The 60,948-nt window shown below is 50.8% G+C and overlaps 2 pseudogenes; both read left to right on the top strand.

The window, feature by feature from the left end:
* Positions 1 to 7,144: 7,144 nt before the first annotated feature.
* On the top strand, positions 7,145 to 7,325 carry LOC144764337 (U2 spliceosomal RNA; annotated as a pseudogene).
* A 944-nt stretch (positions 7,326 to 8,269) lies between these two features.
* Positions 8,270 to 8,349, top strand: LOC144764521 (U2 spliceosomal RNA; annotated as a pseudogene).
* The last annotated feature ends 52,599 nt before the right edge of the window (positions 8,350 to 60,948 follow it).

Genomic DNA, 60,948 nt, shown 5'->3' with positions numbered 1-60,948 from the left:
AACGAATTCATACCGACCTATGTGGGTAGAGGACATAGGACAACAGTAGACTTCATATTTCTCTCCCAAACCCTAATGTCGACATTTAAAGATTTTGAAGTCATTGTTACCCCCCTTAGCGATCACGCAGCTTTAAGACTAACCATGCCCATGCCTGCCAACCTTTCACGTAAATCAGAGATGGCGACCACTCTCAGGCAGAACAAGATAGAGGTCGGTAAACGTAATGGACTAACAATCAGATGGGCTAAAATTAACCCATCTGACATAATGAAAAAATTAGTAACGCAGTCCTACTCAAACATAATGAAATGCCTGGATCTCACAACTAGCCACAAAGAAGTCTTGAGAAATTTTAATCTAATATTAGAAGCTATAAAAAATCTGCTTACTACAAAACCTAAAATAAACCGCCCCTCAAAACCAAAGTGGTTTAATCATAACTGCACAGCGGCCCTATCAAAGCTGAAAACCGCTCTCAAAAATAATCCACGTGATGCGGCTCAGATCCACTTGCTCAGGCGCCAATATACAAGGGAAAGAAAGCTGCGAACTGCACAATTAAAGCAAAAGCTATGGGATGATCTTCACCATGGTGCAGTCTCACAAAACAGTGAGCTTTTCTGGCGCACGGTTAGAACCCCATACCTCACAGATAGAGAGACCCCAAAAATAGAAGTCGCTATCGACGAAAACACCTGGGTCTCCCACTTTGAGGAAATTTTTAAGAATACCCATCCAACAGAATCCCCCCTCCCCAAGGTAAATTACCCAATCCTGGTCCCTTTTGATATCTCAGACCTTTTAGACGCTCTGCAGAGTAGTAAAACAGGCAAGGCACCAGGACCCGATGGGGTCCCGGTGGACCTTTTTAAAAGTAATCAAGATCTCTGGGCCCCCATTTTAACTAGAGTATGTACAGCAGCAGCAAGTGAGGGAATCCTAACATCCTGGACAAAATCAATAATGGTCCCCATTTTTAAAAAGGGGGACCGACAAGATGCAAAATGCTACCGGCCCATTTCACTGCTGGATTCTCTCGGGAAAGTGGTGGGGAGAGTGATTCTCGAGCGCCTCCAGCAGTGGACTGAGGACCGGGGCATAATTTCGGATATCCAATTCGGTTTCCGGGAAGGTTTTGGTACCCTAGAGCAGGTCCTTAACCTTACCCTAATAATGGGGAAATATACACAGGCCATCCCTACTAAGATATATATGGTCTTTGTCGACCTCTCCGCAGCTTTCGACTGCGTCTCGCACAGAAAGCTGTGGAGGGTCTTGGCTGAATTGGGAGTAGATCCACCCCTTTTAGATTTTCTCAAAGAGCTTTACACTGGGGCCACAGCCAGAGTACGCTTCGGCGTCAATGGTGAGCTGACGTCCCCGTTTAGCGTAGGGCGTGGGGTCAGGCAGGGATGCGTCCTGGCCCCCTTCCTCTTCTCACTCTATACCAACGGCTTGGAGGAGGAGATGTTGAGGGGGGCCCAGGACCTCCCACGCATAAATCGCCGCCTGATCCCAGCCCTGCTCTACGCGGATGACGCTGTCATCTTAGCGCGAACACCCAAAGAACTTCAGAACGCAGTGAACAGATACACGTCCTTTATGGGCAACTTAGATCTAAAAGTGAACGTAAAAAAAACGTTCGTAATGACTGTTGGCAGACACAAAAAAAGAACTTATCCAATAATCCTCAACAACCAAAAACTTGAACCTACCTCACACTATCCCTACTTGGGGGTTATGATAGATGACCAACTCGGCTGGAAGCAAGCAGTGAGCACAAGGGCACTTTTATTTAGGAGATCAATTGCAGCATTAATAACTTTCTCCCAGAAATTAGGCAAGAGGCCTCCAGTAGAGCTCCTTAAGATTTACCACGCCAAATGTCAGGCAATAGCAACATATGGTGCAGGAGTCTGGGGGTATACTGATGTGAGCCCTATTCAGAGGGCGGAAAACACCTTTTTAAGATTCTTGTTAGCCACCCCCAAAGGCACCTCAATTTACGCAATGCACCTAGAATTAGCCATACCATATCTAGAGGATTTAATTAAAATCGAACCTCTGATGCTGTGGCGCCGCATTTGGAAATCAACCAAAAACGCTCTGACTCAAGCCATCATTACTGATTCAATGAATATGGACAATTCTGTAAAAATAAAGTGGCTCCTATATGTTAGGAACTTTTTTACTGATTTAGGCCTTGAGAACTACTATTCAGACCCGACATCTATAACGGACATCCCAAAAAAAGTTCTTAAACGACAAGCATTATGCCATTTGGAGTCGTTAAGACTCGCTTCCAACTCGACAAAAACGGCAGTGATCCATTCAAATATGATCCAAGTAGCCTTTGTCATTCATCCGTACTTAGAACTTCAAATGCCAACATACGAGAGAATGCTCATTACAAGATTCAGGCTAAATATATTCTTTAGGATGGTCACTTTTCCGTCACAAAACTGCTGGGAGGCCATACTCCCGCCTTGTCCGTGTGACGGTATATCACAGCAGTCAAATTTGCACGTGATCTTGCTTTGTAAATACCACCAAGCCCACAGAAAGATCTGGCTTTTACCGATTTTAAAATCTTGGGGATTGCGACAATGCAGACCTGCTCTTTTAAGACTGCAAATGTTGGAAACACCAAATGTCTGTTATTTTATTAGTAGTTTCTTAAAGTGTATCATGAAACACAGAATGAATCTTTAAAAATCTTGTCAGTGTGAGAATAAGCGGTATTTTGCACATTTTTGATCAACTTTTCTGCTTTTAATAATGAAATGAATTTTTTTAGAAATATATATAACAAGTGTATTTTTACTGTGTTTGCTATTTTGTGTACTTTTATGTTTTTTCCACTGTGAACAAGCCGAATAAAGATTTTATATATATACAAGATCAACCATTATATGAGGAAGTGATAGAACAAGAGGAGGTTCAACCAGAAGACCAAATAGAAGCCCTCCCTCTTTCCCAAACAACCTCAGCAGTCCCAGAGACACAAGAAGAAGAGCTTCCCAGTACCCAAATAGAAATATCTTCTGGAGAGATGGAAACCCCTACCCTGATCCAAGAAGATACACAAACCCCCTCCGTCCTAGAAGAAGAATCAGACACAGAAAAAGAGTCAAACATAGAAGCAACACCACAAATTCTCAAACCCTTCCCCAAGAAATGGGAAAAAGTGAATAGCAACAAAGTAACCAAAGCCAAAAACAAAGGAGAAGAAGAAGAAAAACCCCGGAACAGAACAACAAGAAACCAAAAGAAAACAGAAAAAAAACTATCAACCACATCAAAGAAAAAAGCTACAAACGTAAACAAGAACCGCTACGCACCTCTATCTGACCTCCCAGACCCAGAGATGGAAAACCCTCCAAACAAGAATGAAACCTCCAAATCCACCGTCCAGCAACAGACAAAAGAAACCCTTTTTGTGTCTTCCCCCTGGTTAGGGAGCATAGAGGAGATACATGCACAAAATCAAGAAACACAGTCCGGGACAAAACTGGAAGCAAGCAACAAATAAGAAAGTACACACAACCCCTACCTTTTATGATGGATACCCCAAGAGAACTCACAATAGCAACTCTAAATATCAGATGAATGAAACAGACTGTCAAAAGAGCCGCCATCCTAGAGCATTGCAGAACTATCAAAGCAGACATAATTTGTCTTCAAGAATGCAACCTACCCAAAATGCAGAACTACCAAAGTTATGCCAAAGAATGGCACGAAGGACCCTCCGCATGGTCAGGTGGAGGAAACAAGAACGCAGGCATGGCCATACTATGCAAAAACAAGGACATCCTTTTCACCAGTGAAACAAACATAAGCCCAGGAAGATCCCTAATGGTGAACTTTAAAACAAGAGAACAACACCTCAGAATATGCAACATATATGCACCTACAGATAAGAATGGAAGAATTGAAATTTTTGAAAACACCTCCTTCTTCCTGACAGGGACTACACCCACATTTGTTGTAGGAGACTTCAACTGCATAATGCACCCGAAAGACAGGAAAGGCACCAGCACAGACTACAAACTAGACAAATCTTCCACAACATGGCTGAAAATAGCGCAAGACCTCTCTTTTAAAGACCTCTATGGAGAGAACAACCCTAAAGGCTCAGGAATGACATGGAAGTCAGACAAAGGAGACACATCCTCCAGAATAGACTGTGTTTTTGCCTCCAATTCAATCTCCTACGTCAGTGCACACACAGAGACCAGCGCTCTCACAGACCACAAAACCCTTCTCATAAACTGCAGGCTTCACTTTGACCACAGCAAAGGCCCTGGAACATGGAAGCTCAACACATCCATCCTAGAAGAGGAAGAGGTGGTCACAAATTACAAAAAAGAATACGAAGTATGGCGCAATGCACAACAAAATGTCATATCCAAAGCTAAATGGTGGGAATGGGTGAAGAAAAAGAGCAAAACCTTCTTCATCAACGCAAGCAAACAAAAAGCCCAGGAAAAAAAGAGAATTATACCAATCTATCCAAGACAAATTACACCACCTGGAAAAATTTAAAGATGCAGGAGTAGATGTAGCAGAAGAACTCCAAGAATCCCAACACAAGCTCAAAAAATGGTTTACAGAAAGAGGCAAACAAACTATCTTCAACTCAAGGGTCAAGATCTTCGAGGAAGACGAAAAATGCACAAGATTCTTTTTCAAAAAGAGCAACAACACACACAAGGAAATGAATGAAATTTGGAATAATGAAGCAATACTACAAAAAGGCAGAACAAACATACAGAACACTGTACAAGACTACTACAACACCCTATATAAAGAGAAAGCCATAACATCACAAGAAAGCTCAAACTACCTAGCCTCCATTTAAAAAACTCTATCACAAGAAGAACAAACCTACCTACAAACCCCCCTAGATGGAGAAGAATTCCTGGGAGCACTATCCCAATGCGCCCCGCTTTCCTCCCCTGGAGAAGACGGCCTCCCATGGGAATTTTACAAAACCTTTTGGCCAACACTATGCGCAGACTTCATGAGTATGATAGAGGAATGCATGGAGACAAAAGCTTTCCCCCCATCCTTTTCTAAAGGAGTTATCTCCCTAATATACAAGAAAGGTAGGAAAGAAGACCTAAAAAACTGGAGGCCCATCTCATTACTGAATGTGGACAGTAAATTAATGACAAAAGTGTTAACAAACAGACTGAAAAGAGTTCTAAATTCGCTTATAAATGAAGATCAATCCTGCGCAGTCCCCCAAAGGAAGGTATGGGACAGCCTTATGACAACAAGGGAAACAATCAGGCTCGCTGTAGAACATAACCAACCCTTGGGCATCCTGTCCTTAGACCTACAAAAAGCCTTTGATAACATCTCACACAAATTCCTCTTTAGAGTCCTTGAGAAAATGGGCATCCCCTCTTCCTTCACAGGTATTATCCAGTCACTATACAAAGATGCAGTTAGCCAAATTCTGATCAATGGGTCACTAACAGAGAAGATCCAAATCAGATCTGGGGTAAGACAGGGATGCCCGCTATCACCAGCCCTCTTCATTTGTGCCATTGAACCTCTCCTAAATAAAATCAGACAGGACCCAAACATCAAAGGACATTTTGTCCCAGGAGGGGAAGGGAAGAGAGTTAAATGCACCAGCTACATGGACGATGTAACTATTTTCTGTAATGACGCTCAAGAAGTAAACAGAGTCATCACATATACCTCCTCCTTCACCAAAGCCTCTGCCCTAGAAATAAACAAAGACAAATCGGTCTGCATGGTCATAGGCCAATGGGACAACCTGGCAAAAACCCCGGTCACAGTCACAAGGGACCCCATTAAAATACTAGGGGTCCATTTCAGTACAGATATAGCTGGGGAACAAAACTGGCCACCAATAAAGGAGAAAATATTAAAGAAATTTTACTTTTGGAAGTTAAGAAACCTTTCCATGGAAGGTAAAGTTTTGATTATTAAAGCTATTGTATTGCCTATTCTACTGTACCTTGCGGTGGTGTTTCCACCAATAAATGTAATGCTAAATAGCCTGCAATAAATGATTTTCAACTTTGTTTGGAACTCCAAAATGGAGAAACTCAAGAGAGAGCACATGTATAAACCTAAGGAGAAAGGGGGAAAAGATGTTCCCAACTTAAAAATGTTTTTATTCCTCCAAGTACCTGCACTTATGCATGAATGCCCTAGAAAGAAAAACCAGATTTGTAGCGGACTACATCACATACTCAACCGCCTTAATGTTGAAAAAGTATGATCTGGTACACTACAAGAACACGACCCCCCACTGTTTTTCAACACCAGAGATCTTTGAACATTTTAAACCAATCATTGAACATTGCAGAACGAAAGACATTGACCTCAAAGCCTGTGTTGACACGTATTCTTGGAAACACGAACTCAGAGACGCTGAACCAATCGTCATAGTCAACAACTTAACAGAAAGTCAATCAAAAACAGTATGGGAACAGACAAGCAACAAATGCCTATCCAACCACCAAAAAGACATTGCATGGATGGCAGTAACAAAATGCCTGCCAGTAAATGCATTTCAACACAAGAGAAACTTAGCCAAAGACTCAAAATGCCCCAGATCAACATGCGCCGGAGAAGAGACCATCCTCCACTTCCTATGGAACTGTTCCTTTGCGCAGGAAATCTGGAAGAAAACGGGGAAACTCATCAAAAGAATAAGCAAACAATCATCACTTTCCTACGAACTTATCCTATATGGTATTGGCATGTCATGCCCAAAGGAGAAAAAGGAAACACTGTGGAGACTGATAAACTGTATCAAAGAAAGCCTGTGGTCCTCCAGAAACCTAAAACTATTCAAACACAAAGAAATCTCCCCCGAAGAATGCATCAAAATGGCACTTGACAAAGTGCAAAAATATGTATTTGTAGATGTAAGAAGGAATGGACAAGAATGGGCACTTGACAACTGGAAACAAAAAGACTGGTCAAAACTAATAAACAAACCATAGCCAGTAAATGAATCTGTGCAATAAGCAAATAAAATAATCTCGATGTACATTTTGCACATGACGGAGTTGCGTCTCTAACATGAATGCAAAATCCAAAATGATGCCACCATATTGGATTGGCTAACATGTAAATATGTAAAGTTTTAAATAAAGCCTGTTGAAACTTTAAAAAAAAAATCTGTTCTTATCAGTTTAATATCTGATACGTCCTCTATCTGGGGACCATATATTAAATTGATTTTTGGAACAGGGAGATGGAATAGGAGCTTGCTCTGTCCACTCCACGCATCAACCTGGTATTGCAGTACCTCCAGGAATGGTGCACTTCCCCACCCGGGGAAAACAATGCTGTTGAAAAATAGACGAGAAAACGAAAGTAGCGCTTCACTACCAAACCTTGTAAAGTGGCGCTATTGTGTTTGCATGTGCATAAAAGCAAACTGGTCGCAGTGTCTTGCCTTATTTATGTACTTATTTGACTTATTTGTCACTTTGCGGCACCCGGGCTGTGCGTTATTTATTTATTTATTTTTCGCGTTTAAAAAAGATAAATAAAAATTATTTCTTATTTTTTTCCCCCTTCTCCATCCAGACGCTGCACTTTGACAAGAGACAAACGTCGGAAAAAGATTGTTTTTCCAGCAGCAGACTTCCATTGGTTTTGGATCCATTTCACTGGGGAAAGAATGGAAGAAGGTTCCCAGCAAGTCAGTAGGATGGAGGGAGGGAGGGAGGGAGGGAGGCAGGCTGGCAGAGAAGTGGACACTGCCCTTGGCTTCTCTGAGCAAGAAGAAAAATACAGAGTCCTTTTCCTTCTCTGCCCGCCACGAACGGCCAAGCCTTATCTATAGGCCTTAGGCTGCAGGGGAGTAGTGTCCCCGGCAAGCGAGGGCGAGGGCCCAGGGGCCGGCCATTTCCGGTCATGGAGCTGTCCAGGGCATCCTGGGCTAATTCCCAGCATCCCCTGGCTGCCAGGCTTTCTGGCCAGCCGGCTGGAAGCAGTGCGCAGGAAGGGGCGGGGCATCCAAATACTAGAAAAAGGGACAACGTGGGTATGCTAAGTGACGTCTAATGAGGCGACAGCCGAGGAGGACTCTGGGAGCCGGGAGAAGGCCTGAGGCCGGGGCCTCCTTTCCACCGGCACATGCCGAGCTCTTGCTGGGAGTCAGAAAAAGAGGCTAAAGGGCGGCAGGCGACGGTGCAAGGGAAGACCCCGGTCCGGGTCAGCCAGGTGGATTTCTTCGGGAGGCGTTCATTCTGGCACCATTCTGGTTATCGCTTCTCGGCCTTTTGGCTAAGATCAAGTGTAGTATCTGTTTACAGGAGGGACATAATGAGCTACAAGATACCCTCACAAACCTCATAGAACTTCAAGAGGCAGGGATACAAGTCACAAAGACATCCAAAAGACTAAAGCAGATATTAGAAATTGGTTCTTAAAAAAAGGAAAGGAAACAATGTTCAACTCGCGCGTCCTCAAATATGAAGAGGATGAGAAATGTAACTCCTTTTTCAAAAAAGCCAAAACAAACCACACACCCATAGAAGAACTCCTAGACGCCAAAGGCAAAGAAAACAAAGAACAAAAAGACATTGAACAAGTGGTACAAAATTTCTTTTCTAAACTATTCTCGGAAAAAAACTGTGATGCATCTGCATGCGACGACCTACTAGAAATCTATGACAAAGGTTTAGCCTCTGAAGAAAAAGACTTCCTACAGTCCCCCTTTACAGGAGAAGAGTTCCTAAATATCATCAACAAAGCACCACACAACTCTGCCCCAGGACAAGATGGACTACCATGGGAGTTCTACACCACTTTCTGGAAAGTCATAGCAAGAGACGTTATTGAAATGTTTAAGCAATGTGTGGGAAACAAATCCTTTCTACACACTTTTACACAGGGATCAGTCAAACTGATCCACAAAAAAGGGGACATGAACAACATTAAAAATTGGAGACCGATAACACTACTAAATGTGGACAGCAAAATTTATAGCAAATGCATAACGAACAGAATAAAAAGGGTGCTAAAAACTGTGATAGAACCAGACCAAACCTGTGCAGTACCAGGCAGGAAGATTTGGGACAGCCTTATAACCATCAGAGATGCTATCAATAGAGCCCTAGAAGAAGGCAACCCACTAGGAGTCCTATCCCTAGACTTACAAAATGCCTTTGATAGTGTCTCACATGCTTACTTGTTTAAAGTCCTACAGAAAATGGGCTTCCCCACCTCATTTATAGAAATGATAGCAATGCTATATAAAAATGCAACAAGCAAAATTATTGTGAATGGGATGCTCACAGAAGAAGTACACATAAAATCAGGAGTACGCCAAGGTTGCCCCCTTTCCCCAGCCCTCTTTGTATGCGCCTTGGAACCACTGCTCTGCAGGATAAGGAAGGACAAAATCATCAAGGGGATATTTGTACCAGGAGCAGAAGGAAAACACGCAAAATGTATCGCATACATGGACGATGTAACTGTCCTGTGCCCTGACCCCCCATCGGTCAGAAGAGTGCTCTTACATACAAAATTCTTTGCGCAAGCATCAGGGCTGGTTCTGAACACTGAAAAAAGCACATGCCTCACAATAGGAAACTGGAACAACCTAGCAAAACTGGAAGTAAAAATAACAAAACAACCCACAAAGATCCTGGGGATCACCTTCTCACAAGATCCAGAAGGAAAAGACAATTGGCCCCCCATCCAATGCAAGATCAACCAGAAATTGGGGTTATGGAAAACAAGAACCCTATCCATGACTGGGAAAATTATGGTCATAAAAGCTGTCATTTTGCCACTAATACTTTCTTTGCAGTAATATACCCACCAGACAAAGCCACGCTGAGACAACTACAAAAATGCCTTTTTACCTTCTTCTGGAACTCAAAAATGGAGAAGGTTAAGAGAACGATGGTCTTCAAACACCCAAGAAACGGGGGGAAAAATATGCCAAATTTGTACCTATATATTTTCACGAACTACTTCTGCCTCTGCCTCAAAGCAATACGAGAAGGCAGAACTATGTACGGTATGGAGTTGGAGACATTTTTTACAAATTCAAAATCCTACAGAGAGACAATGCTATACCTGTTGCTTTTTCCCCCCACAAACTCTATGCCTGCCTGGAACCCTTCATAAAGATGTTGAAACTCCTAGAAGTGAACAGAGACTGCTTCGAAGTAAGAACTTTGTTGAAAAAAGAACTACAACAGTTGGAGAAAATGGAGATGATCAACAACCTACCTGAAAAACTCTCCAAACTGGTTTGGGAAAAAGCAAACCACATAGACATTACGAACTCACAAAAAGACCTTACATGGTTGACTGTGTCTAACGCCCTACCAGTGAAGACCTTCCCACACAGAAGAGGACTCGCTAAATCAACAAAATGCCCGAGAACAGACTACCCAGGAGAAGAAACAACAATGCATTTTCTATGGAACGGTCATTTTGCCAAGAATTTTTGGAATAAATTAAATCTGTTTATCAAAGAAATTACCACGCTAAGAAACATAAACTATGAAATAGTACTGTATGGTATAGAGAGCTCACTGTCAAAAAATAAAGACAGAGCCCTTTGGAAAATACTAAGTTGTGCAAAAGAAAGCTTATGGATTGCTAGAAACCTGCTATTATTTAAACATAAAGAGCTGGAGGTAAAAGATGTAATTCACATGTGTCTTGACAAAATTATGCTCTTCTACTATGTTGATTTAAAAAGACAAGGAAAAGAAATAGCAGAGAAAAAATGGAAACAGAAAAAATGGGCAGAATGGGTCACTTAAAAACAGCTTCACTTCAGCATAAAAGTGAGAGCCTTATGAGCAAAATCTTGATGGAAAAACGGTAGGCAGGTGCCTGCGTGGACCTCCTACACTGGTTATAATGTACACCACTCTATGGGATTGGTTAATATGTATATGTGCCTTACAAACTTCTAAATAAAGTATATTTTTACCAAAACAAAATCTGTTTACAGGAGGGACACCAGCGTGCTGGTGCCTGTTTGTTCACTAGGAACTCAAAGTAGAACCCCCAAGGGACTGCGGCCAGCTCCTAGAGCACAGGTAACGTTGCACGCTTTTTACTCTCTCTCTCCTGGCGTTTGGGTGGACTAATGCTGGAGGCTTAAAACACCTCCTAACATCCTTCACAGGCCTGAACAGTACCCAGATCTCTGGTAAGAGGATTTATGCTTAGGTGGACCCACCTATAACCCTGCCTTAGTTCTAGGGAGCGATTGGTCAGAGTTTCTTGCACTGCAGACCTCTAAGGTTTGCTGGGAGACACCCCAGGCACCCAGGCGGACGGTCCAAAGGTGAACCAGGTAATCCGGCGGTAATCCATAATTTACCAGGTGATCCCCCCAACCAACCAAATGGAAGACATGGACACTGAACCCCCAGTGGCCACCACAGAAGGCATCCCCCAGCTGGACGCCCAGAAACCAAACCCTCTACCCCCTGGGGACAGCGGCAAGGCGGTGAATAAGGAGGCACCCGTTGAAGCTCATGCGGTGGGAGATAAAGGACAAAACTGGACCCCGAATGGAGCGAGCCTCATTCGTGAACAAAATCCTCAAACCAGCAGGGGTTCAAGGGGACGAGGTACTGAGTTGCCAGGCATCCGCATCGGGCATGATCTTCCTACTCAGCTTTTTTATTTTTTACTCAAGCACTCTTTAAGAAGTACTGGGACTTCTTTCAGGGAAGAAGGAGGAGACACCCTACAGCAACTTCAGCGTAACGGCAGGAATGGAGCCAGCAACCACAGAGAAGAGGATAACGGTTGAGATGACCAACCCCCACCTCCCAGACAAGGACATCGCGTCGCTCCTACAAAGGTACGGCACCATCCGGACAGGACCCACCAAGGTCAGGGACTCCAACGGAATTTGGAACACGACCTGGCAGGCAGAGATTGACCTCCACAAGGACCCATCAGGGAGAGATGGCATGAAACACCCATCGGCCAGCTTCTACCTAGGATCAGACATGGGGAGGATCAAGTACCCAGGACAACCCTTCACCTGCGGGAAGTGCGAAGGCACGGGCCACGCGGGCAAGGATTGCCCTGTGAAATTCTGCTGGATCTGCAAGCAGTCCGGACAGGACACAAGCTCATGCAAAGGGACCAGGAAGTGCAACCTCTGTGGAGAGGTGGGCCACACGTACTACCGATGCGCCAAGTCAGACTTGCCGAAGACATACGCAGCGGCCGCTGCAGCGAGCCCAGCCTGGAGCCAACCATGGAGACAGACCAGGCCGAAGCTCTCTGCGACAGCCAACGCCAGCCTGAACACCCTCCTGAAAGACGCCGGAGACCAATCGGGGAAAACAACAGCGGCACTCGGGAAGGTAGACCAGAAGGGCCAGGATCCAAAAACAACAACCCCCACAGGACCAGGCCAGAGCAACATAGGGGGCCCCAAAGCAGGACCGGACACAGGACCACCACCACCATCTTCTGTGACGGCACCAGCCAAGGAACCCCAGAGCCCCAAAGGGAACCCCGAGGACAGAGTATCAGTGACGGCCCCGCCAAAGGAAACCCCAAGGAAACCCACACAGGCTGAGGGAACACCAGCCAAGGAACCCCAGACCCCCAAAGGGAACCCCCAGGACGGAGTGCCAGAGAAGGCCCCACCAATGGAAACCCTGAGGGAGCCCAATCCGGCTGAGGGAACACCAGCCAAGGAACAACTGGAACCCCCCACTGACGGAGCACCGCAAGAAACCGCACCGACAGAGGAGGCCACCGGAGGGAAGGCACCAATGTCAGACACAGAGGTGGGGAAGGAGAAAAAGGACTCTGCCAAGGCAAAGGTCGCCAAGAAAACAGATAAAAAGGGAAAAAAGAAAGGAGGAAGGACGGATGACGACAGCGAGGAGGAGTGGGTTCAAGAGTCGTGGACGCAAGTCCAATCCCAATCGCTGCGCCAGAAAGCCTTCAAACTCGCAGAGGCCAAAGAGCAAACACGCTCCAGCGCCAGGATCCAGAAGGCGGCAGCACAAAAACCGCCGCCAACAGGACCCAAGCCAGAGACGCTGGAGCACGGGGAGGAGCCAGAGGAAAAACCCCAACGGACAGGCCCCCAGAAAAGGAAGCTACAAGGGAAGGAAGACTTCCTGAAAAGCAAGAAGGTAAACAACGCGGGCACCGATGAAGATGAAGAAACAGGAAACGGAACCCCCATCATCATCAAGAGCGAGGACGAGATGGAGGAGGATGAGAGAGACGAGCAGGAAAGGGAGGAATCAACCCTCCAGGACCTCCACCGCCAACTCAACAGCTTGGCGGCCATACCCGTACCAGAGCATTGGGACCTGGTAATAGAAGATGAGGTGCTCATTGAATACGGAGGAGACGCCTCAGTGGAGTGGGGGCCAACGGAGGAACAGGATAACCTACAAGCACAGTAGGGACACGCAGGGCCTTCAACCCCAGTAGGTACCGAAACCAGACACTGACCGATAGCACAGAGACAATGGCTATATCATTGCTCACCCTAAACGTCAGAAGCATGAAGGATCAGGTCAGGCGGGTCGGCACGTTGCGCTTCCTGGTCACCCAGAACCGAGATATCTGCTTTTTGCAGGAATGCGGAATTCCGTACACCCAGTCGTACAGCCAGCTTGAACGGCAGTGGACGCATGGGCCATCCTTTTGGTCTGGAGGGAACGATTGCAAATCATCTGGAGTGGCCATTCTGATCAGGGGAAGGCATTTCACCGTGAACAAAGTCACCGAGCAGGTCAACGGCAGAGTGCTGGTCGTGGACGGCTCGTGGGCCGGTGAGCCCGTTCGGCTCATCAACGTCTATGCCCCCCCAGAGAAGAATGAGCTATTCGAGATGTTCAGGGTGCTCCGGATGCAACTCGTGACCTCTAGAACCATTCTGATGGGTGGTGATTTCAACTGCATAGTAGAGTTGGATGGATGCAGTGGGCCAGGCTCTGCAGGAATGGATGTGACGTCCAGGCTGTTGGTGGAGATGATAAAGGAGGCGTCAGGAATTATTCCTGGAGCAAGCCGGACGGATCCGTGCGTTCACGGATCGACCTCCTACTCACCTCCCCAACAGTAAAGCCTGGGCGAAGCTCCATGGTCGCTGTCCACTTCTCTGACCACAGAGCAGTCAGTTTCGAGGGGGAACTTACAGGGAAGTTCCCCGCTGGCCCAGGTTCGTGGAAGCTGAACTGCTCTTTGCTGGACAACGAGGAGTTAGTGGCGAACCTCAGAGACGCGTACATAGAGTGGAAGGACATGAAGGGCCTCTTTCAATCCGCCAGACGGTGGTGGGAATGGGTGAAGGTCAGGTTCCGGAGCTTCTTCCAGGATGCAAGCAGAGCTGCTGCACGGGAAAAGAAGAGGACGTTCAAGAGGCTGCAGAGCCAACTGCAGCAACTGTACGAACTCAAGCTCAGGGGATGGGACGTGGATGACGACCTGGAGGACACCCGAAAAGGGCTCGCAGAGCACTTTAGGGAAGAATCTGAGAAAATCATCTTGAGGACCAGAACCGAGTACCTCGAGAAGGGCGAGAAATGCAACTCGTTCTTCTTTAAGAAAATTCACTCAGCTCACACACCGCTGGTGGAACTTCGGGACTCGGAGGGCAACCTCCAAAGTGAGAAAGAGGACGTCATGAGAGTCGTTAAGGACTTTTACGGGGAACTCTACTCACCGAAGGCGTCGGAGAGAGCCCAGGCGGACAGTTTCCTGGAGGGCATCTCAAAGACACTGGGTCCGGAAGAGAGAGAAGGCCTAGACGCGCCTTTTACCCTGGAAGAGCTGCACTTGGCCGCCACAACCTCCAAGAGAGGCAAGACACCCGGGAATGACGGTCTCCCAGTGGAACTATATGTCGAACTGTGGGACCTGATCGGGCCGGACTTGCTGACCCTCTACGAGGAAATGGTGGGCAAGGGCAGTATGCCGCAATCCCTGCGAAAGGGCATGATAACACTCTTGTACAAGCAGAAGGGAGAGAGAGAAGACCTCAAGAACTGGAGGCCCATCTCTCTCCTCAATGTGGACTACAAGATTCTCGCGAAGGTAATGGCCAACCGCCTAAAGAAAGTGGTAGCAAAGATAGTCCACCCAGACCAGTCCTGCGGTATACCGGGACGGCAAATCGCGGACAGCCTGGCCCTGGTCCGGGACACGATCGAGTACGTCAAGGGTCGCAAGATCCCGACGGCCTTGGTCAGCCTGGACCAGGAGAAGGCGTTCGACCGCGTTTCCCATGAGTTCATGGACCGGGCACTCAGAGCGCTGGGCCTGGGGGACTTCTTCTGCGACGTGGTGAAAACAATGTATAGCGACATCTCTAGCACGGCAACAGTGAATGGCTGGAGTACCGACCCTTTCCCGGTCCTGTCAGGGGTGAGGCAGGGATGCCCCCTCTCCCCCCTCCTGTTCATCTGCGTAATAGAACTCCTCGCGGAACGCATCCGGCAGAACAGTAACATCAGAGGAGTAAAGGCACCGGGAAGCGGAGGAAAAGGAGAAGTGAAGTGCTCTCTGTACATGGACGACGTCTCAGTATTCTGCGCAGACGGACCGTCCATAAGAGTACTGGAAAGGACTTGTATCGAGTTTGGGAAGGCATCAGGAGCGAAGATCACCAGCGTCAAGTCAGAAACCCTGTTCTTCGGACACTGGACCCCCCCCCCCCGAGACCCACTACCATTCCCCATCAAGAGGGACTTCCTGAAGATCCTGGGAGTCTGGTTCGGCAGAGAAGGTGCAGCAGAGAAGACCTGGGAGGAAAGACTGGTGAAGACGAGGCAGAAGCTGGGACTCTGGAGCCTCCGGAAGCTGACGATCAAAGGGAAGTCTTTGGTCCTGCGGAACGAGACCCTGCCAGTACTCCAGTACGTCGCTCAAGTATGGCCAGTGCAGATCACAACGGCCAAGGCCATCACGAGAATGATCTTCTACTTCATCTGGAGCTCGAAGATGGACAGAGTGAAGAGGACAGTGATGTTCAAAACCCACGACAAGGGAGGCAAAGGAGTGCCAGACATCGCCACCATCCTGAGAGGGATCTTCGTGTGCCACTGCGTGAGGAACACCCTGAGGACCGAAGATGAGAGCCACTTTCTGATGGCACGCTTCTTCCTGCTGCCAACGTGGAGGCGCCTCGGATGGGCAGAGTGGGTGAGCGCCGTCCCGTACAACTGGGAGACCCCGTGGTTCTACAAAGAAGTGGAGAAGTTTGTGAAGGAATTTGGCCTGGAGGCAGCTAGCCCCGCCACATGGACCTCCAAGCTTGTCCAGAAACAGATACGCGCAAGGGATGTCAGCGAGCCAATCGGCGCCCTCCTCTCAGCCACAGCAGACCACGTGTGGGGAAACGTCGCATCCAAGCACCTGACGAACCAGCACAAAGACACCGCCTGGATGGCCATCCAAGGAGGACTGCCCGTGAGAGCCTTCATGCACGCAAGAGGACTCAACCGATACAAGTCCTGCCCAAGAGGATGCACCGTAGACGAGACAACACACCATCTCTTCTGGGAGTGCACGTACGCACAGGATCTGCTGAAGGCCCTGGGCACAGAGCTTAGGGCCTGGATACCTACGACCTGCATCACCGCTGTCTCTGTGATGTATGGACTGTTCCCAGGGACACACGCACTAAGCGACCTCCAGGGCTGCTGGAGGCTCCTGTGCTGTTTCAAAGATGTTCTTCTGTTCTCCAGAAACCGACTGGTAGTAGGGAAAAAGGAGACATCAACCCTGGGATGCCGTAAGAGGATCCACAGCCTCCTGCGCGACTACGCAGCACTGGACGGATCAGATGGAGATAGCGAAGACGAAACCTGAGGACCCAAGGGGGTAGCCTGTCACGCAGGGGCCCCAGAAAGACTCAGGGAACAAAAGCAACCCCAACGGAGGCCTCCTTGTCACTCAAGGGGCCCCCAGAGGGACCACTAACCTGTGTTTTCCTATTTTTCCCCTCAATCCAGGAACCAGTTTGGCGACCGGGTAGAGGAGAGAACGGATGAAGACAGGTGGAGTAAATGTAAATAATTTACTGTATGTATTTTATTTAACGTGACCTTTTCCCTTCACAGGTAAAAGGTCAATGGGATAGCTTGCGCACTTGTTGCTAAGTTTGTTACCAACGACTTACGAATAAATAGGGTGTTGTGGAAGGTGACGATTGATGTATCTGAACCAGAAACGATGCCCTGACACGTAGGAAAAAAAAAAAAAAAAAGAAAAATACACTTGGATCTGGCTAGGGGGCGCCTGAAAACCGGACACCAGTCTCTGCTGGGCCTTCGTTCCACGGCTTGACCGTGGCAAGGCTGCGTGGAGGCAGGCAAAAGGATTAAGGCAGGGTCGTGACCTTAGAGTTACACCTGGGGAAAGCTGGGCCTTCGCTCCACGGCTTGTCCGTGGCAAGGCTGCGCTGACCCCAGTTTTGTGCTGATGAGGGAACACCTTTTGGGGACAGAATTTTGAGCTCACACATAGCTGCAGCTCGAGGAGGCACTTGGAAAGAGGAGCCCCGGGCGCACTGGGATAGTGCACGGCTCGGGGCACCTCTCGGACCCAGACTCGGAAAAAACCCACTCGGAACACCTGCCCAAGCGGGCAGGAGACAGTTGAGCCCAACCACACGGGGAGGGTGAAAGACCGATCCACAAGCATTTTTTAGACCAAATACCTTTGGAGAGACCCCGGGCGCACCTCCTTGGTGCTCGGCCCGGGGAGACTCCAAAGAGGGAATAAAACAAAATTCATACGTTCTCAGGCACAACTTTTTTTGGAGAGACCCCGGGCTCACTGCACCATTAGGATTCAAGCAAGCCGGGCCGAAGACGGCTGCAATGCCAGAAACCGGTCCCCGAAAGCTTGTTTCCTTTCCAGTAAAGAATTGGCTTGGTAGTTTGGTCTGCCCTGTTCCCATGATGCACTGGGCCAGGGACAGACTAATTTGCATGTAGCCGTGTTCTGAACTGGGATGGTGCAGTGAGCTAAAAAACGGTGATGGATCAAGCCCTGATCTTTTTACTGGGTATGAGTGTTCTGTTTAACTCAGATGCTCTGTCCATCACCACCCCCTTTTTCTGAATCGTTTTGGCCACTATAGGAGTGGCAGGGTATGCTCAGATGTGAGTCCCTTGCTCACTGCACCATTAGGATTCAAGCAAGCCGGGCCGAAGACGGCTGCAATGCCAGAAACCGGTCCCCGAAAGCTTCTTTCCTTTCCAGTAAATAATTGGCTTGGTAGTTTGGTCTGCCCTGTTCCCATGATGCACTGGGCCAGGGACAGACTAATTTGCATGTAGCCGTGTTCTGAACTGGGATGGTGCAGTGAGCTAAAAAACGGTGATGGATCAAGCCCTGATCTTTTGACTGGGTATGAGTGTTCTGTTTAACTCAGATGCTCTGTCCATCACCACCCCCTTTTTCTGAATCGTTTTGGCCACTATAGGAGTGGCAGGGTATGCTCAGATGTGAGTCCCTTGCTCACTGCACCATTAGGATTCAAGCAAGCCGGGCCGAAGACGGCTGCAATGCCAGAAACCGGTCCCCGAAAGCTTGTTTCCTTTCCAGTAAAGAATTGGCTTGGTAGTTTGGTCTGCCCTGTTCCCATGATGCACTGGGCCAGGGACAGACTAATTTGCATGTAGCCGTGTTCTGAACTGGGATGGTGCAGTGAGCTAAAAAACGGTGATGGATCAAGCCCTGATCTTTTGACTTGGTATGAGTGTTCTGTTTAACTCAGATGATCTGTCCATCACCACCCCCTTTTTCTGAATCGTTTTGGCCTCTATAGGAGTGGCAGGGTATGCTCAGATGTGAGTCCCTTGCTCACTGCATCATTAGGATTTAAGCAAGCCGGGCCGAAGACGGCTGCAATGCCAGAAACCGGTCCCCGAAAGCTTGTTTCCTTTCCAGTAAAGAATTGGCTTGGTAGTTTGGTCTGCCCTGTTCCCATGATGCACTGGGCCAGGGACAGACTAATTTGCATGTAGCCGTGTTCTGAACTGGGATGGTGCAGTGAGCTAAAAAACGGGGATGGATCAAGCCCTGATCTTTTGACTGGGTATGAGTGTTCTGTTTAACTCAGATGCTCTGTCCATCACCACCCCCTTTTTCTGAATCGTTTTGGCCACTATAGGAGTGGCAGGGTATGCTCATATGTGAGTCCCTTGCTCACTGCGCCATTAGGATTCAAGCAAGCCGGGCCGAAGACGGCTGCAATGCCAGAAACCGGTCCCCGAAAGCTTGTTTCCTTTCCAGTAAAGAATTGGCTTGGTAGTTTGGTCTGCCCTGTTCCCATGATGCACTGGGCCAGGGACAGACTAATTTGCATGTAGCCGTGTTCTGAACTGGGATGGTGCAGTGAGCTAAAAAACGGTGATGGATCAAGCCCTGATCTTTTGACTGGGTATGAGTGTTCTGTTTAACTCAGATGCTCTGTCCATCACCACCCCCTTTTTCTGAATCGTTTTGGCCACTATAGGAGTGGCAGGGTATGCTCAGATGTGAGTCCCTTGCTCACTGCACCATTAGGATTCAAGCAAGCCGGGCCGAAGACGGCTGCAATGCCAGAAACCGGTCCCCGAAAGCTTGTTTCCTTTCCAGTAAAGAATTGGCTTGGTAGTTTGGTCTGCCCTGTTCCCATGATGCACTGGGCCAGGGACAGACTAATTTGCATGTAGCCGTGTTCTGAACTGGGATGGTGCAGTGAGCTAAAAAACGGTGATGGATCAAGCCCTGATCTTTTGACTGGGTATGAGTGTTCTGTTTAACTCAGATGCTCTGTCCATCACCACCCCCTTTTTCTGAATCGTTTTGGCCACTATAGGAGTGGCAGGGTATGCTCAGATGTGAGTCCCTTGCTCACTGCACCATTAGGATTCAAGCAAGCCGGGCCGAAGACGGCTGCAATGCCAGAAACCGGTCCCCGAAAGCTTGTTTCCTTTCCAGTAAAGAATTGGCTTGGTAGTTTGGTCTGCCCTGTTCCCATGATGTACTGGGCCAGGGACAGACTAATTTGCATGTAGCCGTGTTCTGAACTGGGATGGTGCAGTGAGCTAAAAAACGGTGATGGATCAAGCCCTGATCTTTTGACTGGGTATGAGTGTTCTGTTTAACTCAGATGCTCTGTCCATCACCACCCCCTTTTTCTGAATCATTTTGGCCACTATAGGAGTGGCAGGGTATGCTCAGATGTGAGTCCCTTGCTCACTGCACCATTAGGATTCAAGCAAGCCGGGCCGAAGACGGCTGCAATGCCAGAAACCGGTCCCCGAAAGCTTGTTTCCTTTCCAGTAAAGAATTGGCTTGGTAGTTTGGTCTGCCCTGTTCCCATGATGCACTGGGCCAGGGACAGACTAATTTGCATGTAGCCGTGTTCTGAACTGGGATGGTGCAGTGAGCTAAAAAACGGTGATGGATCAAGCCCTGATCTTTTGACTGGGTATGAGTGTTCTGTTTAACTCAGATGCTCTGTCCATCACCACCCCCTTTTTCTGAATCATACATGGATGATGTCACAGTCCTGTGCCCAGACCCCTCCTCAGCCAAGAGAGTACTGCTTCACTCAAAAATTTTCGCACAAGCATCAGGGCTGGCCCTCAACTTAGAAAAAAGTACATGTCTCACCATAGGCAACTGGAACCAACTGGCTAAACTGGACGTCAATGTGAGAAGTTGGCCTGATATATGATGCTCACTAGTTCTAGTGATCACCTTGTATCATGCCAAGCAACCCTTATGGTGCAGGTTGTAAAGTCAACCTTATAGACAAGCTATCCTAGGGGTAGCATGGACTAAGCAGTCTTAGGCTAAACTCTGTAAAGGCATGTGAAGCAAGCTGTTTTACCATACACAATCCCTTGAATATCAAATGAAAGGACACCACACAGATATATATTGAAAATATATATAGATTTATTACTACAAATATCCCTGATACTCTTTATGAGCACAGAAGCAAATGCGTTAAAACAAAACGCAGTTTAAATACACAAAAGTTGCACAATATGGATGAGCCCTAGGGGCCACCTAAACCATATACTAAAATAGTGGTATAAGAACCACTATGGGGAAAGTGAAGAGGCCTAGGGCCTGGGGAATCGCTGGAGCTGTTCGGGACTAGCAGTGAAGAAGTCGGGAAAGGCCCGCGGGACTCGGGAGCAGTGCGGAAAGTGCACGCTTTACCAATGCAATGTCAATGGTGCGTAAAAAGTACAAAGTTAGTTAGAAAGGAACCTTCCGAGTGACCTAGAAAGCTTAAACTTTAGACACAGGCCCTAGAGGTGTGTACCAGTGTGGGAACACTGGCGGAGCTGAGTTACCTCACCCACAGGAAGCGGGGGCATAGGGTCGAAGTAGTGTCGGGTTTCGTCACGCAGGTCGATGGTGCTTGGAGCTGAAGATGCTGCAGGCGGCTCGATGTGAAGAGTTCCGGTGGATCCAAGGGTGGATCTGAAGAGGTGAAGACCTGAAAGCAGAGGGGACAATGTTCAAAGTCACTAGCCAGTGACTACCGTGGAACCAGAGTGGAACCAGGCGATGTCGGGTGCAAACAGGCGTCGAGGTGTAGCTTCTCTCTGCAGCCACGTGGACACGAGGGGTCGAAGACGTCCAGGAGTCGGTCACGAGCTGTCCCACGCAGGCTTCTCGCTGTTGGCGGTGTCGGCGACTTGATAGAAGCAAACAGGCCTTGGCTAATGCAAGCCACGCAGGAATCGAAAAAGGCTTGTTACTCGGACCAGCAAGGTGAGAGCAGGTACTCCTTTTTACAGGAGCAAGGGCAAGTCTGGAGCAACCAGACCCGCAGTGAAAATTGTAGGTTTCGTCGCCAAGATGGCCACTAGCCGCGTGGCAAGTGGACGGTTAGGCGCGTCGAGTGGCACGATGCAAAAGGGCCCCACTCAGATCGTGGAGATGCTGGGGGGCTGATCTTCGGTGCAAGGGCTGCTCGAGGTTAAGGCTTCTCAAACACCAAAGCACAGCGTCGAGGGTGCCTCTGATGCTGCGCAGTCAGCGTCTCGGGGGTCTTCCAAGATGTCCGGTCCCACGTCTGTCGGTGCCTCCACGGGTCCCTTCTTTGCAGGGACTGTGGATCGGGCTGTGAGAAGTCTGGGAGTCTGGGTCTTGTCAGGCTCTGGGCTCGGGCTCCGGCGGGAGGCGGCGGCAAAGCAGATGTCGAGTTGCTGGATGGTGCCTGTGTGAACAGGGTGGTCACTCCTTGGCCACAAGGGAGATTCTCTTCCGTCTTCTGAGCAGCAGAATGTCGAAGTCCAGTCTTCTTCTGTATTTCAAGTTGATTCAGGATGATCTGAAGTCTCAGGACACAGCTCCCACTCTTATTCGAATCTGGGCGGCCGGATCACCTACTAGGTCCCTCCTCTGGGTGGAACCAGGAAGGGGGGTGGTTACACCCCCTTTCCTTTGTCCAGTTTCGCGCCAGGACTGGGGCTGGAAAGCCCCAGCACCGGTTTGAACTGGCCTATGCACAGGGACACCTTGTGTGCCCCAGGCATGTCTGATTCTTTTCAGCCCTGTCCTACCCAATACACAAAATCCTGTCTGGGGTGGTCCTAGCACCTCCCCAGGCAGGAAACCCTTTGTCCAAGCTGCCCTCGCTGGAAGGACTCCCAGCAGCAGGAGGTCAGACTTGTGTCTGTGGTGGCAGCATCCATTTTGAGATGCTAAGGCTCTGTTTAACTTTAACCGGGGTTCAGGCTAGGTACATGTCGTGTCCCTCTAGAAGGGTGGAATGCTACCCCCGTCGCCAGAACTGGCGAGGGGGTAGTATTCCAATTCGTATGACACCTTACTCGACATGTTTTGATAAAGCCAAACCTAAGATAGCATTTAACCGCGAGGTTCATAATGCACTTAAGAGTATATGGTATGGCAATATCATGGAACAGCTAAAGGACATGGTTCCGAAAGCTGCAGACAGGCTCAGCTCATGCCAGAGCACCATCTCACATATTTCCAAGCACTCTGCCTCCAGGATTGATGAGGCCTTCCATAGGAGTGACTGTTAGGAACATATGTGTCCATTTTAGGTTAGGTATAGGCATACTACACCTAAGTAAGGGGTGGTTACACCGACTTACCCCAGCTGAGTGATCAGCCAGTTGTGTCAAATATGGAGGCCAGGCCAGGGGTGGCACAATACATGCTGCAGCCCCTGGTAGGCCTGGGAAGCACCTATGCCCTGGGTACCTGGGTACACTGTTACAGGGACCAATAAGGTGAACCAGTTCCAATTTCGTTATGCACCTAAAGTACATGGGTTACAATTTAGAGAGAGAACAGCAGGCTGTGGGTCTGATTAGCAGGCCCACAGCCACATTAAGTCATAAACCAGTGAAGCAAAAAGCAAAAATTTGGGGTGACCATAGGATAGCAGACACTACTCTCCTACACAAAACAACTAAAAATCTAACCAAATTACTCGGCATCCTTTTTTCAGAGGACACAGAAGGACAAACGAATTGGCCCCCAATACAAAGTAAAATCAACCAAAGATTTGGTTTGTGGAAGAAGAGATCCCTATCCATGACAGGGAAGGTCATGGTAATCAAAGCAGTCATACTACCACTGATACTGTACCTTGCTATGATTTTTCCCCCAGACATATCCACACTGAGACACTTGCAAATATGTTTGTTTACCTTCCTATGGAACTCCAAAATGGAAAAAGTTAAAAGAACAATCGTTTTTAAACACAAACCAAACGGTGGTAAAAATGTGCCTAACTTGTACCTGTACATTTTTACAACGTACTTCTGCCTATGCCTGAATGCGGTGAAGGAAAAAAGAAATTGGGCCGCCCACTTCATCAGGTATGGAGCAGGAGACATCCTGCACAAATATAAACTTTTACCAAGAGACAACACAGTACCTGTGGCCTTTTTCCCGCACAAACTCTATGCATGTCTACAGCCATTTCTGCAGATGCTGAGAACACTTGAAATAGACACTGACTGCATGGGAAACAGAACACTCCTAAAGAAAGAAATTGAAAATCTGGAGAAAATGGAAATGGTCAACAACTTATCAGGAAACCTTTCCAAAAAAGTCTGGGAAAAAGTAAACCACCAGGACATCACCAACTCCCAGAAGGACATCTCTTGGCTGGCGGTCAACAACGCCCTTCCAGTAAAAACTTTCCAACACAAAAGAGGGCTGGCCAAGACCGCGAAATGCCCAAGATCAGACTGCCCAGGAGAAGAAACTGTCATGCATTTTTTGTGGTTGTGTGTATTTGCAAATGCTTTTTGGGGTAAAATGAAGAAACTTATTAAGGGGATCACAAACCTTGACACTGTCACATATGAACAAATTCTTTATGGCCTGGGAACCCCCCTGTAAAAAAATAAAGACAGGAAACTGTGGAGGATACTATGAGCTGGGAAAGAAAGCCTTTGGATAACAAGGAACCTAGTAATGTTTAAACACGAAAACCTGATTGTTAAGGATGCCATTCATATATGCCTAGACAAACTGATGACTTACTACTACTCAGATATTAAACTTATGGGTAAAGAGAAAGCTGAAAAAAACTGGAAACAAAAGCAATGGGCAGAATGGGTAACTTGAATATATTAAGGAAACACTTTAGCATAAAAGTGTTCTCCAAATTGAAAAATATCTTGATGGAAAACTGTTAGGTAAATGCCTGCGTGCATTACCTAGACAGGTTAAAATGTTTACCACCCTATGGGATTGGTTGAAATGTAAATTGCACACTCCAAATTTTTAAATAAAGTATATTTTTACAAAAAAAAAAAATCTGTTCTTATCAGATTCACAGCGCGGTTTCTGCGCAGTTGAAAGTTGATTTTGGACTATACTACGACTTTGACTTTTGGAGGCGAAGAAATTTGCTTTATGCAAATGTATGCAAATTCTCAAGACGGCCCGACGCGCTTTTAATTAAGGCGGAGGAGGGACACCAGCGTGCCGGTGCCTGTTTGTTCACTAGGTACTCAAAGTAGAACCCCCAAGGGCCTGCGGCCAGCTCCTAGAGCACAGGTAACGTTGCGCGCTTTTACTCTCTCTCTCCTGGAGTTTTGGTGGACTAATGCTGGAGGCTTAACACACCTCCTAAATCCTTCACAGGCCTGAACAGCACCCAGATCTCTGGTAAGGGGGTTTATGCTTAGGTGGACACACCTATAACCCTGCCTTAGTTCTAGGGAGTGACTGGTCAGAGTTTCTTGCACTGCAGACCTCTAAGGTTTGCTGGGAGACACCCCAGGCACCCAGGCGGACGGTCCAAGGGTGAACCAGGTAATCCGGCGGTAACCCATAATTTACCAGGTGATCCCCCCAACCAACCAAATGGAAGACATGGACACTGAACCCTCAGTGGCCACCACAGAAGGCATCCCCCAGCTGGACGCCCAGAAACCAAACCCCCTACCCCCTGGGGACAGCGGCAAGGCGGCGAGTAAGAAGGCACCCGTTGAAGTGGGCACCAGCGCAGGGAAGGCTGGCACCCCCAAGACCCCAGTACCCCAGGCCTCAGGGCCCAAGGCACCAGGAGGGCAAACAGGTGCCCCTGGAAACCCAAGGCAGCCAAGCCAGGGAGTGGAGGGAAGGGTGAGGCAGGGACCAGGCAGGGGACATCCCCAGAACCCTTCAATGGGTACAGCATCACCCACAGGCACACCCAGCTCATGCGGTGGGAGATAAAGGACAGAACCGGACCCCTAATGGAGCGAGCCTCATTCGTGAACAAAATCCTCAAGCCAGCAGGGGTACAAGGGGACGAGGTACTGAGTTGCCAGGCATCCGCATCGGGCATGATCTTCCTACTCAGCTTTTTCACTCAAGCACTCTTTAAGAAGTATTGGGACTTCTTTCAGGGGAAGAAGGAGGAGACACCCTACAGCAACTTCAGCGTAACGGCAGGAATGGAGCCAGCAACCACGGAGAAGAGGATAACAGTTGAGATGACCAGCCCCCACATCCCAGACAAGGACATCGCGTCGCTCCTCCAAAGGTACGGCACCATCCTGACAGGACCCACCAAGGTCAGGGACCCCAACGGAATTTGGAACACGACCTGGCAGGCACAGATTGACCTCCACAAGGACCCATCAGGGAGAGATGGCATGAAACACCCACCGGCCAGCTTCTACCTAGGATCAGACATGGGGAGGATCAAGTACCCAGGACAACCTTTCACCTGCAGGAAATGCGAAGGCACGGGACACGCCGGCAAGGATTGCCCTGTGAAATTCTGCTGGATCTGCAAGCAGTCCGGACACGACGCAAGCTCATGCAAAGGGACCAGGTAGTGCAACCTCTGTGGAGAGGTGGGCCACACGTACTACCGATGCCCCAAGTCAGACTTGCCGAAGACATACGCAGCGGCCGCTGCAGCGAGCCCAGCCTGGAGCCAACCATGGAGACAGACAAGGCCGAAGCTCTCGGCAACAGCCAACGCCAGCCTGAACACCCTCCTGAAAGACGCCAGAGACCAATCGGGGAAAACAACAGCAACACCCGGGAAGGTAGACCAGAAGGGCCAGGATCCAAAAACAGCAACCCCCGCAGGACCAGGCCAGAGCAACGAAGAGGGCCCCAAAGTAGGACCGGACATAGGACCACCACCACCACCTACTGTGACGGCACCAGCCAAGGAACCCCAGACCCCCAAAGGAAACCCGGAGGACGGAGTGTCAGTGAGGGCCCCGCCAAAGGAAACCCAGAGGGAATCCACGCCGGCTGAGGGAACACCAGCCAAGGAACAACCGGAGCCCCCCAATGATGGAGCACCGCAAGAAACAGCACCGCCAGAGGAGGCCACCGGACAGAAGGCACCAACGCCAGACACAGAGACCAAGGAGGCGGAGAAGGAGAAAAAGGACTCTGCCAAGGCAAAGGTTGCCAAGAAAACAGATAAAAAGGGAAAAAAGAAAGGAGGAAGGACGGACGACGACAGCGAGGAGGAGTGGGTTCAAGATTCGTGGACGCAAGTCCAATCCCAGTCGCTGCGCCAGAAAGCCTTCAAACTCGCAGAAGCCAAAGAGCAAACACGCTCCAGCGCCAGGATCCATAAGGCGGCAGCACAAAAACCGCCGCCAACGGGACCCAAGCCAGAGATGCTGGAGGATGGGGAGGAGCAAGACGAAACCCCCCAACGGACAGGCCCCCAGAAAAGGAAGCTACAAGGGAAGGAGGACTTCCTGAAGAGCAAGAAGGTGAACAACACGGGCACCGATGATGAAACAGGAAACGGAACCCCCATCCTCATCGAGAGCAGCGGGGAGGACGAGATGGAGGAGGAAGAGAGAAACAAGCAGGGAATGGAGGAATCAACCCTCCAGGACCTCCACCGCCAACTCAACAGCTTGGCGGCCATAGTCGTACCAGAGCATTTGGACCTGGTAGTAGAAAATGAGGAGCTCGTCGAATACGGAGGAGACGCCTCAGTGGAGTGGGGGCCAACGGAGGAACAGGATAACCTACAAGCACAGTAGGGACACCCAGGGCCTTCAACCCCAGTAGGTACCGAAACCAGACACTGACCGATAGCACAGAGACAATGGCTATATCATTGCTCACCCTAAACGTCAGAAGCATGAAGGATCAGGTCAGGCGGGTCGGCACGTTGCGCTTCCTGGCCACCCAGAACCGAGATAACTGCTTTCTGCAGGAATGCGGAATTCCGTACACCCAGTCGTAGAGCCAGCTCGAACGGCAGTGGATGCACGGGCCATCCTTTTGGTCTGGAGGGAACAATTGCAAATCATCTGGAGTAGCCATTCTGATCAGGGGAAGGCATTTCACCGTGGACAAAGTCAACGAGCAGGTCAACGGCAGAGTGCTGGTCGTGGACGGCTCGTTGGCCGGTGAGCCCGTTCGGCTCATCAACGTCTATGCCCCCCCAGAGAAGAATGAGCTATTCGAGATGTTCAGGGTGCTCCGGATGCAACTCGTGACCTCCAGAACCATACTGATGGGTGGTGATTACAACTGCATAGTAGAGTTGGATGGACGCAGTGGGCCAGGCTCTGCAGGAATGGATGTGACGTCCAGGCTGTTGGTGGAGATGATAAAGGAGGCGTCCCTCCAAGATGTCATCGGGAGCATGGGGCCGAACGCCAGGAATTATTCCTGGAGCAAGCCGGACGGATCCTACTCACCTCCCCAACAGTAAAGCCTGGGCGAAGCTCCATGGTCGCCGTCCACTTCTCTGACCACAGAGCAGTCAGTTTCGAGGGGGAACTTACAGGGAAGTTCCCCGCTGGCCCAGGTTCGTGGAAGCTGAACTGCTCTTTGCTGGACAACGAGGAGTTAGTGGCGAACCTCAGAGACGCGTACATAGAGTGGAAGGACATGAAGGGCCTCTTTCAATCCGCCAGCGAGTGGTGGGAATGGGTGAAAGTCAGGTTCCGGAGCTTCTTCCAGGATGCAAGCAGAGCTGCTGCACGGGAAAAGAAGAGGACGTTCAGGGAGCTGCAAAGCAAACTGCAGCAACTGTACGAACTCGCGCTCAGGGGATGGGACGTGGATGACGACCTGGAGGACACCCGAAAAGGGCTCGCAGAGCACTTTAGGGAAGAATCTGAGAAAATCATCTTCAGGACCAGAACCGAGTACCTCGAGAAGGGCGAGAAATGCAACTCGTTCTTCTTTAAGAAAATTCACTCAGCTCACACACCGCTGGTGGAACTTCGGGACTCGGAGGGCAACCTCCAAAGTGAGAAAGAGGACGTCATGAGAGTCGTTACGGACTTTTACGGCGAACTCTACTCACCGAAGGCGTCTGAGAGAGCCCAGGCTGACAGTTTCCTGGAGGGCATCTCAAAGACACTGGGTCCGGAAGAGAGAGAAGGCCTAGACGCGCCTTTCACCCTGGAAGATGAGGAAAATGAAATTTTGCCTGACCAAGATGTCCCCTACGTGTACCCTATGTTACATGTATGTGCATGTCACCCATGCATATTTCTCTTAGTGGCTTGAATCACAAGGCCTCTGCAATCATGTCCTGCATTAAGATGCCTGTCATCAAGTTTCCCAAACGTTAAGCTAACATGAAGGCCCATGTATTTGCATTGTGCACTTTTAAATAAATATCGTAATGAACCCTTTTTGTGGTTCAGTCTGAGCCACTTTCTGAATTAGGGTTTTCATGACTCCCGACACACTGAAAGCTGCAGTTACGTCTACGAGGAAATGGTGGGCAAGGGCAGTATGCCGCAATCCCTGCGAGAGGGCATGATTACACTCTTGTACAAGCAGAAGGGAGAGAGAGAAGACCTCAAGAACTGGAGGCCCATCTCTCTCCTCAATGTGGACTACAAGATTCTCGCGAAGGTAATGGCCAACCGCCTAAAGAAAGTGGTAGCAAAGATAGTCCACCCAGACCAGTCCTGCGGTATACCGGGACGGCAAATCGCGGACAGCCTGGCCTGGTCCGGGACACGATCGAGTACGTCAAGGGTCGCAAGATCCCGACAGCCTTGGTCAGCCTGGACCAGGAGAAGGCGTTCGACCGCGTTTCCCATGAGTTCATGGACCGGGCACTCAGAGCACTGGGCCTGGGGGACTTCTTCTGCGACGTGGTGAAAACAATGTATAGCGACATCTCCAGCACGGCAACAGTGAATGGCTGGAGTACCGACCCTTTCCCGGTCCTGTCAGGGGTGAGGCAGGGATGCCCCCTCTCCCCCCTCCTGTTCATCTGCGTAATAGTACTCCTCGCGGAACTCATTCGGCAGAACAGTAACATCAGAGGAGTAAAGGCACCGGGAAGCGGAGGAAAAGGAGAAGTGAAGTGCTCTCTGTACATGGACGACGTCTCAGTATTCTGCGCAGACGTACCGTCCATAAGAGAACTGGAAAGGACTTGTATCGAGTTTGGGAAGGCATCAGGAGCGAAGATCAACAGCGCCAAGTCAGAAACCCTGCTCTTCGGACACTGGACCCCCCCCCCCCCCCCCCCCCCCCCCGAGACCCACTACCATTCCCCATCAAGAGGGACTTCCTGAAGATCCTGGGAGTCTGGTTCGGCGGAGAAGGTGCAGCAGAGAAGACCTGGGAGGAAAGTCTGGCAAAGACGAGGCAGAAGCTGGGACTCTGGAGCCTCCAGAAGCTGACGATCGAAGGGAAGTCTTTGGTCCTGCGGAACGAGACCCTGCCAGTACTCCAGTACGTCGCTCAAGTATGGCCAGTGCAGACCACAACGGCCAAAGCCATCACGAGAATGATCTTCTACTTCATCTGGAGCTCGAAGATGGACAGAGTGAAGAGGACAGTGATGTTCAAAACCCACGACAAGGGAGGCAAAGGAGTGCCAGACATCGCCACCATCATGAGAGGGATCTTCATGTGCCACTGCGTGAGGAACACCCTGAGGACCGAAGATGAGAGCCACGTCTGCTTTCTGATGGCACGGTTCTTCCTGCTGCCAACGTGGAGGCGCCTCGGATGGGCAGAGTGGGTGAGCGCGTCCCGTACAACTGGGAGACCCCGTGGTTCTACAAAGAAGTGGAGAAGTTTGTGAAGGAATTTGGCCTGGAGGCAGCTAGCCCCCCCACATGGACTCCAAGCTTGTCCAGAAACAGATACCCGCAAGGGACGTCAGCGAGCCAATCGGCGCCCTCCCCTCAGCCACAGCAGACCACGTGTGGGGAAATGTCGCATCCAAGCATCTGACGAACCAGCACAAAGACACCGCCTGGATGGCCATCCAAGGAGGACTGCCCGTGAGAGCCTTCATGCACGCAAGAGGACTCAACCGATTCAAGTCCTGCCCAAGAGGATGCACCGTAGACGAGACAACACGCCATCTCTTCCGGGAGTGCACGTACGCACAGGACCTGCTGAAGGCCCTGGGCACAGAGCTTAGGGCCTGGATACCTACGACTTGCATCACTGCTGACTCTGTGATGTATGGACTGTTCCCAGGGACACACGCACTAAGCGACCTTCAGGGCTGCTGGAGGCTCCTGTGCTGTTTCAAAGATGTTCTTCTGTTCTCCAGAAACCGACTGGTAGTAGGGAAAAAGGAGACATCAACCCTGGGATGCCGTAAGATGATCCACAGCCTCCTGCGCGACTACGCAGCACTGGACGGATCAGATGGAGATAGCGAAGACGAAACCTGAGGACCCAAGGGGTAGCCTGTCACGCAGGGGCCCCAGAAAGACTCAGGGAACAAAAGCAACCCCAACGGAGGCCTCCTTGTCACTCAAGGGGCCCCCAGAGGGACCACTAACCTGTGTTTTCCTATTTTTCCCCTCAATCCAGGAACCAGTTTGGCGACCGGGGAGAGGAGAGAACGGATGAAGACAGGTGGAGTAAATGTAAATAATTTACTGTATGTATTTTATTTAACCTGACCTTTTACCTTCACAGGTAAAAGGTCAATGGGATAGCTTGCGCACTTGTTGCCAAGTTTGTTACCAACAACTTACGAATAAATAGGGTGTTGTGGAAGGTGACGATTGATGTATCTGAACCAGAAACGATGCCCTGACACGTAGGAAAAAAAAAAAAAAATCTGTTCTTATCAGTTCTTGCTTGGTTAACTGCAAAGGGTTGAGGAGGGACACCAGATCCCTGAGGAGCTGGGCCTGCGACCTCTGGCTTGTCTGGAACCAGGCTGCGCGACAAAGGGTGAAGGGTTCCTACGGCGAGCTGGACATTGCTTGCAGTGTCTGCCGTAAGGGGCTGGGCCTTCGCTCCCTGGCTTGTCCGGGGCAAGACTGCGCCTCTGAGGCGGGCACTCAGGCAGGAAGATCGATATCAACGTATCGATATCAACGTTTGGAACTGACACCAGGCGCTCCTGAAGTGGACGGGCTGGGCCTGCGGCACCTGGCTTGACCGGGACCAGGCTGACTCCCAGGACACCGAAGGGCACCTGCTGGAACCCCGCCCCGGCGACCCCCTGCAAGCGGAGACCTACAGCCGGTGCTGGTGACCACTGAGGACGGCGGACATCCCCTGAGCCTTGCTGACCCCCCCCCCCGCAGGATTCACCGACTGGCCCCTCCGGACGTCGTGGGACTTGGACCGGCACCCTGTCCTGGGGGCCGGGAGGGTGACAGCCCCGGCCTTCCCTCATCTGGCTGGGCTGCCCGAGTCCCGGAGCACCGTTGGGGCGCCATCCGAACACTCAGTGTGACACACGCACACGGAGGTAAGACCGACTGAGCCCTTGAGCTAAGAACACTCCTTACGTCCCTGCCTCTGAACTTGGGATAACAGGGAGTGTGTGAGACTGAGCCTCTTGCCTGTGCTCGGCCTCCGCCGCGAAGCACTGCTGAACTGCCTAATTAGCATATTTCGCGGACGGAGAGGCAGGACAGCCGCAGCTGCAGCCTCTCTGCCCTCGTGAGCGGCGCGCAGGAAGCGCACACCGTTCCCAGTTTCTGGGCCACATTAGCCCACGTGGTAAAGCTTGGGGAGCCCACCACCCTTACCCCCCTGGCCCCCCCTCATCCTCCACCTCTCATGGCAGCATACTCCACAGCCGCAGGATCCACCAGAATGGGTGATCACATCCCCAATACGATCCGAGTGGAAGTGTGGGGGGAAGTTAGAAAGGAGAAAAATCTATTGTATTTGTTCGAAGATGTTCTAAAAAAAGAGTGTGGCATGACTGAACGCGCCATTGAATGTGTACAAGATTTCTCGACAAGGGGCTTTTATGATGTGACCTTTGCCAGTGATTCAATATGTCAGGAAGTGTTGCGTATTGTAACAGACCGCCGAGACCAGCCTGTCCTCAGAGGTCTCCGCTTCACACCCATGTTTGCACCGAGGGAAGTGGTACTTATTGTTCATATGTATAACCCATACACTGATCCACGTCTGATTGAGATTTTCCTTTCTAGGTACTGTGAAACTTTTCGGGGGGGCAAAAGATTAAAAACATGTGTGGCATTTGGAACGGAAAGCGGAAATACCAGGTCACTTTTAAAGAAGACCCGAGCGGAGTGGGGGGCTTTGCTCACCCCTCCCAGTCCTTCAACCTGGGGGCAAACAAGGGTTTCCTGCTCTATTCAGGCCAGCCCTCCTTTTGTAGAATGTGTCAGCAGTTTGGTCACGTTAAAGATCAATGCTCTGGACAGGCGTGCCGTAACTGTGGAAGCCTAGACCATAAAACGCCAGATTGTAAGGTACCCAAGAAATGCAACCTTTGTGGTAGTGACCAGCACCTCTTCAGAACGTGCCCAAAGAAGAACGTGCCCCCCCCCTGCCTGTGGGTCAAGCTCCAGGGTCAAAAAACACAGTGGAGGTCTCAGATGTGTCTCAGCTTGGTACTAATCCCCTTGATCCTGAAGTTCTAGGAATCATAGATAGCATAGAAATACGGCGCTGCGGGGGACAGGCGGACCAGGGGGAGGAAGGGGAGGCACAGATCACAGATGACCCCCCCCCCCGCCCTGACCTCGATGTAGACTTGACATAGGAGGAGGTGCCGCACCCCAGTGCGGAGGAACTGGCTGAACAGGCAGAAGCGGCGAGCCTTAGACAGAGCTTTTTAGAGCGTAGGGCTGCACGCGCAGGGAAGACACAACCCCCGCCCCTCAGTACGGAGCCTGCATCTGTGGCAAGTGATTGCCCCCCTACCCTGGTCGGTCCAATGTCCCTGTCCTGCCTGTGGTAACACCGAGTGTGGTGGCCGAAAGTGTGTCGGAGAGTGTGGTCAGCGGTGTGAGCCAGGTGGTGAGTGACCTCAGACGAGCAGCGTCAAACACGTCCGTCGCTACTCCCCGTTTGGTCCCGGATGTAGAGAGTACTAGCATGGATCATAGTGGGTGGAAAACGCAAAACACCAACAAGCGCAAGAATAGAGAGGCGAAACTCATGGGGGACCAGCCCTCTTCCATCAAGCTGCGCAGGCGTGTGTCCTCCCTAGATAGGGGCTCCAGAGGGAACAGATATGCTCCTCTCTCCTCCCTCTCGGATTTCGAAGTGGGTTTATCAGATCGACCAATAGACACTGGGTTCACAGGTAGCCAAGCCACGGATCTGGACAACACACCAGACCTAGAGGCATTATTGAGGCATGCCATGCACCCACTTTTAGATGATGAGTTAGTGATACCAGATAGTGGCTCAGAGGAGCAGGTTGCACAACACCCACGGAAATAAATATGGCTAATGTATTTTTTTACTGTCTACTGATGGCAGTCACTGTGGCATCTTGCAATGTGAGGGGTATGAACACCCCCCTCACACGAACAATGGTGCTGGACTACTGCAGAAATGTGTGAGCTGATATTATTTGTTTACAGGAGTGTCATCTGCCCTTCCGACCCCGTTATGCATCTCTGCAGGCACTCTGGCCGGACGGCCCATCAGTCTGGTCTGGTGGCCCGGAAAGAAATGACGGTCTGGTAATGCTTTTCCAGCGCAGGCATTGGCAAATCACTGAGGAGCGAGTACTGGACCCTGGACGGGCGGTCCTCCTTTCGCTCCTAATGGATGGCATCCCAATTAAAGTGTGTAATGTGTATGCTTCCCCCCATAAACAAGACTGGGCGGAGCTACTCGCCCTCATCAAACCTTTTCTTACAGGTGCAACGCCTTTGTTTCTAGTAGGGGATTTTAATTGCATACTGCATGTAAAAGACCGCCAGGGGCAGGCGACTGGCTACTCACTTGATGCTACTTCTCATTCACTCACCAGGTTGTTAAATGATTTAGGCATGTATGACACTCATAGGCGCCACTCACCACCAGGCACTGGCTTCACCTGGGAAGCAGAGCACGGACAGGTGCGCTCTCGAATTAACTATATCTTTGCTTTCAAGGCCTTCATGTCCACATCTTGTACATTGGTGCCGGTGCCCTTCTCAGATCACCAACTGCTATGCGCCTCTTTTACCATCCCGCAGCGCCCGCAGAGGGGTCCTGGAATCTCGGTGGTCATCTGCTTCGTGACCCTGCTGTCACGGCCAAATAACGAAAACAATACGTTAAGTGGGCCGCCGTTAAAACAAAGTTCCCCTCCCAATATTTATGGTGGCAATGGGTAAAAATAAAAACACGCTCCTTTTTCCAGGCACAAGGAAAGCTGCTCCGGCAAGCGGACTGGAAAGACTTCCGCGCCCTGCAAAACCACTTGGTGTTGGTAAGACAATTGGGGGCAGCAGGGAAACCTGTTCTAGAACAAGTACGTGCCATAAAGAAGGACATGTCAGACTGGTTGGCAAGGAGAAACAAGGCCATTATGTTCCAATCCCATGTCAAACAGTTTACTGAAGATGAAAAATGTACCTCTTTCTTTTTAAAAAAGGCTCAGGGATCCCACACACTACTTACCACTCTGAAGGATCCCAAGGGTGTCTGTAAACAAGGAGTTACTGAGTGCCAGGCTATTGCCCATGATTTCTATCGTGACTTGTATGCTGCTCCTACTAACCCCCCTTTGATTGCAGAGTTCGACTCATACTGCGAAGCGGCAGATGTGCAGGGAACAGCAGACGTACCTTGCAAGCCCTTTTACCGGGGAGGAGTTCCTTGCGGCACTGGGCACAGCCCCCCCAGGCTCTAGCCCAGGCCCTGATGGGCTGACCTGGGAGTTTTACAAAACTTTCTGGGAACTTATTTGCCAGGACTTCATGGACATGGTGGTGACCTCCTTCCAAAAAAAGATTTCACTAACGATTTTTTCACAGGTATCATCATCCTGCTTTACAAAAAAGGAGAGGTGACCTCTCTGCAGAACTGGAGGCCCATCTCCTTGCTCAACACGGACTACAAATTGATTTCCAAAGTGTTGGCGCGCAGATTTCGCGCTGTTCTGGGTGAAGTGCTCCACCCAGACCAAACTTGCGCTGTGAAGGGGAGGTCTATTGTAGATAGCCTGACCACGCTAAGGGATGTCATTTACTATCATGCTGACAGGCGCACATCCTTGGGCGTCTTGAGCCTAGACTTCCAAAAGACTTTCGATAGAGTGTCGCATGCTTTTCTTTTCACAGCGCTGCAACGCCTAGGGATCCCGACTACTGTGGTGAGCATGCTGCGGACCCTATATGCTAGTGCTTACAGTGTGGTGAGCATCAATGGCTATCATACCAAACCTTTCCCCATCCTGTCCGGGGTGCGTCAAGGTTGCCCACTGTCTCCTGCTCTCTTTGTGTGTGCACTGGAGCCCTTCTTATGTCACCTACGAAGGGATAAACGTATACGTGGGGTGTTTGTACCAGGGGGCAAGGGCACACAGGCTAAGCTTGTAGCCTACATGGATGATGTCACGATATTGTGTACGGACGCCCAGTCTGTCCGTAGAACGCTCACACAGGCATCTATTTTCCAGGAGGTGTCTGGCTTACGGCTCAATGTTGACAAATGCATATGTTTGAAAATGGGCCCATGGGACCCATTGACCACCCTACAGGTACCGGTGACCACAACGCCCATAAAACTGCTGGGGGTGATCTTCGCGGAACAGGCACCAATAGCACAAAACTGGGACGAGGTGTATGGTAAGCTGTCCAAAAAAATCTCATTGTGGTCCACGCGCACTCTGACACTGGAGGGCAAAGTACTAATTGTCAAAGCTGTGCTCATGCCCTTGATGCTGTACCTCGCCATGGTCTTTCCTCCCCCCCGCCCGTTTTGGCAAAATGTACCAAGTTGTTGTTCACTTTCCTCTGGGGCTCCAGGATGGAAAAATTGAGTCGCTCGAAAGTTTGTAAACATTGGCGGAAGGGGGGTAAGGGGATGCCACATGTGTCCATTTTTCTAATGTCAAAAGTATTTTGTCACACTGTTGCACGTCTTGATTCTGTCATACCCTCACACGCAGCTTCTTATGTTAAGTGTTATATGGGGGCAGCTTTCCGGCAAAGAGGCCTCTTCAGTCCCTCTAACGTTGCGCCTTTGGCCCAGACTGTACCTGAGTATTACACTGCTTTGATTAAGTTTATGGACACTTTGGACATTGCAGCCATACCCCCTGCAGCCCGCTGTCAAGCCAAACAACTCAAAGACCATTTGTACTCGTTAGAACAAATAACCCTGCTTGGCCCGTTTTCAGAGGACAGATCCTCATCTGTTTGGGAGCTGATAGGGCACCTTGGCTTGTCACACAGCCAAAGAGACCTCGCCTGGCTCAGCGCCCACGCCTGTCTACCGGTGAAGGCCTTCCAATATCGGCGGAGACTGGCACCTGTGGACCGATGCCCCAGAGACTCCTGCCTGCATGCAGAGACTGTGTACCACTTGTTCTGGACTTGCGACCATGCCCAGGCCTTCTGGACTTTGCTACGGCCTTTTCTCAAGAACATTGCCCACATTCAGAAGGAGAAGCGTGGCTCAGTGGGTGGAGAAGCGTGGCTCAGTGGTTAGAGGCGGCAGACCCGGAAGCTGAGATCAGCCGTGGACCAGGGTTCGATTCCCCGCCTCGGCGGGTCTCGGGCTAAAAAATTCCACGGACGCGACAATTCTCGCTCCGGTGCCTACTCGACTCACGGGGTCACACTCTGCGACTCTGGGCAATAGCTTGCTTAATCTCCACTACGGCCCCTCGCGGCGGGATGCCTGGCTTTCACCTTGTGAATACCCTGCCGGGTATCTCACAGGGGAATACCAGGAAGGGTTCCCTAAGCAAGCGCCTTGAGACCCCTGGGTGATTCGTGCGCTATATAAATCGAAATACATTTACATTTACATTTACATTTACATTCAGACATTGACTTTTGAGATGGTCTTGTATGGTTGGTCCCTGCCAGACCTGTACCTCCTAACGGCATGGCGCATTTTGAACTGCGGCAAAGAGACACTGTGGGAGGCCCGCAATGCCCTGCTTTTCCATCATAAGGCGCTCCACCCGGAGGCCTGCAGGAACATCTGCCTGGACAAGATGCACACGTTCGTCCACATTGACGATGCTCGCTTTGGGGTTTCCCAGGCTAGAGCTCTGTGGCGTTTCTCGGACTGGAAAGGTTGGGTCACTTGAACGAACTCCTGCGCTGCCCTGCCACCGGGTACACAATAGGATTGGCACTGTATAGGCCCAATAAAGATTTAGTCCGCCTTTTGGAAAATGTATTTATAAAGCTTGCCCTATGCCACGATCTGTAACACGTGGTTTATAAACGCAATATGCTGGCTTTATTTAGATAATGTACTTACCGACCCTGCCCTATATCACGCTCTGTATCCTATGGCGCTGACAACACCGTACTGATATTACCGCTCCTGGATGATGTATTTTGAAAACCGTACCTGATACCACGCTCTGTAACCTGTGGTTATGAATACAATGTACCACGCTCTCTTGGATAACATGTAAATGTACTTGTGAAATTACCCTGTATTTGTGCCTTTAAAACTAAATAAAGGTTTTCAAAACAAACACTTGCCTCCCCTAGGGGAGGGCGGTCAGTTGGGATGTCTTCATTGAACTTCGTGGGTCAATGATATTCCCAGGATGGTGAAACAAGATTCGGAATCGGAACTATGACAGCGATGTCGGGCTGATGACCTTGGATGGAACGACAGGGCCAAACGGATAAGCCATGCCTAGTACCCCCTGGGCTAGTAGGCCAGACGAGACGGCTGGGTTGAAGGGCGAGGCCGGCAGACTGAGGGTGTGACGGGTAGGTTAAAAAAAATCTGTTCTTATCGGATTCACAGCGCGGTTTCTGCGCAGTTGAAATTTGATTTTGGACTGTACTACGACTTTAACTTTTGGAGGCGAATAAATTTGCTTTATGCAAATGTATGCAAATTTTCGAGACAACCCGACGCGCTTTTAATTAAGGCGGAGGAGGGACACCAGCGTGCTGGTGCCTGTTTGTTCACTAGGAACTCAAAGTAGAACCCCCAAGGGCCTGCGGCCAGCTCCTAGAGCACAGGTAACGTTGCGCGCTTTTACTCTCTCTCTCCTGGCGTTTGGGTGGACTAATGCTGGAGGCTTAAAACACCTCCTAACATCCTTTACAGGCCTGAACAGCACCCAGATCTCTGGTAAGGGGATTTATGCTTAGGTGGACACACCTATAACCCTGCCTTAGTTCTAGGGAGTGACTGGTCAGAGTTTCTTGCACTGCAGACCTCTAAGGTTTGCTGGGAGACACCCCAGGCACCCAGGCGGACGGTCCAAAGGTGAACCAGGTAATCCGGCGGTAACCCATAATTTACCAAGTGATCCCCCCAACCAACCAAATGGAAGACATGGACACTGAACCCTCAGTGGCCACCACAGAAGGCATCCCCCAGCTGGACGCCCAGAAACCAAACCCCCTACCCCCTGGGGACAGCGGCAAGGAGGCACCCGTTGAAGTGCGCACAAGCGCAGGGAAGGCTGGCCCCCAAGCCCCCGGCACCCCAGGCCTCAGGGCCAAAGGCACCAGGAGGGCAGACAGGTGTCCCTGGAAACCCCAAGGCAGCCAAACCAGGGAGTGGAGGGAAGTGTGAGGCAGGGACCAGGCAGGGGACAGCCCCCGAACCCTTCAATGGGTATAGCATCACCCACCGGCACACCCAGCTCATGCGGTGGGAGGTAAAGGACAAAACTGGACCCCGAATGGAGCGAGCCTCATTCCTGAACAAAATCCTCAAACCAGCAGGGGTCCAAGGTGACAAGGTACTGAGTTGAAGGCATCCGCATCGGGCATGATCTTCCTACTCAGCTTTTTCATTCAAGCACTCTTTAAGAAGTACTGGGACTTCTTTCAGGGGAAGAAGGAGGAGACACCCTACAGCAACTTCAGCGTAACGGCAGGAATGGAGCCAGCAACCACGGAGAAGAGGATAACGGTTGAGATGACCAACCCCCACATCCCAGACAAGGACATCGCGTCGCCCCTCCAAAGGTACGGCACCATCCGGACAGGACCCACCAAGGTCAGGGACGCCAACGGAATTTGGAACACGACCTGGCAGGCACAGATTGACCTCCACAATGACCCATCAGGGAGAGATGGCATGAAACACCCACTGGCCAGCTTCTACCTAGGATCAGACATGGGGAGGATCAAGTACCCAGGACAACCCTTCACCTGCAGGAAGTGCGAAGGCACGGGCCACGCCGGCAAGGATTGCCCTGTGAAATTCTGCTGGATCTGCAAGCAGTCCGGACACGACGCAAGCTCATGCAAAGGGACCAGGAAGTGCAACCTCTGTGGAGAGGTGGGCCACACGTACTCCCGATGCCCCAAGTCAGACTTGCCGAAGACATACGCAGCGGCCACTGCAGCGAGCCCAGCCTGGAGCCAACCATGGAGACAGACCAGGCCGAAGCTCTCAGCGACAGCCAACGCCAGCCTGAACACCCTCCTGAAAGACGCCTGAGACCAATCGGGAAAAACAACAGCGACACCCGGGAAGGTAGACCAGAAGGGCCAGGATCAAAAAACAGCAACCCCCACGGGACCAGGCCAGAGCAACGAAGAGGGCCCCAAAGCAGGACCGGACACAGGACCACCACCACCTAATGTGACGGCATCAGCCAAGGAACCCCAGACCCCCAAAGGAAACCCTGAGGACGGAGTATCAGTGAAGGCCCCGCCAAAGGAAACCCCGAGGGAATCCACACCGGCTGAGGAAACACCAGCCAAGGAAAAACCGGAACCCCCCAATGACGGAGCACCGCAAGGAACAGCACCGACAAAGGAGGCCACCGGAGAGAAGGCACCAATGCCAGACACAGAGACCAAGGAGGCGGAGAAGGAGAAAAAGGACTCTGCCAAGGCAAAGGTTGCCAAGAGAACAGATAAAAAGGGAAAAAAGAAAGGAGAAAGGACGGATGACGACAGCGAGGAGGAGTGGGTGCCCATTCAAGAATCATGGGGGCAAGTCCAATCGCTGCGCCAGAAAGCATTAAAACTCACGGAAGCCAAACGCTCCAGCGCAAGGATCCAGATGGCGACAGCACAAAAACCACCGCCAACGGAACCCAAGCCGGAAACACTGGAGGACGGGGAGACGACAGACGGAAACCCCCTACGGACAGGCCCCCAGAAAAGGAAGCTACAAGGGAAGGAGGACTTCCTGAAGAGCAAGAAGGTGAACAACGCGGGCACCAATGAAGAAACAGGGAACGGAACCCCCATCCTCATCGAGAGCGAAGAGGAGGATGAGATGGAGGAAGAAGGGGGAGACGAGCAGGAAAGGGAGGAATCAACCCTCCAGGACCTCCACCGCCAACTCAATAGCTTGGCGAACATACACGTACCAGAGCATTGGGACCTGGTAGTAGAAAATGAGGAGCTCATCGAACACACAGGGGACGCCTCAGTAGAGTGGGGGCCACCGGAAGAGCAGGATAACCTACAAGCACAGTAGGGACACCCAGGGCCTTCAACCCCAGTAGGTACCGAAACCAGACACTGACCGATAGCACAGACACAATGGCTATATCATTGCTCACCCTAAACGTCAGAAGCATGAAGGATCAGGTCAGGCGGGTCGGCACGTTGCGCTTCCTGGCCACCCAGAACCAAGATATCTGCTTTCTGCAGGAATGCGGGATTCCGTACAGCCAGCTTGAACAGCAGTGGACGCACGGGCCATCCTTTTGGTCTGGAGGGAACGATTGCAAATCATCTGGAGTGGCCATTCTGATCAGGGGAAGGCATTTCACCGTGGACAAAGTCATCGAGCAGGTCAACGGCAGAGTGCTGGTCGTGGACGGCTCGTGGGCCGGTGAACCCGTTCCGCTCATCAACGTCTATGCCCCCCCGGAGAAGAAGGAGCGACTCGAGATGTTCAGGGTGCTCAGGATGCAACTCGTGACCTCCAGAACCATTCTGATGGGTGGTGATTTCAACTGCATAGTAGAGTTGGATGGACGCAGTGGGCCAGGCTCTGCAGGAATGGATGTGACGTCCAGGCTGTTGGTGGAGATGATAAAGGAGGCGTCCCTCCAGGATGTCATCGGGAGCATGGGGCCGAACGCCAGGAATTATTCCTGGAGCAAGCCGGACGGATCCGTGCGTTCACGGATCGACCTCCTACTCACCTCCCCAACAGTAAAGCCTGGGTGAAGCTCCATGGTCGCTGTCCACTTCTCTGACCACAGAGCAGTCAGTTTCGAGGGGGAACTTACAGGGAAGTTCCCTGCTGGCCCAGGTTTGTGGAAGCTGAACTGCTCTTTGCTGGAAAACGAGGAGTTAGTGGCAAACCTCAGAGACGCGTACATAAAGTGGAAGGACATGAAGGGCCTCTTTCAATCCGCCAGCGAGTGGTGGGAATGGGTGAAAGCCAGGTTCCGGAGCTTCTTCCAGGATGCAAGCAGAGCTGCTGCACGGGAAAAGAAGAGGACGTTCAGGAGGCTGCAGAGCAAACTGCAGCAACTGTACGAACTCGAGCTCAGGGGATGGGACGTGGATGACGACCTGGAGGACACCCGAAAAGGGCTCGCAGAGCACTTTAGGGAGGAATCCGAGAAAATCATCTTCAGAACCGAGAACCTAGAGAAAGGCGAGAAATGCAACTCGTTCTTCTTTAAGAAAATTCCCTCAGCCCACACACCGCTGGTGAAACTTCGGGACTCGGAGGGCAACCTCCAAAGTGAGAAAGAGGACGTCATGAGAGTCGTCACGGACTTTTACGGCGAACTCTACTCACCGAAGGCGTCGGAGAGAGCCCAGGCGGACAGTTTCCTGGAGGGCATCTGAAAGACACTTGGTCCGGAAGAGAGAGAAGGCCTAGACGCGCCTTTCACCCTGGAAGAACTGCACTTGGCCGCCACAACCTCCAAGAGAGGCAAGACACCCGGGAATGACGGTCTCCCAGTGGAACTATATGTCGAACTGTGGGACCTGATTGGGCCGGACTTGCTGACCCTCTATGAGGAAATGGTGGGCAAGGGCAGTATGCCGCAATCCCTGCGAGAGGGCATGATAACACTCTTGTACAATTAGAAGGGAGAGAGAGAAGACCTCAAGAACTGGAGGCCCAACTCTCTCCTCAATGTGGACTATGTAGTATCCTTGCACTATCCCCTTTTATTATAGAATGTTCTGGTTATGATGCTCTGTGGAATGTTGGAAATCTGTGGGCTTAGTCTGGCAGTTAGCTTGGGGCTGAGCATCTTGCAGGATGTTCCTGTTGGGGTCTTTATGATTAATACTATCTTATCTATCTAATATCTAATAAACCATTTATTTATATCACCTGCCTGAAGACAAAATTACTACAAAAAATATGGCAACGAGGACGACCTTCCCACGTACAAGGCGAAGCAAAAATCAACAATCATTACTCAGAAGTAGTCTACAAAAGAAAATCCTTCAGAAGAAAATAAATGACAAGCGCCAACATGAAGATAAAAATTAACAGTACAGCCAAAAGAAACAGTACAAGACAAAAGATATACCAAGAGAAATTCAAACTTCAAAGTGAGGAGCCACTAAAGAAACATCTGCACAACAAGGAAAATGACCCCAACAGTGTCCTTCACATCGGACAGCCTATGTCAAAATGTGCGGTTAGTGGTTTCCTTGTACATATGATCATCTTACACCTCAGAAGTAAGCTTAATATTATTTTACTTGTTTTTGGCGCTTTGATAATGAATGCGACCTACTACGAGACATTTGAACATTGTGCCGGTTAGAGTATGTGATACACAGTCTACACAGAATTTATAATTTAAATTCACTCGTACACATCGAAAAACTGGTACTTTCACAAGCACAAAATTAACATAGATGTGTTGCTATTCATCCTATGTTTTTTTTCGCTCTGAAGACATTAATCACTTGTTTACAACAAGCGGAAGCACTGTTTATGTCTCAAGTTTATCTTGGAAGCAAATCGAGTAACATTCATTTTGGGACTAACAGAGAAACGAACTATTAATCTTTCAAGCCGTTCAGCCAATGTCACCTTCATAGCGTTTGAAGGGTGTGCGAAACCTTTTCTTGAACTGTCTCAAGAAATAAAACGTGGGTCGGGACTAGAGGAATTGGAAGTGTATTTTTACATCGTATTTGTTTCTAAAGGAAACTTCATTTTCAACTAATACATTATTTTTACTGCGTCATACGACTTGCTAAAGATACCAACTGTCATTTTGAATCTTGACAATGTGCGCGACATGTACGCGAGGCTTACCTTTGCTCCTCAGCACTCTATGACGTCTTGAAAGTGTGCGTCCCCTTCACGTCTATCAGCAACGCTGTGCGCAGAACCTCCCTGCACAACGTAAGAAACGCGACACCATTTTGCGTACTGAGGTTACTTGTCCATTGTTACCATGGGAACCACATTTTTCTTTTCTACGAACCTTCAAGGAAAGTGAGAGACATGAGGCATAACGAACACGCAGAGTGTTTATTATTCTTTTAAACTGATTGAAACGTTTAGATGGATGAAAACAGAATGTCGCTGACAAGTCGGAAATTATTACAGCTACAAATTTTTGAGATCGAAAATCTACTTTGGAGACCTCGGGTGAGAGATCGCTCACCGGAGCATAAACTTACTCTTATTGTATTTTGCTGGCCAATTTATAATGGAGAAAGTGTTATGTTACGGTATTGTGTGTGTGACTGACAGAGATGTTAAGTAATGGCGCTTTGGGTTGTAGCGTGTTTGTGCTTCTATATAGTTTATTTTGTGTATATGACTGACTGTGATATTATTTAGTAGCGCTTTGAGTTACACATAATTAGTAACGTTTGTATTTCATTGTAGTTATACACACACTTAGTATAGGAGCGGGTTTTAGTCCCGTGATCCTTAGGAATGGGTTTTAGTCCCATTACCCTGTAACACGCTATTTTTGGTGTAGGTGCGGGTTTCAGTCCCGTGATCCTTAGGAATGGGTTTTAGTCCCATTACCCTACAACACACTAATTTTTTTTAATTGAAATTAGTAATTTTCGTTTGAGGGGGTGTGAGTCCCACCTTTGTGTTTTTAGGGGGTGTCAGTCCCACCTAAATAGTTTTACACTGGGGTTTGAGTCCCATAGTGTCTCTCAAAAGAGAAGTGGCGTTTTTGACTACGTCACAGTCTTCTGATGTGAGAAGCACGTTAGAATGGGTTTTAGTCCCATTACTCTGGCACATGCAAAATGTCCTTTTGAGTCCTTTTAGTGTCCCTTAAGACAGGGGTGGCGTTTTTCTTAGCTACGTCACTATTTTTTCATGATATTTTTCCTGTTTCACATTCATTGCCTCTAGTTTTTTTGGGGACTGATTTAGGGTTTGGGTTTTTAGTCCCATTTGTTTAACAGTCCTCAGTTTTTAGGCTAAATATGGAATTTTTTCCTTTCATCGTCTATCTTACACATTTACGTATTATACACATGGGTTTGTAGTCCCATGGTGTCTTTTACTACAGATGTGTTTAAAAAAAAAATTTTTTGTCTGTAGCACTTTCTTGGGTTTTGGTGAGTTCAATGATTAAAAGTGCTCAATATTTACATATTATTACATTGTTCTAAATTAGAGGAGGAGAAGGATGGTGAGGTCGATTCTATCTATTTACTTTCCTTCTTCTCTTACAATTTTTGTATTTCTGCTTTTCCTCTCGTGATGCTAATTTTAATTACATCCCTGGGTTACAGATTTCTTAATAAGTATATAACATTTCTGTTCTTAGTTTCTTTCCCTTTAACTTTATTGTGTTCCGTTAGTAAAGGGAGAGGATAATGTAGTATCCTTGCACTATCCCCTTTTATTATAGAATGTTCTGGTTATGATGCTCTGTGGAATGTTGGAAATCTGTGGGCTTAGTCTGGCAGTTAGCTTGGGGCTGAGCATCTTGCAGGATGTTCCTGTTGGGGTCTTTATGATTAATACTATCTTATCTATCTAATATCTAATAAACCATTTATTTATATCACCTGCCTGTAGACATCATTACTACAGACTACAAGATTCTCGCGAAGGTAATGGCCAACCGCCTAAAGAAAGTGGTAGCAAAGATAGTCAACCCAGACCAGTCCTGCGGTATACCGGGATGGCAAATCGCGGACAGCCTGGCCCTGGTCCGGGACATGATCGAGTACGTCAAGGGTCGCAAGATCCCGACGGCCTTGGTCAGCCTGGACCAGGAGAAGGCGTTCGACCGCGTTTCCCATGAGTTCATGAACCGGGCACTCAGAGCACTGGGCCTGGGGGACTTCTTCTGCGACGTGGTGAAAACAATGTATAGAGACATCTCCAGCACGGCAAAGGTGAATGGCTGGAGTACCGACCCTTTCCCGGTCCTGTCAGGGGTGAGGCAGGGATACCCCCCTCTTCCCCCTCCTGTTCATCTGCATAATAGAACTCCTCACGGAACGCATCCGGCAGAACAGTAACATCAGAGGAGTAAAGGCACCGGGAAGTGGAGGAAAAGGAGAAGTGAAGTGCTCTCTGTACATGGACGACGTCTCAGTATTCTGCGCAGATGGACCGTCCATAAGAGAACTGGAAAGTACTTGTATCGAGTTTGGGTAGGCATCAGGAGCGAAGATCAACGGCGCCAAGTCAGAAACCCTGCTCTTCGGACACTGGACCCCCCCCCCCCCCGAGACCCACTACCATTCCCCATCAAGAGGGACTTCCTGAAGATCTTGGGAGTCTGGTTCGGCGGAGAAGGTGCAGCAGAGAAGACCTGGGAGGAAAGACTGGCGAAGACGAGGCAGAAGCTGGGACTCTGGAGCCTCCGGAAGCTGACGATCGAAGGGAAGTCTTTGGTCCTATGGAACGAGACCCTGCCAGTACTCCATCTGGAGCTCGAAGATGGACAGAGTGAAGAGGACGGTGATGTTCAAGACCCATGACAAGGGAGGCAAAGGAGTGCCGGACATCGCCACCATCCTGAGAGGGATCTTCGTGTGCCACTGCGTGAGGAACACCCTGAGGACCGAAGATGAGAGCCACGTCGGCTTTCTGATGGCACGCTTCTTCCTGCTGCCAAAGTGGAGGCACCTCGGATGGGCAGAGTGGGTGAGCGCCGTCCCGTACAACTGGGAGACCCCGTGGTTCTACAAAGAAGTGGAGAAGTTTGTGAAGGAATTTATCCTGGAGGCAGCTAGCCCCGCCACATGGACCTCCAAGCTTAACCAGCGACAGATACGTGCAAGGGACGTCAGCGAGCCAATCGGCGCCCTCCCCTCAGCCACAGCAGACCACAAGTGGGGAAACGTCGCATCCAAGCACCTGACGAACCAGCACAAAGACACCGCCTGGATGGCCATCCAAGGAGGACTGCCCGTGAGAGTCTTCATGCACGCAAGAGGACTCAACCGATACAAGTCCTGCCCAAGAGGATGCACCGTAGACGAGACAACACACCATCTCTTCTGGGAGTGCACGTACACACAGGACCTGCTGAAGGCCCTGGGCACAGAGCTTAGGGCCTGGATACCTACGACCTGCATCACTGCTGACTCTGTGATGTATGGACTGTTCCCAGGGACACACGCACTAAGCGACCTTCAGGGCTGCTGGAGGCTCCTGTGCTGTTTCAAAGTTGTTCTTCTGTTCTCCAGAAACCAACTGGTAGTAGGGAAAAAGGAGACATCAACCCTGGGATGCCGTAAGATGATCCACAGCCTCCTGCGCGACTACGCAGCACTGGACGGATCAGATGGAGATAGCGAAGACAAAACCTGAGGACCCAAGGGGTAGCCTGTCACGCAGGGGCCCTAGAAAGACTCAGGGAACAAAAGCAACCCCAACGGAGGCCTCCTTGTCACTCAAGGGGCCCCCAGAGGGACCACTAACCTGTGTTTTCCTATTTTTCCCCTCAATCCAGGAACCAGTTTGGCGACCGGGGAGAGGAGAGAACGGATGAAGACAGGTGGAGTAAATGTAAATAATTTACAGTATGTATTTTATTTAACGTGACCTTTTCCCTTCACAGGTAAAAGGTCAATGGAATAGCTTGCGCACTTGTTGCCAAGTTTGTTACCAACGACTTACGAATAAATAGGGTGTTGTGGAAGGTGACGATTGATGTATCTGAACCAGAAACGATGCCCTGACACGTAGGAAAAAAAAAAATAATAAATCTGTTCTTATCAGTTCTTGCTTGGTTAACTGCAAAGGGTTGAGGAGGGACACCAGATCCCTGAGGAGCTGGGCCTGCGACCTCTGGCTTGTCCGGAGCCAGGCTGCGCGACAAAGGGTGAAGGGTTCCTACGGCGAGCTGGACATTGCTTGCAGTGTCTGCCTTAAGGGGCTGGGCCTTCGCTCCCTGGCTTGTCCGGGGCAAGGCTGCGTCTCTGAGGCGGGCACTCAGGCAGGAAGATCGATATCAACGTATCGATATCAACGTTTGGAACTGACACCAGGCGCTCCTGAAGTGGACGGGCTGGGCCTGCGGCACCTGGCTTGACCGGGACCAGGCTGACTCCCAGGACACCGAAGAGCACCTGCTGGAACCCCGCCCCGGCGACCCCCTGCAAGCGGAGACCTACAGCCGGCGCTGGTGACCACTGAGGACGGCGGACATCCCCTGATCGGGACCCCTGCTCAGCACGGGTTGAGCCTTGCTGACCCCCCCCGCGGGATTCACCGACTGGCCCCTCCGGACGTCGTGGGACTTGGACCGGCACCTGGGCTGTTCCCACGCTCACAGCGTGACCGCCCCCTGTCCTGGGGGCCGGGAGGGTGACAGCCCCGGCCTTCCCTCATCAGGCTGGGCTGCCCGAGTCCCGGAGCACCGTTGGGGCGCCATCCGAACACTCAGTGTGACACACGCACACGGAGGTAAGACCGACTGAGCCCTTGAGCTAAGAACACTCCTTACGTCCCTGCCTCTGAACTTGGGATAACAGGGAGTGTGTGAGACTGAGCCTCTTGCCTGTGCTCGGCCTCCGCCGCGGAGCACTGCTGAACTGCCTAATTAGCATATTTCGCGGACGGAGAGGCAGGACAGCCGCAGCTGCAGCCTCTCTGCCCTCGTGAGCGGCGCGCAGGAAGCGCTCGCCGTTCCGAGTTTCTGGGCCACATTAGCCCGCGTGGTAACGCTTGGGGAGACCACCACCCTTACCCCCTCCCCCCCTCACGGCAGCATACTCCACAGCCCTAGGATCCACCAGAATGGGTGATCACATCCCCAATACGATCCGAGTGGAAGTGTGGGGGGAAGTTAGAAAGGAGAAAAATCTATTGTATTTGGTCGAAGATGTTCTAAAAAAAAGAGTGTGGCATGACTGAACGCGCCATTGAATGTGTAAAAGATTTCTCGACAAGGGGCTTATATGATGTGACCTTTGCCAGTGATTCAATATGTCAGGAAGTGTTGCGTATTGTAACAGACCGCCGAGACCAGCCTGTCCTCAGAGGTCTCCGCTTCACACCCATGTTTGCACCGAGGGAAGTGGTAATTATTGTTCATATGTATAACCCATACACTGATCCACGTCTGATTGAGATTTTCCTTTCTAGGTACTGTGAAACTTTTCGGGGGGGGGGGGTGGGGGGGGGCAAAAGATTAAAAAAATGTGTGGCATATGGAACAGAAAGCGGAAATACCAGGTCACTTTTAAGGAAGACCCGAGCGGAGTGGGGGGCTTTGCTCACCCCCCAGTCCTTCAACCTGGTGCAAACAAGGGTTTCCTGCTCTATTCAGGCCACCCCTCCTTTTGTAGAATGTGTCAGCAGTTCGGTCACGTTAAAGATCAATGCTCTGGACAGGCGTGCCGTAACTGTGGTAGCCTAGACCATAAAACGCCAGAGTGAAAGGTACCCAAGAAATGCAACCTTTGTGGTAGTGACCAGCACCTCTTCAGAACGTGCCCAAAGAAGAAATTTTCCTATGCCTCTGCAGCCGCCCCCCCCCCCCCCCCTGCCTGTGGGTCAAGCTCCAGGGTCAAAAAACACAGTGGAGGTCTCAGATGTGTCTCAGCTTGGTACTGATCCCCTTGATCCTGAAGTTCTAGGAATCATAGATGGCATAGAAATACGGCGCTGCGGGAGACAGGCGGACCAGGGGGAGGAAGAGGAGGCACAGGTCACTGATGACCCCCCCCGCCCTGACCTCGATGTAGACTTGACAGAGGAGGAGGTGCCGCACCCCAGTGTGGAGGAACTGGCTGAACAGGCAGAAGCGGCGAGCCTTAGAGAGAGCTTTTTAGAGCGTAGGGCTGCACGCGCAGGGAAGACACATCCCCCGCCCCTCAGTACGGAGCCTGCATCTGTGGCAAGTGATTGCCCCCCTACCCTGGTCGGTCCAATGTCCCTGTCCTGCCTGTGGTAACACCGAGTGTGGTGGCCGAAAGTGTGTCGGAGAGTGTGGTCAGCGGTGTGAGCCAGGTGGTGAGTGACCTCAGACGAGCAGCGTCAAACACGTCCGTCGCTACTCCCCGTTTGGTCCCGGATGTAGAGAGTACTAGCATGGATCATAGTGGGTGGAAAACGCAAAACACCAACAAGCGCAAGAATAGAGAGGCGAAACTCATGGGGGACCAGCCCTCTTCCATCAAGCTGCGCAGGCGCGTGTCCTCCCTACATAGGGGCTCCAGAGGGAACAGATATGCTCCTCTCTCCTCCCTCTCGGATTTCGAGGAGGGTTTATCAGATCGACCAATAGACACTGGGTTCACAGGTAGCCAAGCCACGGATCTGGACAACACACCAGACCTAGAGGCATTATTGATGCATGCCATGCACCCACTTTCAGATGATGAGTTAGTGATACCAGATAGTGGCTCAGAGGAGCAGGTTGCACAACACCCACGGAAATAAATATGGCTAATGTATTTTTTTACTGTCTACTGATGGCAGTCACTGTGGCATCTTGCAATGTGAGGGGTATGAACACCCCCCTCACACGAACAATGGTGCTGGACTACTGCAGAAATGTGTGTGCTGATATTATTTGTTTACAGGAGTGTCATCTGCCCTTCCGACCCCGTTATGCATCTCTGCAGGCACTCTGGCCGGACGGCCCATCAGTCTGGTCTGGTGGCCCGGAAAGAAATGACGGTCTGGTAATGCTTTTCCAGCGCAGGCACTGGCAAATCACTGAGGAGCGAGTACTGGACCCTGGACGGGCGGTCCTCCTTTCGCTCCTAATGGATGGCATCCCAATTAAAGTGTGTAATGTGTATGCTTCCCCCCATAAACAAGACCGGGCGGAGCTACTCGCCCTCATCAAACCTTTTCTTACAGGTGCAACGCCTTTGTTTCTAGTAGGGGATTTTAATTGCATACTACATGTAAAAGACCGCCAGGGGCAGGCGACTGGCTACTCACTTGATGCTACTTGTCATTCACTCACCAGGTTGTTAAATGATTTAGGCATGTATGACACTCATAGGCGCCACTCACCACCAGGCACTGGCTTCACCTGGGAAGCAGAGCACGGACAGGTGCGCTCTCGAATTGACTATATCTTTGCTTCCAAGGCCTTCACGTCCACATCTTGTACATTGGTGCCGGTGCCCTTCTCAGATCACCAACTGCTATGCGCCTCTTTTACCATCCCGCAGCGCCCGCAGAGGGGTCCTGGAATCTCGGTGGTCATCTGCTTCGTGACCCTGCTGTCACGGCCAAATACCGAAAACAATACGTTAAGTGGGCCGCCGTTAAAACAAAGTTCCCCTCCCAATATTTATGGTGGCAATGGGTAAAAATAAAAACACGCTCCTTTTTCCAGGCACAAGGAAAGCTGCTCCGGCAAGCGGACTGGAAAGACTTCCGCGCCCCGCAAAACCACTTGGTGTTGGTAAGACAATTGGGGGCAGCAGGGAAACCTGTTCTAGAAGAAGTACGTGCCATAAAGAAGGACATGTCAGACTGGTTGGCAAGGAGAAACAAGGCCATTATGTTCCAATCCCGTGTCAAACAGTTTACTGAAGATGAAAAATGTACCTCTTTCTTTTTTAAAAAGGCTCAGGGATCCCACACACTACTTACCACTCTGAAGGATACCAAGGGTGTCTGTAAACAAGGAGTTACTGAGTGCCAGGCTATTGCCCATGATTTCTATCATGACTTGTATGCTGCTCCTACTAACCCCCCTTTGATTGCAGAGCTCGACTCATACTGCGAAGCGGCAGATGTGCGGGGAACAGCAGACGTACCTTGCAGGCCCTTTTACCGGGGAGGAGTTCCTTGCGGCACTGGGCACAGCCCCCCCAGGCTCTAGCCCAGGCCCTGATGGGCTGACCTGGGAGTTTTACAAAACTTTCTGGGAACTTATTTGCCAGGACTTCATGGACATGGTGGTGACCTCCTTCCAAAAAATGATTTCACTAACGATTTTTTCACAGGTATCATCATCCTGCTTTACAAAAAAGGAGAGGTGACCTCTCTGCAGAACTGGAGGCCCATCTCCTTGCTCAACACGGACTACAAATTGATTTCCAAAGTGTTGGCGCGCAGATTTCGCGCTGTTCTGGGTGAAGTGCTCCACCCAGACCAAACTTGCGCTGTGAAGGGGAGGTCTATTGTAGATAGCCTGACCACGCTCAGGGATGTCATTTACTATCATGCTGACAGGCGCACATCCTTGGGCGTCTTGAGCCTAGACTTCCAAAAGGCTTTCGATAGAGTGTCGCATGCTTTTCTTTTCACAGCGCTGCAACGCCTAGGGATCCCGACTACTGTGGTGAGCATGCTGCGGACCCTATATGCTAGTGCTAACAGTGTGGTGAGCATCAATGGCTATCATACCAAACCTTTCCCCATCCTGTCCGGGGTGCGTCAAGGTTGCCCACTGTCTCCTGCTCTCTTTGTGTGTTCACTGGAGCCCTTCTTATGTCACCTACGAAGGGATAAAATTATACGTGGGGTGTTTGTACCAGGGGGCAAGGGCACACAGGCTAAGCTTGTAGCCTACATGGATGATGTCACGATATTGTGTACGGACGCCCAGTCTGTCCGTAGAACGCTCACACAGGCATCTATTTTCCAGGAGGTGTCTGGCTTACGGCTCAATGTTGACAAATGCATATGTTTGAAAATGGGCCCATGGGACGCATTGACCACCCTACAGGTACCGGTGGCCACAACGCCCATAAAACTGCTGGGGGTGCTCTTCGCGGAACAGGCACCAATAGCACAAAACTGGGACGAGGTGTATGGTAAGCTGTCCAAAAAAATCTCATTGTGGTCCACGCGCACTCTGACACTGGAGGGCAAAGTACTAATTGTCAAAGCTGTGCTCATGCCCTTGATGCTGTACCTCGCCATGGTCTTTCCTCCCCCCCGCCCGTTTTGGCAAAATGTACCAAGTTGTTGTTCACTTTCCTCTGGGGCTCCAGGATGGAAAAATTGAGTCGCTCGAAAGTTTGTAAACATTGGCGGAAGGGGGGTAAGGGGATGCCACATGTGTCCACTTTTCTAATGTCAAAAGTATTTTGTCACACTGTTGCACGTCTTGATTCTGTCATACCCTCACACGCAGCTTCTTATGTTAAGTATTATATGGGGGCAGCTTTCCGGCAAAGAGGCCTCTTCAGTCCCTCTAACGTTGCGCCTTTGGCCCAGACTGTACCTGAGTATTACACTGCTTTGATTAAGTTTATGGACACTTTGGACATTGCAGCCATACCCCCTGCAGCCCGCTGTCAAGCCAAACAACTCAAAGACCATTTGTACTCGTTAGAACAAACAACCCTGCTTGGCCCGTTTTCAGAGGACAGATCCTCATCTGTTTGGGAGCTGATAGGACACCTTGGCTTGTCACACAGCCAAAGAGACCTTGCCTGGCTCAGCGCCCACGCCTGTCTACCGGTGAAGGCCTTCCAACATCGGCGGAGACTGGCACCCGTGGACCGATGCCCCAGAGACTCCTGCCTGCATGCAGAGACTGTGTACCACTTGTTCTGGACTTGCGCCCATGCCCAGGCCTTCTGGACTTTGCTACGGCCTTTTCTCAAGAACATTGCCCACATTCAGACATTGACTTTTGAGATGGTCTTGTATGGTTGGTCCCTGCCAGACCTGTACCTCCTAACGGCATGGCACATTTTGAACTGCGGCAAAGAGACACTGTGGGAGGCCCGCAATGCCCTGCTTTTCCATCATAAGGTGCTCCACCCGGAGGCCTGCAGGAACATCTGCCTGGACAAGGTGCACACGTACGTCCACATTGACGATGCTCGCTTTGGGGTTTCCCAGGCTAGAGCTCTGTGGCGTTTCTCGGACTGGAAAGGTTGGGTCACTTGAACGACCTCCTGCGCTGCCCTGCCACCGGGTACACAATAGGATTGGCACTGTATAGGCCCAATAAAGATTTAGTCCGCCTTTTGGAAAATGTATTTATAAAGCTTGCCCTATGCCACGATCTGTAACACGTGGTTTATAAACGCAATATGCTGGCTTTATTTAGATAATGTACTTACCGACCCTGCCCTATATCACGCTCTGTATCCTATGGCGCTGACAACACCGTACTGATATTACCCCTCCTGGATGATGTATTTTGAAAACCGTACCTGATACCACGCTCTGTAACCTGTGGTTATGAATACAATGTACCACGCTCTCTTGGATAACATGTAAATGTACTTGTGAAATTACCCTGTATTTGTGCCTTTAAAACTAAATAAAGGTTTTCAAAACAAACACTTGCCTCCCCTAGGGGAGGGCGGTCAGTTGGGATGTCTTCATTGAACTTCGTGGGTCAATGATATTCCCCGCATGGTGAAACAAGATTCGGAATCGGAACGTACCGGAACGAAATATGACAGAAATGTCATAACGCATATGACAGCGATGTCGGGCTGATGACCTTGGATGGAACGACAGGGCCAAACGGATAAGCCATGCCTAGTACCCCCTGGGCTAGTAGGCCAGGCGAGACGGCTGGGTTGAAGGGCGAGGCCGGCAGACTGAGGGTGTGACGGGTAGGATAAAAAAAATCTGTTCTTATCGGATTCACAGCGCGGTTTCTGCGCAGTTGAAATTTGATTTTGGACTGTACTACGACTTTGACGGCGAATAAATTTGCTTTATGCAAATTTATGCAAATTTTCGAGACAGCCCGAAGCGCTTTTAATTAAGGCGGAGGAGGGACACCAGCGTGCTGGTGCCTGTTTGTTCACTAGGAACTCAAAGTAGAACACCCAAGGGCCTGCGACCAGCTCCTAGAGCACAGGTAACGTTGCGCGCTTTTACTCTCTCTCTCCTGGCGTTTGGGTGGACTAATGCTGGAGGCTTAAAACACCTCCTAACATCCTTCACAGGCCTGAACAGCACCCATATCTCTGGTAAGGGGATTTATGCTTAGGTGGACACACCTATAACCCTGCCTTAGTTCTAGGGAGTGACTGGTCAGAGTTTCTTGCACTGCAGACCTCTAAGGTTTGCTGGGAGACACCCCAGGCACCCAGGCGGACGGTCCAAAGGTGAACAAGGTAATCCGGCGGTAACCCATAATTTACCAAGTGATCCCCCCAACCAACCAAATGGAAGACATGGACACTGAACCCTCAGTGGCCACCACAGAAGGCATCCCCCAGCTGGACGCCCAGAAACCAAACCCCCTACCCCCTGGGGACAGCGGCAAGGAGGCACCCGTTGAAGTGGGCACAAGCGCAGGGAAGGCTGGCCCCCAAGCCCCCGGCACCCCAGGCCTCAGGGCCAAAGGCACCAGGAGGGCAGACAGGTGTCCCTGGAAACCCCAAGGCAGCCAAACCAGGGAGTGGAGGGAAGTGTGAGGCAGGGACCAGGCAGGGGACAGCCCCCGAACCCTTCAATGGGTATAGCATCACCCACCGGCACACCCAGCTCATGCGGTGGGAGGTAAAGGACAAAACTGGACCCCGAATGGAGCGTGCCTCATTCCTGAACAAAATCCTCAAACCAGCAGGGGTCCAAGGGGACAAGGTACTGAGTTGCCAGGCATCCGCATCGGGCATGATCTTCCTACTCAGCTTTTTCATTCAAGCACTCTTTAAGAAGTACTGGGACTTCTTTCAGGGGAAGAAGGAGGAGACACCCTACAGCAACTTCAGCGTAACGGCAGGAATGGAGCCAGCAACCACGGAGAAGAGGATAACGGTTGAGATGACCAACCCCCACATCCCAGACAAGGACATCGCGTCGCCCCTCCAAAGGTACGGCACCATCCGGACAGGACCCACCAAGGTCAGGGACGCCAACGGAATTTGGAACACGACCTGGCAGGCACAGATTGACCTCCACAAGGACCCATCAGGGTTAGATGGCATGAAACACCCACCGGCCAGCTTCTACCTAGGATCAGACATGGGGAGGATCAAGTACCCAGGACAACCCTTCACCTGCAGGAAGTGCGAAGGCACGGGCCACGCCGGCAAGGATTGCCCTGTGAAATTCTGCTGGATCTGCAAGCAGTCCGGACACGACGCAAGCTCATGCAAAGGGACCAGGAAGTGCAACCTCTGTGGAGAGGTGGGCCACACGTACTCCCGATGCCCCAAGTCAGACTTGCCGAAGACATACGCAGCGGCCGCTGCAGCGAGCCCAGCCTGGAGCCAACCATGGAGACAGACCAGGCTGAAGCTCTCAGCGACAGCCAACGCCAGCCTGAACACCCTCCTGAAAGACGCCTGAGACGAATCGGGAAAAACAACAGCGGCACCCGGGAAGGTAGACCAGAAGGGCAAGGATCCAAAAACAGCAACCCCCACGGGACCAGGCCAGAGCAACGAAGAGGGCCCCAAAGCAGGACCGGACACAGGACCACCACCACCTAATGTGAGGGCACCAGCCAAGGAACCCCAGACCCCCAAAGGAAACCCTGAGGACGGAGTATCAGTGAAGGCCCCGCCAAAGGAAACCCCGAGGGAATCCACACCGGCTGAGGAAACACCAGCCAAGGAAAAACCGGAACCCCCCAATGACGGAGCACCGCAAGGAACAGCACCGACAACGGAGGCCACCGGAGAGAAGGCACCAATGCCAGACACAGAGACCAAGGAGGCGGAGAAGGAGAAAAAGGACTCTGCCAAGGCAAAGGTTGCCAAGAAAACAGATAAAAAGGGAAAAAAGAAAGGAGAAAGGACGGATGACGACAGCGAGGAGGAGTGGGTGCCCATTCAAGAATCATGGGGGCAAGTCCAATCGCTGCGCCAGAAAGCATTAAAACTCACCGAAGCCAAACGCTCCAGCGCAAGGATCCAGATGACGACAGCACAAAAACCACCGCCAACGGAACCCAAGCCGGAAACACTGGAGGACGGGGAGACGACAGACGGAAACCCCCTATGGACAGGCCCCCAGAAAAGGAAGCTACAAGGGAAGGAGGACTTCCTGAAAAGCAAGAAGGTGAACAACACGGGCACCGATGAAGAAACAGGGAACGGAACCCCCATCCTCATCGAGAGCGAAGAGGAGGATGAGATGGAGGAAGAAGGGGGAGACGAGCAGGAAAGGGAGGAATCAACCCTCCAGGACCTCCACCGCCAACTCAACAGCTTGGCGAACATACACGTACCAGAGCATTGGGACCTGGTAGTAGAAAATGAGGAGCTCATCGAACACACAGGGGACGCCTCAGTAGAGTGGAGGCCACCGGAAGAGCAGGATAACCTACAAGCACAGTAGGGACACCCACGGCCTTCAACCCCAGTAGGTACCGAAACCAGACACTGACCGATAGCACAGAGACAATGGCTATATCATTGCTCACCCTAAACGTCAGAAGCATGAAGGATCAGGTCAGGCGGGTCGGCACGTTGCGCTTCCTGGCCACCCAGAACCAAGATATCTGCTTTCTGCAGGAATGCGGGAATCCGTACAGCCAGCTTGAACAGCAGTGGACGCACGGGCCATCCTTTTGGTCTGGAGGGAACGATTGCAAATCATCTGGAGTGGCCATTCTGATCAGGGGAAGGCATTTCACCGTGGACAAAGTCACCGAGCAGGTCAACGGCAGAGTGCTGGTCGTGGACGGCTCGTGGGCCGGTGAGCCCGTTCCGCTCATCAACGTCTATGCCCCCCCGGAGAAGAAGGAGTGACTCGAGATGTTCAGGGTGCTCAGGATGCAACTCGTGACCTCCAGAACCATTCTGATGGGTGGTGATTTCAACTGCATAGTAGAGTTGGATGGACGCAGTGGGCCAGGCTCTGCAGGAATGGATGTGACGTCCAGGCTGTTGGTGGAGATGATAAAGGAGGCGTCCCTCCAGGATGTCATCGGGAGCATGGGGCCGAATGCCAGGAATTATTCCTGGAGCAAGCAGGACGGATCCGTGCGTTCACGGATCGACCTCCTACTCACCTCCCCAACAGTAAAGCCTGGGCGAAGCTCCATGGTCGCCGTCCACTTCTCTGACCACAGAGCAGTCAGTTTCGAGGGGGAACTTACAGGGAAGTTCCCTGCTGGCCCAAGTTCGTGGAAGCTGAACTGCTCTTTGCTGGAAAACGAGGAGTTAGTGGCGAACCTTCAGAGACGCGTACATAGAGTGGAAGGACATGAAGGGCCTCTTTCAATCCACCAGCGAGTGGTGGGAATGGGTGAAAGCCAGGTTCCGGAGCTTCTTCCAGGATGCAAGCAGAGCTGCTGCACGGGAAAAGAAGAGGACTTTCAGGAGGCTGCAGAGCAAACTGCAGCAACTGTACGAACTCGAGCTCAGGGGATGGGACGTGGATGACGACCTGGAGGACACCCGAAAAGGGCTCGCAGAGCACTTTAGGGAGGAATCCGAGAAAATCATCTTCAGAACCGAGAACCTAGAGAAAGGCGAGAAATGCAACTCGTTCTTCTTTAAGAAAATTCCCTCAGCCCACACACCGCTGGTGAAACTTCGGGACTCGGAGGGCAACCTCCAAAGTGAGAAAGAGGACGTCATGAGAGTCGTCACAGACTTTTACGGCGAACTCTACTCACCGAAGGCGTCGGAGAGAGCCCAGGCGGACAGTTTCCTGGTGGGCATCTCAAAGACACTGGGTCCGGAAGAGAGAGAAGGCCTAGACGCGCCTTTCACCCTGGAAGAACTGCACTTGGCCGCCACAACCTCCAAGAGAGGCAAGACACCCGGGAATGACGGTCTACCAGTGGAACTATATGTCGAACTGTGGGACCTGATCGGGCCGGACTTGCTGACCCTCTATGAGGAAATGGTGGGCAAGGGCAGTATGCCGCAATCCCTGCGAGAGGGCATGATAACACTCTTGTACAAGCAGAAGGCAGAGAGAGAAGACCTCAAGAACTGGAGGCCCAACTCTCTCCTCAATGTGGACTACAAGATTCTCGCGAAGGTAATGGCCAACCGCCTAAAGAAAGTGGTAGCAAAGATAGTCCACCCAGACCAGTCCTGCGGTATACCGGGATGGCAAATCGCGGACAGCCTGGCACTGGTCCGGGACACGATCGAGTACGTCAAGGGTCGCAAGATCCCGACGACCTTGGTCAGCCTGGACCAGGAGAAGGCGTTCGACCGCGTTTCCCATGAGTTCATGAACCGGGCACTCAGAGCACTGGGCCTGGGGGACTTCTTCTCCGACGTGGTGAAAACAATGTATAGAGACATCTCCAGCATGGCAAAGGTGAATGGCTGGAGTACCGACCCTTTCCCGGTCCTGTCAGGGGTGAGGCCGGGATACCCCCCTCTCCCCCCTCCTGTTCATCTGCGTAATAGAACTCCTCGCGGAACGCATCCGGCAGAACAGTAACATCAGAGGAGTGAAGGCACCGGGAAGCGGAGGAAAAGGAGAAGTGAAGTGCTCTCTGTACATGGACGACGTCTCAGTATTCTGCGCAGACGGACCGTCCATAAGAGAACTGGAAAGGACTTGTATCGAGTTTGGGAAGGCATCAGGAGCGAAGATCAACAGCGTCAAGTCAGAAACCCTGCTCTTCGGACACTGGACCCCCCCCCCCCGGGACCCACTACCATTCCCCATCAAGAGGGACTTCCTGAAGATCCTGGGAGTCTGGTTCGGCGGAGAAGGTGCAGCAGAGAAGACCTGGGAGGAAAGACTGGCGAAGACGAGGCAGAAGCTGGGACTCTGGAGCCTCCGGAAGCTGACGATCGAAGGGAAGTCTTTGGTCCTACGGAACGAGACCCTGCCAGTACTCCAGTACGTCGCTCATGTATGGCCAGTGCAGACCACAACGGCCAAGGCCATCACGAGAATGATCTTCTACTTCATCTGGAGCTCGAAGATGGACAGAGTGAAGAGGACGGTGATGTTCAAGACCCACGACAAGGGAGGCAAAGGAGTGCCGGACATCGCCACCATCCTGAGAGGGATCTTCGTGTGCCACTGCGTGAGGAACACCGTGAGGACCGAAGATGAGAGCCACGTCGGCTTTCTGATGGCACGCTTCTTCCTGCTGCCAACGTGGAGGCACCTCGGATGGGCAGAGTGGGTGAGCGCCGACCCGTACAACTGGGAGACCCCATGGTTCTACAAAGAAGTGGAGAAGATTGTGAAGGAATTTAGCCTGGAGGCAGCTAGCCCCGCCACATGGACCTCCAAGCTTGTCCAGCGACAGATACGTGCAAGGGACGTCAGCGAGCCAATCGGTGCCCTCCCCTCAGCCACAGCAGACCACGTGTGGGGAAACGTCGCATCCAAGCACCTGACGAACCAGCACAAAGACACCGCCTGGATGACCATCCAAGGAGGACTGCCCGTGAGAGCCTTCATGCACGCAAGAGGACTCAACCGATACAAGTCCTGCCCAAGAGGATGCACCGTAGACGAGACAACACACCATCTCTTCTGGGAGTGCACGTACACACAGGACCTGCTGAAGGCCCTGGGCACAGAGCTTAGGGCCTGGATACCTACGACCTGCATCACTGCTGACTCTGTGATGTATGGACTGTTCCATGGGACACACGCACTAAGCGACCTTCAGGGCTGCTGGAGGCTCCTGTGCTGTTTCAAAGATGTTCTTCTGTTCTCCAGAAACCGACTGGTAGTAGGGAAAAAGGAGACATCAACCCTGGGATGCCGTAAGATGATCCACAGCCTCATGCGCGACTACGCAGCACTGGACGGATCAGATGGAGATAGCGAAGACAAAACCTGAGGACCCAAGGGGTAGCCTGTCACGCAGGGGCCCCAGAAAGACTCAGGAAACAAAAGCAACCCCAACGGAGGCATCCTTGTCACTCAAGGGGCCCCCAG

Source organism: Lissotriton helveticus, chromosome 6, assembly GCF_964261635.1.
Source record: "Lissotriton helveticus chromosome 6, aLisHel1.1, whole genome shotgun sequence".
NCBI lineage: Eukaryota > Metazoa > Chordata > Amphibia > Caudata > Salamandridae > Lissotriton > Lissotriton helveticus.
This window is presented reverse-complemented; position numbering and strand designations above follow the sequence as displayed.